General features: G+C 47.6%; 1 protein-coding gene across 8 annotated transcripts; it reads right to left on the reverse strand.

Moving 5' to 3' along the window:
- Positions 1-33,240: 33,240 nt before the first annotated feature.
- On the reverse strand, positions 33,241-59,742 carry LOC148140783 (uncharacterized). 8 transcript variants are annotated; one of them, XM_087979568.1, is made up of 6 exons: positions 59,635-59,742; positions 59,285-59,485; positions 58,602-58,733; positions 37,720-37,971; positions 37,445-37,599; positions 33,241-37,169 (listed from the first exon to the last, which is right to left on the reverse strand). In XM_087979568.1, the coding sequence occupies exons 5-6, from the start codon at positions 37,542-37,544 to the stop codon at positions 33,403-33,405; spliced, it is 3,867 nt and encodes a 1,288-aa protein (XP_087835694.1). In that variant the 5' UTR covers positions 37,545-37,599; positions 37,720-37,971; positions 58,602-58,733; positions 59,285-59,485; positions 59,635-59,742; the 3' UTR covers positions 33,241-33,402. The 8 variants fall into 8 exon arrangements, with proteins under 8 accessions (XP_087835694.1, XP_087835691.1, XP_087835693.1 ...); XM_087979565.1 differs by lacking the exon at positions 37,720-37,971; XM_087979567.1 differs by lacking the exons at positions 37,720-37,971; positions 58,602-58,733 and having other exon boundaries at positions 59,386-59,485.
- Between the last annotated feature and the right edge of the window lie 4,136 nt (positions 59,743-63,878).

A 63,878-nucleotide genomic window follows, 5' to 3' on the forward strand; every position in this document is an offset into this window, starting at 1 on the left:
AGTAGAATCCTCACAGGACGGAAACAGGCCATTCAGCCCAACAAGTCCATACTGACCCTCTGAAGAGTAACCCACTCAGACCCATTCCCCCACTCTATTACTCTACATTTACCCCTGACTAATGCATCTAACCACATCCCTGAACACTGTGGGGTAATTTAACACAGCCAATCCAGCCTTACCTGCATATCTTTGGATAGTGGGAGGAAACCCACACAGACACAGGGAGACTGTGCAAATTCCACACAGACAATCGCCCGAGGCTGGGATCGAACCCGGGTCCTTGGTGCTGTGAGGCAGCAGTGCTAACCACAGGACCATCGTGCTGCAGACTCAGGGGTGCGTCTGCCCCAGGCTGGGACTGGCTCATATACAAAACAAGTAGTGGCTCTATTTTGGTGTCCAATAAGAAACAATTTTCCTTTCCAGCTGTGACTCCTCAATTATTACAGAGAGCAAAATGGGCTGTCGCAGATTACCAATTCACTTCAGTATAGGAGTTGGAGGTCATGTTGTGGTTGTACAGGACCTTGGTTAGGGCCCTTTTGGAATACTGTGTTCAGTTCTGGTCTCCATGCTCTGACTCAAAACAGCAAGCAACCAGCCACCAGTCCAGGCCCCACACTCTGGGCACTATTCATAGCTCGCTAACGTCATCTCAGGCTGACGTCATGAGGATCAGTAAATCCTTCTACGCCAGTCTGTATGACGCGAAGCCGACCGACAGCGCGGACTCCCAGTCATTCCTGTCCTCTATCACGGAGGTCTTAGACGACAGAACACGGGAGAGGCTGGACCAGCCGCTATCTCTGGACGAGCTGACCAAGGCCCTCGAGTCCTTCGAATAGAATAAAACTCCCGGAAGTGACGGCTTACCGGTCGAGCTCTATTCCGCTCTGTGGGACTTGATTGGCCAGGACCTGCTGGAGGTGTATGTCAGTATGCTTCGGGCAGGTACCATGAGTGAATCCATGAGAAAAGGCATCATCACCCTCATCTACAAGCGGAAGGGGGGGGAAGGAGGAACTCAAAAATTGGAGACCAATCTCACTGTTGAATGCGGATTACAAAATTCTGTCAAAGGTAATCGCCAACCGGGTCAGGTCTGCTCTGGGGTCGGTGATTCACCCTGACCAAACCTGTGCTGTGCCGGGCAGGAAGATCGCTGAGAGTCTCGCACTCCTCAGGGATACGATCGCCTACGTGCAGGACAGAGGGTTGGACACCTGCCTGATCAGCCTGGACCAGGAGAAAGCCTTTGACAGGATATCACACAGGTATATGAGAGATGTTGTCTCCAAAATGGGCTTTGGGGAGGGAATCTGCAATTGGATCAGACTGCTCTACACCAACATTGTCAGTGCAGTCTCAATCAATGGGTGGGAATCAGATAGCTTCCCAGTCAGATCTGGAGTCAGGCAGGGCTGCCCTCTCTCTCCTGCCTTGTTTGTGTGCTGCATACAGCCATTTGCCGAGTCCATCAGGACGGATGCGAGCCTGAGAGGGGTGACTATTCTTGGCAGCGGGGGCCTGCAGGTTAAGGCCTCCCTGTACATGGATGATGTCGCCGTTTTCTGCTCGGATCCGCTGTCCGTGCGCAGACTCATGTGCATAAGTGACCAGTTCGAACGGGCCTCAGGGGCCAAGGTAAACCGAGGCAAGAGCGAGGCCTTGCTCTTCGGGAACTGGGCCGACCAATCCTCGATCCTCTTCACCCTCAGGACCGACCACCTGAAGGTGCTGGGTTTTTGGTTCGGAGGGGCTGGGGCGTGCGCCAAGTCTTGGGAGGAGCGTATCAGCAAAGTGAGGCAGAAACTGGGCAGATGTGTGTGGCTGCATCAAGCTGAGCGTGGATCCCCGGTACGCAAACACCAAGTGTCACTACGTACTGAGGTTCTACCTGTCCCCGGTGTTGCGAAGGATGGGCCTGGCCTCGCTGCCGCGGAACGCTCCGAGTAGTTGGACCGTTCCGTATCACCTGTCCTTCATGGAGAAGTTTATGAAGAAAAACACCTTTGACCACAAGTCCATCAGGAAGTGGTCAGCACGTAGTGTCCTTGAGACCCTTCGGGAAAAGGAGAGGGCGGATCCTATCGAGCGGTTCCCTGAGCAGACTGTCAAAGCCATTTGGCAGAATGCCTCATTGCCAGAACTTTCCAACAAGCACCAAGACATGGCTTGGCTGGTGGTGAGAAGGGCTCTGCCTGTGAGATCGTTTATGCACGCCCGGACTCTCAGCCGCACCGCACGCTGCCCTCGAAGCGGCTGCGGGGGGGAACGAGACTGTCACACACCTCCTTCTGGAATGTGCCTATGCAGAGGAAGTCTGGAGAGGAATGCAGTGGTGTTTGTCGAGGTTCGTCCCGAGCAGCGCCGTGACGCGGGACTCCGTGCTCTACGGCCTGTTCCCCGGGACGCACACCGAGACGAACATCAACTGTGCCTGGAGGATCATCAACAGACCTGTAAATCGGAATGATTACTCTGTTTTGGTATGCAAACAAATGGATACCAAAACAGAGTAATCATTCCGATTTACAGGTCTGTATGATTATGTCCAACTGTACAGATCATCAAAGTATTTTATGAATAAAGTATATTTTTGAGATAAAAAAAAGAAAGGCTGTCTGTGATCCTGAACAATGGAAACACCACAGACCCTGCTCAGTAGAAACTATGGTCAACGAATTGTCTGTCTTTGCACTAATCCTGCTCCCCATTTGTCTCACTGTTATACTGCACCTCACCTCCAGTTAATTTATTTCAGGCTTGAAGATAATCTGCACACCAGACAGGAAACTGTTCAATCCCCACCCTCTTTAACTGGAAACGAAGATCACTCCACCTTCCCCACAGAGCTCCAGGATGCTGATGTGCTTCTGTGTGCACTCACTCAGGAACTGAACACCAGGTCATTGTTGGCACCTTCTCTGTCGCATTGGAAACGATGACCCTTTCAAGAAGACAGATCCAAAGACTCACAAACCTCTGTGTGAGGATAAAACCTCAGTTTTAAATGATTGACCCTGTATCTTTAAACAGTAACAAGTCGGTAGAGATTTGCCCATCAGAGGAAACACTCTCTCCACATCTCCTTGCAAAGACCCCTCAGGAACTTTTATGGTTCAGTTGAGTGCCCTCTTCTGAAATACAGCAGATGCAACTATGGCCTGGTCACCATTTCAACATGAGACAATCCATAAATACCAAAAGAACTGTGGATGCTCCAATTCAGAAACAAAAAAAATTACTGGGAAAAGTTCAGCAGGTCTGGCAACATCTGTCTAGAGAAATCAGATTCAAGTTTCAGGGACAGTGACTGTCTTCAGATCTGATGGTAGCTGGGGAAAGCTTGGTTTCAGGCCATTCCATGTATTAGTCTATTACACCTTCACTGAACTCCTTCCAACACATTTACATCATTCACTCAACAACACGACCAATACTCTACACAAAACTACTGGTGTACTTCCTTCTAAATGCCTTATAACACTAACGTGTCTGTTACCCAGTTGTGGGGGAATCTCTGCAGTGAGTGGAGACACCAGCGGTTTCACAGAAGCGCCACCTTCTGGTTTAACTTCATTTGTTATGAAAGAAGAAAAGTATCAGACCCTCCTGTGGATTTGGTGATGGATAATGATGCAGAGTTGTTTAGGGGGCTTAACGTGAAGGTGTTCCTCAGCATCAGTGACCAGAGTACAATAAAATTGACCCTGCAGTTTGAGAAGGAGATTGACTCAGGTGCAATTTTATTATGATTGAGTAAAGACAACTACAAAGACATGAGGGAGGAGCTGGCCACAGTTGATTGGAAGTGCAGACTTGCAGGAATGACAGTGGAGCAGCAATGGCGGGAGGTTCTGTGTGGAATATGAAAGGTACAGGAGAAATTCATGCTAAGAAAAGGAGAAACATAATACAGGAAGAACGAGGTAACCACGGCTGACAAGAGAAGTCAGAGTCAGCTTAAATGTAAAAGAAAACACACAATGTGGTGAAGGAAAAACAAAGGATTGGGAAGACCTTCGAAACCTGCAAAGGACAACTAAAAAGTAGTAGGAGGGAGAGAAGATGAAATATGATGTTTGTCCAGCTGGTAATGAGAAAGATGATGGCAAGAGTTTTTTTAGGTCCATAAAGGATAAGGGAGAGGCAAGAGTCGACATTCGACCATTAGAAATGAGGCTGGAGAAGTAGAAATTGAGAACAAAGAAATGGTAGAAGAACTGAATAGATACATTGCTTCAGTCTTCATGGTGGAAGACCCCTGCAGCATTCCAGAACTTCAAGAGATCCAGGGAGCAGAGTAACAAGAAGATACTAGGGAAGCTCAAGGGTCTGAAGATGGAGAAACCTTCCAGACCAGATGGACTGTAGCCCAGAGTTTTGAAGAAGACAGCTGAGGATATTGTGGAAGCAGTAGCAGTGATCCTTTCGGACTCACCGGAGTCAGAGAGAGTCCTACAGGACTGGAAAAAGACTCATGTAACACCCTTTAAGAAGGAATAGAGGCATGTGGCTGCAAATTATAGGCTGGTTAGCCTGACTTCCATCATTGGTTAATTTAAGAGTCCATTTTTAAGAATGGGATATCAAAATACAGAGTACAATTGGGTTGAGTCAGCATATCTTCATCAAGGGGCATTCATGTCTGACAAATCTGTTTGAATTCTTTGAGGAGATAATGAGCAAGTTAGACAAAGGAGAGCCAGTGGATGTGATCTAAATGTACTTGTTAGAAATTGGTAAAAACTGCCTCAGACTTTCATCCTTAGTTGGAGTTGAAATCAGTCTCTGATTGTTTCAATGACGGAATGCCTTGTGTTAATAGGTATTTGGATGTGGAGTAAATCTACGATCAGAGACAGATGAGGATTATTTACTGTGGGCAGTGATGTTTCCATTTGTAGATTGCAACAGTCTGACCTTCCACAGCAAGTGCTACTGTTATCTCAGAGATTCAGCTGTGGGGTTTCAAAACATTTTACTTTCATTTGTTCAGATGCAGTTCTTCCCCACAATCAAACTGTTTCTGAGAATTGCTGAAGTTTTGTTTTTACTCACATCATGTTTCATTTAGGGAAATGGGAGGTGCTACATTTTCGAAAGGCCACTTAATTGTAAGCTCCTGGGGAGGGCTGCTGAGCAAAGCGACCTTGGTGTGCAGGTTCCTTGAAAATACAGTCCCGAGTAGATAGGATAGTGAAGAAGGTGTTAGGTATGCTTTCCTTTATTGGTCAGAGCATTGAGTATATAAGTTGGGCTGTCATGTTGTGGCTGTACAGGATATTGGTTTGCCCACTTTTGGAATACTGCATTCAATTCCAGGCTCCCTGCTATGGGAAGGATCTTGTGAATCTTGTAAAGGTTCAGAAAAGATTTATAAGGATGTTGCCAGGGGTTTGATGGTTTGAGCATGAGGGAGAGGTTGAATAAGGTATGGCTGTTTTCTCTAGAACATCATAAGCTGATGGGTGACCTTACAAATGCTCATAAAAACATGACGGACAGGGTGAACAGTCAAAGTCTTTTCCCTGGGGTGAGGGGAGTCCAAAACTAGAGGGTATAGGTTTAAGGTGAGAAGGGAAAGGCTTAACCTGGACCTAAGGGGCGAGGTGGTCACACTGAGGGTGATGTTCGTATGAAATCAGCTGCCAGAGGAAGTGTTGGATGCTGGTACAATTACAGCATTTAAAAGGCATCTGGATGGGTGTAAGAATAGGAAGAGTTGAGAGGAATATGAATGAAATGCTGCCAGATGGTCGGCATGGACGAGTTGGACGGAAGGGTCTGTTTCCATGGAGTACAGCTCCATGACTCTATGTCTCTGTCTCATAGTAGGGAACATGGTGATGATAATATCATTGAACTAATTATGCTGAAATCCTGGATAGTTCTCTGGGACACAGGTTCAATATACACATTTAATCAAAATTCAATTCAATTAAATAAAAACAGGCATTGAACCTCCGTGTCAGAATGGTGACCATGATTCTGAGCACTGACTGTGGGGAAAATCATCTCTTTGTTCACGAGCTTTCTTTAAGGAAGAAAATCTGCCATCCTCACACGGTCTGGCCTACATGGGACTTCCGAGCCACAGAGGTTGTTGACTCTTAAGTGTCCTCTGAGATGGTCACTCAGATAAGGGCAATTATGGACAACAAATACGTGTCTTGCCTGTGACACTCATATCCAAGAGAACATCAAGATTCTCCGAATACTGTAATGAGTACGGTCCAAGCATGCCCAAAATTTGATATAAGGAATGAAATTGGGCAATGCTGGGGGGGAATCAATTAATCAGTGGAAACAGAAACTGATGAGTTGGGGATGTTTGTGGAGTCTCCTTCTCTCATCTTCCAGAGTAAAGAAAACGTCATCTCAGGCTTCCATTGGAAATCCTGACACAACACCCACACTGGGGAATTCCCCGGGAAGGTTGAATTGCGATGGGCTGATTTACTCTGTAACTTCAAGCTGATCATGTGGCTGATCTCAAAGTGGAGCTGAGGCGTCAGTCTGATCAGCCATGTTCGTATCCAATAACAGGATGGTACCAGTGGCTGAATGGCCTCCTCCTGCTTCTCTCCTAGTCTGGGCCCAGCCTGGAATTCCTGATGGGAAAGTCCAGAAGAAATAGACAGTATCATTGGGTCAGTAAAAGCTTCCCAGAAAGTGGTGCCACTGCCTGGAAGATCTGGTGCCTCCACAATCCCTGCCATTAGACACTCGCCCACAGCGACTGATCAGGACAACATTCAAGGGAGAAATGGGAAGATACCCAATGGAACTTCCTGAAAGTGGGAACATACTGACTGTGTGGTAACTGCCAAGGAGACTGAATATCGGAGGGTCATTACCCATCATCTGGAACCTTCGGTAAAGGTCTCTAACTCTCCGGGAGATGTGGGGACTCTAGAGGGTTCAGACTGACTTACCTTGACAGTGAGCCAGGAAAGGACAGAGCGAGTTAAACCAGCTCCAACTGCTGACTAGATACAAAACTGACTGTCACCAAACACTCACATAGAAACCCTATCACTAACACTGACCACACCCCATCACTCTCACCCTCCCCATAACTGAAAACCCTCCCAATTACTCACACCATCCCCCTGGAACTCACTGTGTCTAAAACATGTCCCCAGGTGTCAGCAAATATGGCCTTTCCAGGATTTACCTTGTTCTAAATTTCCAAACTCTCAGAGACAGCTCCTGAGAGAAGGTAAGGCTGCAAAGCAATGTGGGTGTCAGTAAACCCTGCCTTGGAGATATTCTACACAGCAGGCAGGAAACTGTTCAATCTCCACCCCCTTTAATCAGAATCTATGATCATGCCACACGCTAGCACAGATGTGAGTGTGCTCACTCAGAAACTCAGCACCAGGTCTTCATCACCTCCTTCTCTGCAGCTTTGAAATCAATGGGATTTTCACTCATCCCCTGGAAAATTTCTTCCATCTCTAAGAATCCTTGACTTATAAATATCCAAGGGTCTGTTTCCAGGAGAGTGCAGACCCTGTAAAATACACCTCCAGCTGGTTTGGAACCGATAAATCACTTAGCAGATTCTAAATCAGAACCAATCAAAATGCACATCTGATTCAATGGTCACATGGGTCTGATAGAATCTGATACTGGCCCCAACTGTATGAGTGATTGTAGATCCAGTCTTTAACAACACTTGCTCTGGAATCCAACCCTTAAGTTTGAATAAGACCCCAGCCAGGCTGAAAATCTATCCCGGGGAACCCTGGTGAATTATGGGTGCATCTTTGGTTCCAGTCTCTTATGAGAAGCAGCTGGTTTACTTCCCAGTGGTTATAGTAAAAGGATCAGGTCCAAGCCTGATGGACCAAAGCTGATTGAGAATGAGTCAACTTGATTGGCTGAACATTTTTTAATGAGAAAATGGCTGCTTGAGTGAAATCCTAATTAAATACCCAGAAGGCTTTCAGGAAGGTCTGGGGACTGTCAAAGGAGCCAAGGCCACCTTGCATGTTGACTGAGAAGCAATCCCATGATTCTGCAAGGTCGATCCAGTGCCATTTGCTCCACACGCAAAAGTAGGAGCAGGAATCAGGCTGCGAGAAAGTGAAGGGTTCATCAAACCAGTGCAGTTTGCTGAAGGGGCAGCACTAATCGTACCGATTGTGAAGCCTAACTGGTTGGTTCACCTTTTTGGGGATTTCAAACAAATGGGAAACCACTTTTCACAGCTGGATATATAACAAATCCCATGCACAGAAGAATTATATGCAAAACCAATGTGGGATGTCCTTCACAAAGACAGACATGAGCCATGTGTACCTGCAGTTGTGTTTAGACAAGAATTCCAATAAATATGCTCCAATTAATCCCCATAAGGGTTTGCACCAATATATAATACTGTCTTTCGGGGTACCATCAGCCTGTGCCATTTTCCAGTGGACAATGGCGAATATTTTACAAGGTGTGCTCCACCTCACACCTATCTGCATTACACGATAATAACCTGGGAAGAACTATAAAGAGCATTGAGAGAACTTGGACATGGTGCTTTAATGTTTCTCCAATGGGACTGTATACCTTACGAGGGAAACATATGTGTTCTAGGCACCCCAAGCGACATACCTGAGCTACAGAGCCAACAAGACCAGGTTACACCCAGTTGGAAGATAAAGTGAGGATGATCAAAAGCTTCCCAGCTTCCATGTCTGTACAGGAGCTTGGGTCTTCCCTTGGCTTGGTGAATTATTACGGAAGCTCAGATGTAACCTGGCCTCTCTCCTGGCCCCCTTACATCTGCTATTGAAAAAGGGTCAGCCTTGGAAACATTTGCACAGCCAACATGAGCCTTTGGGGAAATGAAGAAACAGCTATTGTTATCTAAGGTGTTGGCACACCATGATCCAAATTGAGATATGGTGCTGGCATGTGAGATCTCTTTGTATGGTATTGGAGGGGCATTAGCTCAACAGAGTGGAAGGCCCACGAATGTTTGCTTCTCAGACTTTGGTTGATGCTGAATAATGATACACCCAGATTGAGAAGGAAGGTTTGGTGGTCATCTTGGTGGAAGAATGTTCCAAAAATATCTTTATGGATGTAAACTTGTAACAGATCACAAGCCTCAGCTCGGGCTATTTAAGAGGGCAGTGTCATGTCGCCTGTAGATTTTGATTGAATTCAGGAGTGAGTTCTGACTCTCAGTGTATACAATTAGAGGTTGGAATACTCTGGTAAATGCGGATGCCTGGATTTGCCTCCCACTGCAGATACACCACCGATGGTGCCACCACGAGAACAGTCCATTCTGATTTTAAACTTTCTGGACACCTTTCCGGTCACTGCTGACAATGTCAGACTGTGGCCACAAAATGATCCCACCCGGGCAAATCTAAACCAGCTGGTGGTGACGGGGGAAACAAAAGGGTCATCACAAACAGAATTGAAACCTTTCTCGACCTGCTGAGACCAGACCACATTGCGGCTGGTATATTATTATGGGGAACAAGAGCGAATGTCCTGAGTTGCCAGATACTGGGTCGTGCAAAATGATGATGCTGGTGAGAGGTTATGTATGGTGGCCAGGATTAGATGCCAACATGGCTACATTGGTGGGGCAGTACCCAGAATGCCAACAGCTCTGCCACATTTGTAGGAATGACTAGATAAATCCAGAACTCAGTTACATGTCAAATATGCTGGTCCTTCTGTCATTGTTTTTCGTCATTGTAGACATCCATTCAAAGTGGTTGGATGTGCATCGTGTTCATTCGTCAACCCTGCAAGCACTTCATTATTTAGCAATTGATTGCTGATTTGAATAACACTAATAATTCCTGTATTATAAATTTCTTCATTCGATTTTTTTTCTTCAATCCTAGCTTTCTATAAAATTTGCAGAATTATTTTTCCTGGTTTGACGGCAAAAGACAAATACCAAAGCTATGTTTCTGTGAGAAATATGGAATGCTCTTTTTTCAGCTATACTTCCATTGAATTATTTAAATTATTCTTTCACTTCACCTGAGCATTTGCACCCTATTTCAAACCAAAACTAAAATTGAGCTCAAAAACAAACTGCCTCTGGCTGGTGTGTGTCGCTGGCATAATCATTTCCCGACTTAATGCAATGTGAATTCTGAGGCTGGGACTCAGCATGTGTACACACACATACGTGCTCAAATACACCATGCTCCTCCTCCTCCTCCGACCACAAAGCACTGTGCACACAATGGGCTGGATGAGGATGAAAACCCAGCGTAAAGCCCCCTGTTTCCGACCCCTGCTTTTCTCTGCACTCTGCAGAGGCCAGCTCAGAGTGTACACCATCACAGGCAATGTTAAGTCAGTGTTAGTGAAGCCCAGTTCCTTCACTCAGACCAATCGCCTCTCCTCCCCTGATGTCCCAGATGTGGGATCTAGTCTGTCCACTTCTCACTTTGTTTCTTAAATAAAAAGACAAAGATTTTAATAGTTAGCTTGAATGCAGGTCTCTTGTTTTTTTCTTAATGTTTCATCTTTTCCAGGTCATCAATTTGTTGCTGTAACATTTTTGCTCAGCAAGCTGCTGGGTTTCTTCATGCCGAACTTGAATTGAAGTAAATTGTTTATTGCTCATCCAGCCAAGATCTGAAGCTGCTGCCCACGGGGAGTAAAAGGTTCTCAAAAGGCCTGATTGCTTTTTGGAGGGTGGAAAAGGTCATTTTGCCCCAGTGGAAATGAGAAGTGTTGACAATGCTCTGCATATCTGCTACAATCTCTGCAGGGAGAACCACCAGTCCGTGACCCTTTTTCAGAACAAGAGGATGTCCTGGGCCTCAAATGTTGGCTCAGTTTCTCTCTCTACAGAGTTAAAAATCACACAACACCAGGTTATTTGGAGGCACAGTTGGACGGAAACGTGGTGTTGTGTGACTTCTAACTTTGTACAAACCAGTCCAACACCAACACCTCCAAATCATCTGTCCGCAGATGCTGTCTGAACTGCCGAGAATTCTCAGCATTTTCTGTTCATATTCCAGATTTCCAGCATCTGCAATACTGAGCTGAACTATTATATGCTCCAGTAGCATTTATAAATTTGGTTAGTTCAAGTTAAAAATGGGAAAATATTTCTCACTCAATGCAGAGTGCAATCTTTCTGTTAATAAAACCCTCTTTGGTCAAGGAAAGTAGCACATTGTTGCCAGGGAAATGATAAGTGAATTGGAAGTGAAACCAGGGCCATTCCCTAATTGAATAGGTCACTGTGAGTTCAAGGTATTTTTGGATGATCGTTTGGGGAATCTCTGAAGTTCCACTCCTTTCCATATGACAGTGGGATATTGTGTAAGAGCAGGTTCAAAGAAGCAGAGCTGGTTGCCTAAACAAATGGACAAGTTCTGTCTGTCTGACAAAGCAGTGGTTGCAAAGTGGGCCATGCTTAAATCTGAGCTTTCAAAGTGTTTTAAAATCGAGGAATGAAATGCAAGAGGCAAAAGTTTTGCGAAATGCAAGTAAAACATTGCAACTCCAACTCTTTAACTGTGGATGAATGTTAGAAACGAAAATCGCCTCTCAATAATCGCTCTAAGACAAATTCAGGAAAACAAAGTTTTATTACAAGTCTGCAGAGTTGGGCACTCCCTCAAGAGAAAGAGAGCGCAGAGGCTTACAAAGTTCTCGTTTAAATACAGTATAAGCTCCTCCCCTCTATAGCTCCAAAGAGCCACGAGGTTCACATTTTAAAAGAAATCATTATTTTAAAGTCTGTAACAAATGTCTCCAGACCCTCCCCTCCCTGGCTCTAATGAGCTATAAGGTTCACATTCCTAAACTGTCACGATACTCCAATTTTCACCCTTATCTCAAAGTCCGCAACAAATGTCTTCAGAGTCTCTAGAGTTGTTGTTTTTCTCACCCCGTAGTCTCATTAGTCAAAGACCTATTCTTCTTTGTCTGTCTAGGGTCTTATCAGCAGATGTTTTCTGCATTAATTTGTAACTGATGTCTTCTCGAGTCGTTTCGCTATCCTCAGTCTTATCAGCCAAGGTCTCATTCTTCCCTGTCTGTGTTCATCAATCAAGGGCCTGTTTGTTCTTACTTTGCAGCTTGAATTGTTAGACACTATTCTACTTTTAAATATATAAAATGTTAAAATGTTCTAAAGGAAACACAAGCTTTGCACATCTACTTTTGAGTATATAAAATGTTCTAAAGGAAACACAAGCTTTGTCTTTTCTGTGGTTTCTAAAGGAAACACAAGCTTTGTCTTTTCTGTGGTTCAGGCACATCTTAAAGTTCAAACCAAAATCACTTCTCACAATTCCACCCTTTTCTTTCTTTAAGATGTGCCTGACCAAGATAAACCCCCCTTTTCAAGGGCCCGGGAAATCCTAGGTCTTTCGCAGTAACATCACTTTAAGTTCCCGCGTCCCATGTTGTGGAACCACCACTGCCTGGAGTCGGGAAATATTTTTCTGAATTAAAAACTGAATACAGGGAGTTAGGCAGGGTAATACGAGAAGAAGAATCATGCCTCCCCCAACCACCAGCAACGCCGTGCGCCACCAGCTACCACCTAGGAGACCATCCCACCAATACAGTCCAAGTAGAGTTCATTATTGCTGTCTTTTCAGTTTTACCACCAACGGCTTGTCCCCTTGCTCGCATGTCCAGGTGCTTTCTTCTTCAGGCGGAACGGGCCCCTTTATCCTTGATGCGTGGACCCACCCTTTTTCTTTCGTTCGAACAGCTGCCTCAGTTGTTAACAGAACCAGGAACGGTCCTTCCCACCGCGGCTGGAGCTTTTCGGCCTTCCAGGTCTTAACAAGTATCCAATCTCCGGGCTCCACCTTATGCAGGAGGAAGTCGAGCGGCGGAGTCTGAGCCAGGAGACCTTTCCTTCGGAGTTCTGCAAAAGAACGGGATAAGGCCAGTAAATAGGTTCGGATAAATACATCCCCCCCTTGTAGAGTGGGACATCCATCAACCTTACTCCAATACGGTAATCCGAACAGCATTTCATAGGGGGAAACCCCGACATCTCGGCGAGGTGCCGTACGTATCCTCATTAGGGCAATGGGCAGGCACTTTGGCCATGGTAACTTAGTTTCTAACATCAGCTTAGTCAATTGGGTCTTGAGCGTGCCATTCATTCTCTCAACTCGACCCGAACTCTGAGGATGCCAGGGTGTGTGGAATTTCCATTGGATTCCCAGGGCAGTACAGATCAAATGGTGTAGCTTAGAAATGAAATGCGGCCCGCAATCGGAGTCAATAGATTCCATTATGCCATATCTCAGGATTATGTTCTCTAACAACAGTCGGGCCACGGTTGGTGCATCGTCTTTGGCAGTTGGGAAAGCCTCTACCCAGTGAGTGAAATGGTCTACTATTACTAGCAGATATTTCCATCTCTGTACTGGGGGTAATTCTGTAAAGTCGACTTGGATCCTCTGAAATGGCCTAATCACTAGGGGCTGACCACCAGCTGGCATAGAACGCATGGTTTTCTGATTAATACGCCGACAAGTGGGGCATCCGACTACCTCTTGTTGGGCTAATGTGTATATCCCCCTGCATACATAGTCTCTCAGGATTGTGTCACACATGGCTTGCACCCCCCAGTGGGTCTGATGGTGTAATCGGTGCAGAATACCCCGGGTGATCTGTTTGTTCAGTACTTGTCTCCCATCAGGAACTGTCCACTTCCCGTTAGTATCTAGCCGGGCACCCAATTGATCCATTTTATCAATCTCCCCCTGGGTGAAGACGGGTTGTTTAGCGAGGCCCTCCCTCAACGGTATTAACGTTAACAATTGGACGGATTTTTCGACCGCTGCCCGCTTGGCTTCCTCGTCTGCCAGCCGGTTTCCCACCGCTTCCGGTGTCGACCCCTTCTGGTGACCGGGTACATGGACTACTGCAAGTTCCGTAGGTAACGCCAGGGCTTCCAACGTTAGGCTGATCATTTGTTCGTGAGCTAATTCCTTTCCCCGGGAAGTTATCAATCCTCGCTCTTTCCAGATTTTCCCGAAAGTATGAACGACTCCGTATGCATACTTTGAGTCAGTATATATGGTCCCCACTTTCCCTTCCAACAGCTTCAGGGCCCTCTGGAGGGCGTACAACTCACAGGATTGGGCTGACCACTTCCCGGGCAGTCGTCCAGACTCAATCGTCCGTTTCGTTGCACCATCTATAACAGCATAGCCACTGTATCGTACTCCACTGATGCACCGGGAGGACCCGTCGATATACAGTTCCTGTCCCTCACCCAGCGGGGCTTCCTGCAGGTCCTCTCGGCTTTTGGTCTGCAAGTCCACAAATTCCACACAATCATGCTCCTGTTCCCCGTCTGCAGGACGTCCGTACAGAAACTGGGCTGGGTTGCAACTGAGATCTTTTGCAAAATTGAGATCGTTCCCGGTCATCAAAATCGTCTCATACTTTAGGATGCGAGAGTCTGTTAACCAGCGGTGAGCCTTCTGAGCCAGTATGGCACTAACCGAATGTGGGGAGTATACTGTGATCCTTCCTCCAAAGGTAAGTTTTCGGGCCTCTTCTACTAACATTGCCGTAGCTGCCACTGCCTGTATACAGGTCGGCCATCCACGTGACACAGGGTCTAACATTTTTGACAAAAATGCAACCAGCTGTCGTTTCCCTGCCCGCAGCTGAGTGAGCACACCCTGGGCAATTCCGCCGGCGCTATTAACATATAACTGGAACGGTTCCTTCAGGGTGGGTAAAGCCAATACCGGAGCTCGAATCAGTTTATTTTTAATAATATTAAATCGCTGCTCCTCCTCATCTGACCAGTCCACCTTTTGTCCTTCTTGTCCCAGTTTGTCGTACAAAAATTTTACTAAAGTGGTGTAACTTTCAATCCATATCCGGCAATACCCTACTAGTCCCAGGAATTGCCTGACTTCCTTCTTCGTCCTGGGTATTGGCATACCCGTAATTCCTGATATTCGTTCTGGCGTGATACGGCGGTGCCCCTTACTGACTTGATGGCCCAGATATCTTACTTCTCGCTCCACAAACTGGAGTTTTGTCCTGGAGACGCGTAGACCCTGTTTCCCCAGGAAGTTCAACAGGGCAACGGTGTCTGCTCGTACCTCCTCTTCTCTTGGTCCTGAGAGTAAGAGATCATCGACATATTGGAGCAATTGATTCTCCGCGTTACACTGAAATCCTTCTAAGATCTGCTCCAGTATTTGTCCAAACAAATTGGGTGACTCCGTGAATCCCTGCGGCAAGACCGTCCATCTTAACTGTCGCTTTCGTCCTGTGAAGGGATTCTCCCATTCAAAGGCAAAAAGGTTCCGACTTTCTTCGTCAAGGGGGCAACTCCAGAAAGCATCCTTCAGATCTATTACGCTGAACCATTCATGTTCGGGGGGAATTTTACTCATTAACGTGTAGGGATTAGGTACCACCGGGTATCTAGCCTGGACTACTTCATTCAACCCCCGCAGGTCTTGCACCAGCCTATATGTCCCGTCCGGCTTCCTCACAGGGAGTATTGGAGTATTGAAAGGGGACATGCATTCCTCCAGTAGTCCATCTGTGATTAATCTTTCTATCACAGGTTGTAACCCCTCCCGTCCTTCCATAGCAATCGGGTATTGTTTCCTTCTTACCGGGCCTCTTCCTGGTAACATGGTGATTTGGAGAGGTTTGATGTTTAGACCCCCTCTGTTCCCCTCTCGGTACCAAACTTCCGGGTCTATTTGTTGATCATCATCTTCGGTGAGGGCGAACAACCTTACCACCATTTCCCCGTTACTTGGTACCGTTCCGATCCCTAGTTTGACCTGCAAGTCTCTTCCTAACAAATTAAATCCCGCCGATGGCAGTAGAAGGAGGTCTCGTTTAGTAGTTCTGTTTTCATATCCAATTTCCACGTCCTCTACCACTGGGACTTGTAATTTCTGTCCTCCAATTCCAGATACCCCCATAACTTTTCCTCCTGCTCGGGTGCCGGGGGGTATTTGGATTATACTTGATCTTTCGGCTCCCGAGTCCACCATAAATGTGATCTCCGATCCTTGGGGCCCTACTTTCAAGTTTACCAGGGGTTCCTGTCGATAGTCCTTTTGCCCCAAGGGTAGGAACCCCTGACCTCCCTAATCTTCCTCCATCAGGGCGTACGACCTCACCTCCCGCTTGTAGCGGGAGCACTCTCGTTTAAAATGTCCCTCTTCATTACAATAGTAACATCTGAGTGTCCTCTTCGTTTCCCTGTCGCGGTCTCGCGTTCCTCCACTCTTCCTTTGTTCCGGCCATGGTTCTCTTTTCCTCTGCTCTTGCCACGACTCTCCCCTTTCCTGTTTCTGCCACGGCTCTCCCTTTTCCTTTCTTCCAGATTAACATCAGGTTTTGAATTGACATATAAAATGAGGGCTTGCCGGACCCAGTCTTCGTCAGTACCGAATCTAGGCCACCACACTGAGTCGCCCTGAATAGGTTTCTGGGACCACTTTTGACAGTATTTTACCATCTTCCTTTTAGATTTTCCCTTTCTTCCAGCCTGATCCCAATTATTTAGCATTCTCCCTAACGGACTATCGTCAGGTACCCCGGGGTATGTGTCATTGTCCCTGTTTAAGCCTACCTTTCCCTTAATCACCTTAGATCCCTTATTTCCCATTTCCGAGGACTTCGTATTTTTCCCGTGATAATCTATCACAATGTAGCCAATTCCCGGACCTTCAGTCCCGTGATCGCCCAGGTTCCTTTGCAGGCACCCCCGGTCTTTGGATTCCTGTGTCCTACGTCTCTGTGACACAAATCACAGGCACCCCGTAGGTACACGCTCCTCCTCAAACACGGTCTCTGCAAAATCCCTCACAGGCGAGCCCCGGCCTCCAGATTCCTGAGTCCCACGTCTCTGTAGAAAAAAAAATCCACAGGCACCCCGTAGGTACCCAGTCCTCCGGAAACACGGTCCCCGCAAGTTTTGTCTTACCTGGGTTCGGTGCACCGAAATTACTCGATCGTTAACCGTCCCCACTGCCTCGGGTACACCCCTCCTTTGTTTTCCTGAGCCTCCCGGATATCACTCGCTCAAGCCGCGCGGGGCGACAAGCAAGGAATCAGGGACTGCTGAACTCAGCAGGGTGCACCTTCTCCGATATCCTTCCTCAACTCCCCTTGCGGCCGGAGTGTTGATCCCGGATGACGAGCCCCCAAGTTGTTAGAAACGAAAATCGCCTCTCAATAATCGCTCTAAGACAAATTCAGGAAAACAAAGTTTTATTACAAGTCTGCAGAGTTGGGCACTCCCTCAAGAGAAAGAGAGCGCAGAGGCTTACAAAGTTCTCGTTTAAATACAGTATAAGCTCCTCCCCTCTATAGCTCCAAAGAGCCACGAGGTTCACATTTTAAAAGAAATCATTATTTTAAAGTCTGTAACAAATGTCTCCAGACCCTCCCCTCCCTAGCTCTAATGAGCTATAAGGTTCACATTCCTAAACTGTCACGATACTCCAATTTTCACCCTTATCTCAAAGTCCGCAACAAATGTCTTCAGAGTCTCTAGAGTTGTTGTTTTTCTCACCCCGTAGTCTCATTAGTCAAAGACCTATTCTTCTTTGTCTGTCTAGGGTCTTATCAGCAGATGTTTTCTGCATTAATTTGTAACTGATGTCTTCTCGAGTCGTTTCGCTATCCTCAGTCTTATCAGCCAAGGTCTCATTCTTCCCTGTCTGTGTTCATCAATCAAGGGCCTGTTTGTTCTTACTTTGCAGCTTGAATTGTTAGACACTATTCTACTTTTAAATATATAAAATGTTAAAATGTTCTAAAGGAAACACAAGCTTTGCACATCTACTTTTGAGTATATAAAATGTTCTAAAGGAAACACAAGCTTTGTCTTTTCTGTGGTTTCTAAAGGAAACACAAGCTTTGTCTTTTCTGTGGTTCAGGCACATCTTAAAGTTCAAACCAAAATCACTTCTCACAATGAATATTCTGAGTTCCGAAAGGATTTGAAGGAAGGATTAAAGAGTGGGATGAGGGTGTTGGATGTAAGGAGCTCACAAATAGGACATCACCAAGGTGTTGGATCCCTCTCCCTGGACCTGGAGCCTGGATTTCATAGCTGGGATTGAATTTGGTTTTTGTGAGCCACAGAATAAAAGGGGACAATGAAAGTGGAATTTCTGACAAATCTGACCTTATCAAATGTCTGGTTTGTCCTCTTGATCATTACAGTCAGAATCACCTTTGCTGTGTTTGCATGTTGGTTCACCAGGTCGGTGACATAATTCCAGAAATGCACATTGAAATAATCTGCAATGAATTGGAGATGTTCTGATGGGTTTTACAGTCACAAGAACCTATTGAAACTCTGTTGACCATTGCAAAATTTCAAACCATAGGAAAATCTTTAATACCTGAGACTATTATGTACAGCAAAGTGAGTAAGTTTAGTATCTGTAAAGGAAACAATTAAAGGAGCTGGTTGATAAATATTAAAATAAGCATTACAACAATGTACTGGGTTCCATCAATCATAAAAACGCAAAAAAAACCTGGAATATCACCTCTGCAAGAAATTACTCTGAAAATCACTTTAATGCTGAAAGATGCCATTAAAGAGACAGACTAATAAACATTTACCCCAAAAACCACCTGATCAAAGAGAGGCTCATCCACACATTGACTCTCTCCAATAATCCACCAATTTATCACACCCTTAGAATCCTGTCTGACATTTGAGGCAGAATCAGATTCAACTGGGTCAGGATTAACTGCTGCAGCCTCTCTGAGCAGGGAGTAAACACAGAATCAGTGTCACTCAGACACTCGATGGAGTCAATATGCACACTGGGGAGAGGCTGGGACACAATCCAGGGATTGGATTGTTCAACAGAAGATCACTGACCAGAATAGGAACCTGGGATACAGCTGGAATGTTATTAACCTGGAACAGTGACTGGAATATACCCGATCAATTATTAACCTGGAACAATACCTGGGACACATCCAGTACATCACTGACCTGAAATAGTAACCTGGTACACATCGAGACTATCACTAATTTGGAACATTAGCCTGACATACACCTGATCTATCACTGATCCAGAAAGTAACCTGAGACCCTGGATTACTTGTCAATAACATTACTTTACCCCATTGTCCTCCGTACCTCTGGTGTGGAACAGGAACCTCGGTTAATCTTGATATTGCACCCAGGATTGTACTTTTCTGATTTGAACCATTTCTCATTTGCTTTGTGTTCTCTGACCTCTTTAGGCACCCTACTATTGGGAGACCTGGAGCGTCAGGTTGGCTGCATAACAGGCGGCTGATCAAACATCCCCCATTTCAAACTCTCACCAAGAGATTCACATTCACCCCAGAAACACACACACACACACACACAGAATCGAAAGCGAAATTCTGTACTTACTGGGAGTGACACAGGAAAAACACGGGGAGGTGGAGAAAAAGATCAGCAACATTCTCGGAATACACTGTCCCTGTTCCAAGGACACTGGAAACCAAACACTCGGAGGGGGAAACACCACTTTATAACAACAGTCTATAAATTGGAAAAACACAATAATCTAACTACGTTGAGATTACATCCTATCATGCTTGGCAAAATTTGATTTCCTGAATCAAACAGCAGAAGAATCGAGTGAATGGTAGTGTCAGAAAAATAAAGCCAGTTGAAGAGAGAATCAATTGTTCGTCACCAGGAAGCTCAAAGCCAGACGGTGCAGAGTCAGATCGTGAAACAGAAACTTTGAGCTGCACTTTTAGACGCTGGTACTCCCGTCACCCAGGGCTGGATGCAGTGGTGTGGTCCCAGCGTGTGCAGAGTGCCAAGTGGAATCTCACATTGTTTTCCTGGTTACTTGGTCACCACAAGCTGGATAAAAGAGGAGGACTGGAAGTGAAGTGTGAAGAAGGAAGGGTGGAGGAGGGGCAGGGAAGGGTGGAGGAGGAAAAGGTAAGGGTGGAGGATGGATAGGGAAGGGTGGGGGAGGGATAGGGAAGGTTGGAGGATGGATAGGGAAGGGTGGAGGATGGATAGGGAAGGGCATGAGGCATGATATAGAAGGGAGGAGGAGGAGGAAGAGTAGGAATGGGAGAACAAGGAGGGTGAGGAGTAAGAGAAGGGAAAAACGCCAAACAGCTGGGGACAGGATCTGCATGGTATAATTGATGGTGCCTGACCTGTACAGGATGAGGGAGCTGGACAATATGTAGCTTTCACATGTCCTGCAACATTTGATCAAATGAGCTGGCGTTTTGTTCCAATTTCAGGCTTCCTAAAGGTTTAGTGATTGACAGCACATCCACATACCTTGCCAGCAAGGCTCCAGTAGGCCAGCCTTGTATGTCTCACTCAATAAAGGAGTGGTTGGTTATTGCCAACAGCAAAGAATAATGCAGCAACACAAACAGAAATTGTTGGAGAAAGTCAGCAGGTCCAGCAGCATCTTGCTGAAGAAAGCAGAGTTCACATTTTGAGTCCAGTGTCTCTTCATCCGAATGATTAGTAGCTGGGAAAGAGTATTGTTTGGGCTGAAGATGAAGTTGGGGAGGGGGGTAGTGGAGGGGAAAGGAAAGCAGCTAAGTGTGGGAGGGGGAGACGTGAGAGCAGAGAGAGAGAGAGAGAGAGAGAGATACACACAAGAAGGTAATGGATGGCTGGCGGCAGATGACAGCTGAATAAGTGACAAGAAGAATGAGGAGTAAGAGAAACTTGGTGAACGGTGCTAAATGCAAGCCGTGTAATGAGATACCAGGCCGAGGGATACGTGGGAATGGATGACTGTGCTAAAAGTAACCCATGTCAGATCAAGATTGGATGTGGGGTGGGTTAACAAAACATGGAAGGATGAAATCAAGCTCTCCAGTTAGTGAACTTGATGTTGAGCCTGAGAGGCTGCAGGGTTAGTCAATGAAAAATGACAAGTTGTTCTTCAAGCTTGCACTGAGACTGACTGGAACACTGCAGCAGGCCTGCAGCAGAAATGCTGATGTAGGAACACAGGGGTGTGGAGCAGTGGCAGGCAGTTAGAAGCTCAGGAGCATTTTTGTGGAAGGATCATCGGTAATCTGCAAAGTGGTCACCCAGTCTATGTGGTGTCTCTCCAGTGTGAGCAGCTATCACAGCAGACTAGGTTGGGTGAAGTGCAGGCAAATCACTCTACAGTAGAGTAGCTTTATTTGTCATTTCTACCATATACAACTGATACAGTAAAGAAATGAGACAGCGTTCCTCCAGGACTGAGGGTGCTACATGGACAGCACAAACTACACAATTGAAGTTAAAAATCACACAACACCAGGTTATAGTCCAACAGGTTTAATTGGAAGCACTAGCTTTCGGAGCGACGGTCCTTCATCAGGTGATTGTGGACGGCTCGATCGTAACACAGAATTTATAGCAAAACTTTGCAGTGTGATGTACCTGAAATTATACAATTGAACATGGCATAAAGTGCAAAAGAAATGCAAAACATGCAAGTTCCAGTGTAATAGAGGAATAATAAATAATAGACACTTTTCTAGTAGCAATTCAAAGTCGTGCAAAGAATTTGAGATGGGAAAGAGTCTGATTATACAGTGCTCAGGAGCCTGATAGCCTGGGAGAAGAAACTGTTGCACAGTCTGGCCGTGAGAGACTGAATGCCCCAGTATCTTCTGCCAGATGACAGGAGGAAGAAGAGTTTGAGTGAGGGGTGTGTGCGGTCTTCCACAATGCTCCTAGCCTTTTGAATGCAGCCTATGGTGTAATGGAGGGAAGAGAGACCCTGGTGATCTTCTCAGCTGTCCTCACTATCCGTTGTCGGGTCTTACAATCTGAGATGGTGCAATTCCCGAACCAAGCAGTGATGCAGCAGCTCAGGGATGAACCCTCTGTGGAATGTGGTGAGGATGGGGGTGGGGGGGGGAGGTGGGCTTTCCTCAGCCTGCATGGAAAGTAGAGATGCCACTGGGCCTTCTTGGCTATAGAGCTGATGTTGAGGGTCCAGGTGAGATTCTCTGCCAGGTGGACACCAAGCCATTTGGTGTTCATCACGATTTCCATGGGGATGGGGGTGTCCATTGATGTCCAGTGGAGAGTGGTCATTCTGTACCCTCCTGAAGTCAACAGCCATCTCTTTCACCTTGTCCACATTCAGAGACAGGTTGTTGGCTCTGCACCAGTCCATTAACCGCTGCCCCTCCTCCCTGTATGCCGGCTGTCGTACCTGCTGATGGGACCCCCTACAGTCGTATCATCACTTGATGATGTGATTCGAGCTGTGTAGCACTGCACAGTCGTGTGTCAGCAGGTGAACAGCAGTGGTCTGAGCTCACAGCCCTGAGCACCCCGTCTACCATGCTCAGTGTGATGGTGTTGGAGATGCTGTTCCCAATCCAGACTGGAAGGCATGTCGGGGGCCTTGGATAGTGTGGAGGGAGGATGTAAATGGGCAACTTCTGTCATTGCATGGGAAGGTGCTATGGGAGTGTGAGTAGATGCTGGAAGTGGAGGAGGAGTATACCAGAATGTCCTGGAAGAAATGGTTCCTGCGGAATGCTGTTGGGGAGGGGGAGGGGGAGGGGAAGGGAAGATTTATCTGTTCATGGAATCCTGTTGGAGGTGACAGAAATGGCAACCAATGATCCTTTGGATATGGAGGCTGGTGAGTAATAAGTGAGGAGCAGGGGTTCGTATTGCTGTTGTGTGAGGGACAGTAAGGGGTGAGGGTAGAACTTCAGGAGATGGGTCAAACATGGCGAAGAGCCCAGTCAACCACAGTCATGGGGAATTCTCAGTTGAGGAAAAAGATGAACATTTCTGAGGCACCCAATAGAAGGTGGCATTATCCGAACCAATTCAGTGGGAATGGAGAAACTGGGAGAATGGGATGGAGTCTCTGCAGAACCAGGATGTAAGGATGTGTAGTCAAGGTAACTGTGGGAGTTGGTGGGTGTGTAAAGGATATTGGTGGCTGTCTTTGTCCCTGGAACTGGAAACAGAGATGTTGTGGAAAGGCAAGGAGGAATCAGAGGTAGACCAGGTGAAGGTGAAACTGAGGTTGAAATTGTAAATGGAGCTGATAAATTTTGCCAATTCTGATCTAGAGGGGAAAGCTGCAGCATTGGTGTCCTTGGTATACGGGAGAGAGAGTTGTGGAGAGGGACCTGAGTAGGACTGGAAGAAGGACTGTTTTATGTATCCCACAATGAGACAGGCATAACTGGAGCCCTTATTAGTACCTCGAAGCTGAAGAAAGTGAGAGGAATTAAAGGAGAAATTGTTCAAAGTGAGGATGAGCTTGGCCACACGGAGGAGGATGGTGGTGGAAGGGGCTGCTTCAGGATTTTTTCCCAGAAAGAAGTGGACAGCCCTGAGAGCAGCCAGATGGGGGATGGACGTATCTCAGGATTGCATGTCCACAGTGAAGGGGAGGTGACTGCAGCCCGCACACTGGAAATCTTAAAACAAACATAATATGTAAGAAGAAATACAGTTGTAACTGAGGAGGGATTGCACTTGGGATTAAAAAAAAAGGATCAAGGAAGCAAGAAATAAGTTCAGGAGTGGGCAGGAGTGGGCAGAAACAATGGGTCTGCCCAGCCAATCCTGTTTGTGGGTTTTGGGAAGATGGAGGAGCAAGCTGTCTTGGGATTGGGGAATTTCGAACTGAGACTACTCTCCTTGGAGAAGGGAACGTTCAGAGAAAATTTTAGAGCAGATGCTGAGCTCATGGGAATGTTGGACAAATAATTGTACACTAGTTCCCTGTGGGTAAAGGGTAAAACCTATCAGAGCATGGTTAGGTGAATGGTGAAAGAACCAGAGGTGACATCAAAATAATACAAGGATCAGGAGCAGGAGTCTGCCATTCAGCCCCTCAAGACTAGCTTCACCATTTGATAAGATCACCAGGTTATGACATCACAGTCAAAAAGTGTGGTGCTGGAAAAGCACAGCGGGTCAGGCAGCATCCGAGGAGCAGGAGAGTCGACGTTTTGGGCATAAGCTTTTTATCAGGAATGTGACCTCACCTCTCTCTCCCTGTTCACCCTCTCTAAGCCTTGTCAATTGATAATTTGTTTGAGAAACAGAAGCATTAGGAAGAATAGAAGGCTATTCATCCACAGATTATTAATTATCCTGGAGTTTGGTAGGATTTGGGATGCAGAGCCTGAGAGTGTGGCGCAGGGAGATTTGATTGTACCTTCCAAAACCAATTTGGATAATGATCTGAAAAGGAAGGATTTGCTGGATTCTGGGGAACAGGCTGGGGAATAGAACCAGCAAAGCTGTTTTCACAGAAGGCCAACACGAATGTTCTGAGCTGAATGGCTCCAGGTACATCAGCTCACTCTCACTGGGGGAAAATTTCAAGTAGATTATGAGCAGCAAGACTTTCACCCAGTTATCAAACCTTCAGATTCAGCAGTGGACCAATGTGGGGGAGAGGCCAGACCAGCGTGAGGTCAGTAAGAAATCTTTCACCCAGTCATTGACCCCCTGGGTGATCCAGTACATTCACATGCAGCTGACGCTGTACTGGTGTGAGGTCTGTAAGAAAATGGTCACTCAGTCTTCAAGAAGGTGTTTGTCCTCTCCTCGTCCCTTGTGATATATCAGTGCAACCCCACCTGGGGAGAGAGCTTTATACCAAAGTTTTCACCAAGTCTCCTTGTTGCTGGGCCATCGGTGCGCACACAAGTGAGGGTGAGGGACAGTGTGGGATTTAGGAGCCAAGTGGCTCATGATCTCTGAGCCTCCAGAGAGCCCAACACATCATCCTGCCCATCCCCACCGCGATCTGAGTATGAGAATCTTCAGAAAGACTCCTAGCCTGCTTATCATTTCTTTCCCCCACCCCCTCTGATATAACAGTACATAGACAATGGCCAATATCACAAGGGTATTAATCCAGAGATCCACAGAATATTCTGAGAGCCTGGGTTTGAATCCCAGCATGGCAGATGTGGAATTTGAATTTAGCAAAGCAAATAAGATTCTAATGATGAACATGAAACATAGAACAGCTCAGCACAGTATAGGCCCTTGGGATTGTGCTGATATTTTATCCTACTCTAAGATCAACCTAAGATAATCCTATCTGGCTCACAAATGCTCTTGAAGGAAGGAAATCTGCTGTCCTTACCTGGTCTGGCCTACATGTGACTCCAGACCCACAGCAATGTGGTTGACCTTTAACTGCCCTCTGGGCAATTGCAGATGGGCAATGAATGCTGGCCTAGCCAGTGATGCCCATATCCGATGAATGAATAGAAAAGGAAGTGAGCATCTCTGATTTCACCAAGTTTCTCAGCTTCTCCTGTCACCAGTACATTCACAACAGCGAGAATCTCTGAGGGCCCAGCATTTACCAGAGGGTTGTTAACAGCAAGAAAACATCAGCCACCAGTAAGTTCACAAAATGAAAGAAAAATTCTCGATTGTGATCCTTTCTGAAGGGACGTGTTCACACCAGTATCTTTACTAGTGCTTCCCCTGCCACACCACACACACAAAACACCACACTGACACACACACACATAGACACACACACACACTCTATCGATGTGAATCTGAGCAAATTTTACAAGTATCAGGAAGGCTTTAATTGCTGATTGATAGATTTCTGATTATCAATGCATAAAGGGTGATGGGGATAGTGTGGGTAAAAGCAATTTAGGAGGTCGATCAGCCATGATCGTATCTAATGGTAGAGCTGTTAGACAGACACACACGCACACACGCGCACACACACAGCCACACACTCTTTCACACGCACACACAGCCACACACTCTCACACTCACGTACACACAGCCACACACTCTCACACTCACACGCACACACACAGCCACACACTCTCACACTCACACGCACACACACAGCCACACACTCTCACACTCATGCACACACACACACAGCCACACACTCTCACACGCACACACAAACACACACACTCTCTCTCACACACACAGCCACACACTCTCACACTCAGGCACACACACAAAACCGCACAGTCTCACACTGACGCACACACACTCTCTCTCACACACACAGCCACACACATACACATGACACACACACTCACGCACACAGCTACACTCACTCACACACATACACACACAGAGCAACACACATGTTCTCTCTCTCTCTCTCTCACACACAGAGCCCAACACACACACAGCCTGACGCACGCACACATATCCATACAACGCACGCACACATGCATACACACACACATATCCATACACGCACGCACACATGCATACACACACAAACACACACACACACACACACACACACCCATGCACGCACGCACACACACACACAATTTTTTGGCAAGTTCCACCTTTGCCCTGTACAGGACAATGTTGGAGAGATTATCTGGGGAACGGGGTTCAGGTCCACCCCTGTGTCGAACTCCAGGGAAGTTGTGTGGGGAGAGAGAGGGAGGGAGAGAGAGAGAGAGGGCAGGCGGTCAGTCATTTGGAGACTGCACCTGGGCTCCCATCGATGTCCAGGACTGTTCTTGGCAGCGTTTCAGTAGGCCGAGTTCATTTTTAATCATTGTAAACAGAAGACAAGATCAGGGTTGAAACACTTCTTTGATTTAAGGTTTCTTTTAGGACCTTGAGATCTTCTTCGGATAATCTGAAATGTGGATAATTGATAGTCGCATGATTGAGGTTCCTCCGTAGAAGATTACCCAGGCGTGCCCTATTCACAAAAAGCAGGACAAGTCTAACGTGGCCAAATGCTGACCCATCAGTCTACACTTCATCATCAGCAAAGTGATAGAAGGAATGCTACTGAGTGAATTCCTCACTGATGTTTGGTTTGGGTTCCACGAGTGACATTCAGTCCCCGATCTCATTACAGCCTTGGTTCAAGCATGGATAATAGATTGGAACTCAGGAGGTGAGCACGACTACACTTGATATCAAGACAGCAAGAGCAAACTTGGAGTCAATAGGAATCAGGGAAATCTCTCCACTGATTGGAGTAATATCTACCCTGGGTCTACAGCTCCAGCCAGCAGCTTCATTAATGACTGTCCTCCCGCCAAAAGGTCAGGGCTGGGAATGGTCACTGACAAGTGAACAATGTTCAGCACCATTCACAACATCTCAGGCACTGACACAGACCATATACAGCAAGACCTACGTGGGATCCTGGTTGAGAAGGTAAGGTATGATAAGAATAACAATAATAAGGTTGAAGATCTGAGATGCCTCAAGAGGGGCCTCTTGGTTCGAGATCGGTCAAAAGAATCGACAAATGCGGTCTATTCAAAAAGCAAGGGTCATTAGTTTATTGAATTAAGGTACCCTGACGTAATTCTGTCCAGCAACACAGAGATTGAAGCTTCTGTGTTCCTTGGTGAAGCTGCACAATTACATTTGAAAATTACACATTATTTTTTTAAATAATAGTACAGCATAAATCACAAGAAAGACCAATCACATATCATGAGGTGACATGATTTACAGCAAGTTAATCCAATGATATTTCCTGGGAAAGAGTTCTTCGTTACAAAAATGTCCAATCAACTGTGATATGGTGATGTGATTGAAGACAGGCTAATCCAATGGTATTTTCTTTAAGAAGGATATCTTATTTATGTAAATTGTCATGCCATGTATCAGTTCAAGGTTAGTTAATTGTGTCATTATTCTTCTTATGAAAACTCTATTGTCCTCTTATCTTTGAACTGCAACGTAATTCTGCAAATCAGCAGTATGTTCAGCAGTATGGTTCACAGGCCATTTTATAGTATTCTTTTAAATCAAGAAACCATTTTGTTGTGATAAAAATCTACATATTTTTGTTGCTTAAATGCAAATTTTAGATCCTCAGGGTAAGGGAAGCTACAGGGCAAATTGGAGCCAAAAGTGGACTTGGCTTTGTGACAGGAAGTAAATGATTGGTAAAAAAGTTTGATGATTGGATTTGTGTATGAAGCTTGTGTTCAGCAGTGCACTGCAGGGTTCAGTGCTGGCCCTTTGCTACACATAGCGTACATTAATGATTTGCAAATGTATACGTACGTTACTTCACATGTCAATGTGAGACACCCAACCTCCAGTCAGTGACTGTAAACTACAGCTTTGTACAGGCAGTTAAGTGTTAGCGAAAATTACACCAAACTTTATTAAATCATTTGTTTTATTGATAAGGTCAGAAGTCACATGACACTAGGTTATAATCCAACAGGTTTACTTGAATCACAAGGTTTTGGAGAGCTACTCCTTCATCAGATCAAGGCAGGTGACGTTTTATTCATAAGCAGATGATAGCTGATTAAAATTTTACAGTTTCAAAACAAATCACTTGATGAAATACAATTCTCCATGGAATATGGAAACACTTGTTGAAAATCTTCTACATGGTTGACAGTCATGTACACTTTTTTTGTAGAGGAAATTCAGAATAAAACCTTATGTGGTACCATTTCATTGATTCAGAATTTTTTTCTTCAAATAATTATTTCAGATGCTGTTGCTTGCATTCAATAATAGCCAATACATAATTCTAATTATAACAAAGGTTGAACACAAATGTAAATGTCATGTTTAACTCATCTGCCTCTTGCTGAAGCAGTCCTTGTGTTCATTCTTGGTCCATTACAGGAAAAGGGCAAACAACTAATTTGCCAGAAACCAACAAGTGTCGAAGTGTTCCAGGCTGCATGAAAGAACCATCTCACGTGCTAGAGAACCAAGCTAAATGGCAAATATTACACAGAAAAAATCCCATCTTTGCAAGTTTAAGAGTTGATTGTTTCAAACATTTGAGAAACAAACAAAACCAGAATACATCGTTTGGTGGCAGTGAGTATCTATGACCAAGTCGAAACCACTTTAAATTAACAATACCACTGGTTTGGAAAATCAACCCACATTCGTGCCAGAAGGAAAGCATCTTGAATTGTACAGAAATGAAAAAACAGAAACATGGGCTGACAGAATGATGAATGTACTGCTGGAGCTCACAATGAATTAGGAAGCTGATTATATCTTAGAGGCATTCGAAACATTTAAACCAAAGCACAAACTGCCATTCAGTGGCTTCCTGAAAGGCACTAGCAACAGTGAGAGAGCCGAGATGCTTCCTTGACTTGATTCAATACACAAGCACCTTCATATTAAATGTGTCAGAACACACAGCAAACCTGTGGGAGGTGTTGTATGCTAAATGTCAGAGCTGCCTGACAGAAGTGCAAAGAAATTCCAGAAGGTAATATGCAAGTAGTTCTGTCTATTATACAACAACAGAAAGAAAACTGTCCCTCTCCAAATAGATGCTTATACCAAGGAGATAGAGAGAGATACAAGGGGGAAAGACAACAGCATTGACATCCAAAGCTCCATCCTCAGATACTCCAAAAGAAAGGAACACTTTCATGGGCCTAAGAATTTCCATGTTGATGTCCCTGTAAGGAAGGTCATCGTGGAGAGTGATGAATGAAGCAAACCCACAAAAAAGCAGCTGCAAGATGCCTGATGTTATTCTTGAGGTCTCAGAGTGACAATTCCAATCTGAAAGACAAGGCCAGGAATAGAAATGGAGCTGGCACATACCTGGTTCTCAGTTGTTGCTACAGGTGAAACATGGACTAGAAAATCAATGCGGAAAGACTCATCACTTTGTGAAGATGACGCTGCCCTGAACCTGAATCAGATTAGAATCAGATTAGAGATGAGATCGACAAAGTCAAGGAGTTACAGATGCTTCCTGAGCAAGAGATCCAGAGATCACCTGGTCAGGTCCAGCAATCACAGCCAGCAGTACAGCTGCAGCATGGTGACTCAGTGGTTAGCACTGCTGCCTCACAGCGCCACGGTCTCATGTTCGATTCCAGCCTCAGGCAACTGCATGGAGCTTGCACATTCTCCCGGTGTCTGCGTGGGTTTCCTCTGGGTGCTCCAGTTTCCTCCCATAATCCAAAGATGTGCATGTTAGGTGAATTGGCCATGCTAAATTGTCCATAATGTTCAGGGATCTAGAGGGTAGGTACATTAATCAGGGGTAAATGTAGGGGAATGAGTCTGGGTGGGTTACTCTCCGGAGGGTCGGTGCCGACTTGTGGGCTGAAGGGCCTGCTTCCACACTCTAGGGATTTTAATTCTTAAAAAAATGACAGCTCAGTGAAAAACAGGGTTCCCACTGACTGGATCCAGAATAATTGCGCCCAACACAATACATGAAGATCACTTGGAATGGAGAAGTGGAAGCTCAGAGTCATAAAGTTGTGTACTGGACAGGCATCTACAAAGACATTGAAAATATAGTGTCTCCATGCAATGTATACCAGGACGAGAAAAACAGCCAATAGAAAGAGAGGATGATAGCTGCTGACGTACCATCCAGATCATGGCACGCTGTGGGAGCTGGTTTGTTCACACACAATCAAGAATCATAGCTCATTATTCAGGATGGCTACTTCAAGTTTAACCCTTTGATGGAATAGGTATAAGACTCACAGCAATGATCTCAGTAAAACAATTTTAGGGGCTTGCTGAGCAAGGGATCGCTGAAAGATTAATATCAGAGAATGATATCCAATTCCCAATCACAAAGTTGAAGGATTTCACTGAATAGTATGGGTTCAACATCATTACCTTCACATCAAGATGTAACTAGATGATCAACAGAATCCCCTGTGAAATGCTGAGACAAAGGGAGACACAAACTTGACCTTATGCTCACTTTGATCCACACCCCTCAAAACTTACATAGAGCCAAGGGGAGGTGATGGCCCACTGGTATTATCACTAGACTGTTAATCTCACAACCCAGGCAATGCTGTGGGACCCAGGTTCAAATCCCATCTTGGCAGTTGGTGGGATTTGAAATCAATAAATATTTGAAATTAAGAGTCTAATGATGACCGTGAATCGATTGTCAATTGGCAGAAAAACATCTGGTTCACTAATGTCCTTTACAGAAGGAATCTGCCATCCTTGCCTGGTCTGGCCTCCATTTGACCCTGGACCCACACCAATATGGTTGACTCCTCATGCTCTCTGGGCAATTAGGGCTGGGCAATAAATGTAGACCTCGCTAGAGACATCCTCATCCTGTGATTGAAAATAAGCCAACTGTGGAGTTGTTGAATGGAAGAAGGTGTAAGATCACTCTTTAATCTAACTACATTCTCCAGGTGACCAGGAGGAAGATGGACAACAATTCACTGGAGTAGAAGAAAGAGGAGGTCTACATTTAAACAAATATGCTCAAACTGAGCTGCGCTGTTTCTGGACAAACTATACTTATACAGGGACCAGTCACAAATGCCTGGAGTTAAGCAAAACTGTCACTAATGCTGAGGTAGCAAGGTCATGCAAAATGTTGAGTGAAATTAGTGAGCAAATAAGAAAAGACTGAGTCCATATCCAACCTCCACCAGAGCTGGGAACATGGAAAAGACCATCAACAATCCCAGAAATGTCACTATCCAGGGAGTGAAGATGAACAGGATCACCAGAAAGAACATAGCATGAGCAATAGTGAGCACAATTCTGAACAACATGGAAACTTGGAGCAGGACGTGTCCATTCTGCCCTTCCAGCCTGCTGTACTATTCAATATTATCATGGCTGAACATTTATTGTAATGTCGCATTCCCACTTTTTCCTTTCGGTGCCTTTAAAAAGTGGGAATGTATCTCCATGCACAATAATACCTGGGCAACATCCCAGCATCTCATCACTGAGAGCAACAAAAGCTAAATCTCCAAGTTGGAGACACAATGAGGTACCTCAGCGATACCATTCATTTCCAAATATCAACTGACAGTCTTCCTTAGTTTGGAAATGGTAATGACTGGAATTGGTCACACTGGGACTCCTGTTGTGAGCAGAGATTCCAGGAGTTGATCTTTGACTGAATTTAACTAAATTGTTGAAACTGAGGTGAAATGGAATATCTTGTTTTTAATCTTCCAGACACTCAGCATCATGGATTAGGTCCTCATTGAGGGTACTGGTCATCTGTGACTGTCACTGGGGTTGGGATGTTGTTATGAGCCCACAGGAAGCAGTTTGGCCTCGACTGTGTCTTTATTCAATTGACTGTAAGGTGGATCCTACGATAAGAGCCTCATGGTGGAGGTCACATGACAATGGAAAGCCTGGAGGTACATGAGCACAGCATTACTTCTGTACTTCCCAAAGAGATGCTCACTCTAATATCTTTGCTGAAATTGGAAAGAATCGAATCAAAATCTGCAGTAAGTAGCTGGAAGTAGATGGATTGTGGGGAGATAGATTGCAGGTAGCTGTCTGCATCTGACAAATAAAAATCCTCTTAATGCAGTGATGTAAATGTGAAGCAGAGCACATTCTCTGCCTCTGGATCCAACACTGCTCACTTCAAATCAATCCTTGATCAAAAGATGGGATGAATATGTTTTATCCTCATGCCCTGCTGTAGTCCCAGTCTACCAGTTGCATCCTTTTGGATGAGACCAGCTTGATCAGTAGTGCTGCTGCCCAGTCAGTCTTGGTGGTGTACATTGAAATGTCCCACCCAAAATACGTTCAATGCCCCTGCCATACTCAATGTTTTCACCAAATGCTGTTCATTAACTGGCGGTGGTGGGGGGGGGGGGGGGGGTGGCCGAGGGGGGAAGGATGGTGCATGGTAGGGCCACTAGACCACCCACCCACCAAGATGAACCCAATGCAAACCTGCAACCACAGCTGTCAACAGGTAACCACATTCCAGCCACAGGTTTCAGACTCCAAGCAGTAAAAACCCACAGGGGAATTCAAGATTTTGAATGGACTTACAATAGACATTGAGAGGTTGTTTCAACTGGATGGGAAATCTAGAATATGGGGAGAGAGTTTCCGGAACAGAGAACAATCATTTAGGACAGCAATGATTGTTAATTTGTTCACTGAAAGCGTTCGGCATCTTTGAAATTCTTGACCACTGAGGTCTGTGGATGAGACATCACTGAATACATCTAAGATTGACATACAGATATTTGAGTTCCTCTGAGAATTGCATGATCTGGGGAGTGAACAGGAAAGTTTAATTAAAGCTGATCACATTGAATGGCATTGTTGGTTTGATAGGCTTTATATTCTTCTCCTAATGTTATTTCTCATTTTTCAATGTCAATAACTGAAGTATTTTCAAACCACGATTGCCGGTTACAATGTCACCAAAGATCTGCCAAATAACATCTCACTCTCCAAACAGGAGAAAGCACAGAACACAATATGAAGTGAATCAATAACTGCTTCTGTTTTGGTATCAGCTGGATGGAGTTGGGTAAGTCAGTGAAGAGGAATTAGGAATATTTTATTGGAGAGGAATTCTTTTGTTCACAGAGGGAACAACTGAAACAACTGAATGACATCATTTACTAATTAGACATTTCATTACTGACATCATTTATTCCAGCCCGAGATGTGAATTATTTTAAAGATGGGAACCAATTGAACATGCCAGAAATCTTCCCATTCAATCTTTCCCAAAGTCCTTTCTTTGCGGCTTTGCCTTTGTATTCGGTTGGTAACAGCTCCTCGTTCCTGGCTATTTTTGCCATGATCTCAGCCTGTTGTTTGACTGTATTCAGTGACTGGATCCTCTCCCTGAACCCAGGCTTTGCCTCCTCTTTCTCAGATTGAATCAGCAGATCAATGTATTCTGGGGTTGACAATGGGTTTGGTCTCAGAGCTATTTCCTCAAGTCTTAAAATGCACTGAGACGATGTTTCAATCAACTCCAACACTACATCCTGCACATCCTCTAACTCCTGCTGAAGTTTCTTCATGATTTTCTGTTGTGTCATCTTTTCACCAGATGCTTTCTCATACTTTTCCTTCAGCTCTGCGTATGTTTTTTTCTCCTTTTTGGTTTCATATTTAAATCTGTACTTTTGGTTGAAATGAACAGACCAGATACATTTACCTGGACAGACTGTGCAGTATCCATGCTGGTTCATTGCTGCACATCCTATTTTACCATCATCATTAGGAATGCCACAGGGATAGTGACAGGTGATGAAGCATTTCTGACAGTTGGTTATGTAATTACCGCTCCCACTGATATCGATCTTCACTGGAACTGTGCTTTCTACCTCATACTCAAAATCTTTATTGGCTTCCAGATCGAGCTGATGTTGGTTCAAAGCTTGTTGTGTCTTCCTGATCTCCTCCAGTTTGGTCAAACCCATTTGGATTTGTGGCTGTAATCCCTCTATCGCAGCCTCCAGCTGCTGACGCTCCCTCAGGACCTCCTTTGTCAAACGTAAACTCTTTGTTTCCATTTTGCTCAGAGCTGAAAAGAATTTCCTCATACTGTTTGATCCCATCTTCCAAAACATTGCATCAAAAGTATCGCTATCTTCCTCCTCCTCACTGCTCTCATCAGGGCCCCTCTTGTTGACAGAGTTACCAGGAGTTGGTCTTTGAGCAAATATGGCTGAATTGTTGAACTTGAAGTGAACTGGGAAACCTTTTTTATCTTTGGGACACGGTACCTCAGCAACATTGATGGCCTCCAGAACAGGGGGAACCTGCCCATCAGCGAATGTCACCAGGATTCGGATGTTCTCTGCAATATCTTTACCAAAAATGGAAAGAATTGAATCAAAGACATATTTCTGTGTCGGGGTCAGACGAGCCAAAGAGGCCTGAGCAACAAAACACACGGCATCGATCTGGTCGACACCACCTGGGGAAGTGAAGAACTCTCGGATCTGATCAGTGAGCAATTTATCTCGGGTTATCCCCCTGGTGTCTCCGAATCCTGGAGTGTCGATGATAGTGAGAGAGTAATCAATCTGGAATCCTGCTCGATAGTGCAGTTCATAGGCAGTGATTGATGATGTCTGACTTTCAGCCTGGGACCTTCCTGTCCCTTCATTGATTAATTTGTATCTGAAGTTGTCCTCCCATCCCACACCCAGGATGTAGTTGACCATCCCATTGATAAGGGTTGTTTTTCCTGCTCCTGTTGCTCCAAGAACCATGATTGTCCTCACACTGTGTTTTCCAGTGGGTTTTCCAAAGGAGCATTTTATATGGTGTCCAGCCTCATCAAGTACCTTCTTCTGTGAGGGCAGTGTGTAAATGGGAGGGTTCCCCCTGGCTGTTAATGTACATTCTCTGAGAAGTTTCACAGCCAGTCTCTTTGGCTGATTCTCTGTTTGTATTAAACCCTCCTCACTTGGTTCACTAGAACCTCCTTCTCCACAGTCAGCAGACACTCGCACTCTGTAGGTGGTGTTGGGTATCAATCCCTCTAAAGTACAACAACATTTACTGTCTGTTGTCTTTATTTCCTCCCACAATGCATTCTCTGTGCTGGAGAGACCTGCCTTTCCTTCTCTATATTCGATCCTGTACTGAACAATATTAACACCAGCTCCAATCTCAGTTGGCCTGTCCCAGGTGAGTGATACATCACACCAGTAAAGCTGGGATGGTAAAGGTTTACCAGGTGGGCTTGTAGGACGTGTGGTGACCTGGGAACTCTCACTGGCCTTGCTGACCCCTGCCTTGGTCACTGCTCTGTATTGGAATTGATATTCCTGATGTGGCTGTAACCCAGGAATTGTGATGGATTCAGATTTATCAGGAGTATCCACAGTTTTCCATTCCTCCTGCTGGATGCTTCGGTATTCCACCCTGTACCCAACAGTCTCCCCAGCACCATGTCTCGGTGGCTGTAATTGGAGAGTCACACTGTCATGTGATGTTCCACTGACCACAGGTCTCTCCGGCTGTGATGGGGGTGTGAAGCAGTGATTCACCACAAACCCTCCCCCATACAGGTAAATCGATGCTCCCACATTACTGTCATCCTGCACAGACGCAACAATGAACTTTGTTTTCCCTTGTGCTCTGTTCGCTGTGGCAAAATCCAGGAATAGGTGAGACAGCTCCCTCATCTTCTGGGATACAGACTCTGAGTGAAACCACTGCTGGTTGTGATGTTCTGCACTGACCTGGTTAGCAGGATCTGGTACCTGCATTTTCTCAGCTGTGTGAGACTGCAGGTAGCTGTCTGCTTCTGACAGATAGAAATCCTCTTGCTGCAGGGATGTGAGTGTGAGGCAGACCACATTCTCTGTCTCTGGATCCAACACTTCACGATCCAACTCACTCCTTGATTTCACTGTGTGAATATCTTTCAATATCATGAGATATGATCTCACCACATTCATTTCCCGCTCCTTGTCATCCAGCCATTTGCTTAGTGCCTGGTGTTTGAATGGTGACTGTTCCTTGTTCTTCAGAATATTCACCAGTGACCCTTCCTCCTCCCCACCTCCACGGATAGATGGTAACACGCTGGATAAAGCTTTCTGGAAAACCAGCCTGTATTCCCGACATATCTCTCGGAATTTCAGTATCTTGCCCCTGATCTCTGGAAATTGAACAGTGACACTGTCTCTCATCATATCATTACATCTGATCACCGTCTCACTGAGCTGCTCCAGCACAGACTGGCAGTCATTGAGCAATCCGATACTTAGGTCCCGTACCAGCTGAGCAGCTTTGGAGTCCAGTTTGTTGAGTGGGTAGAGCCAGACCCTCATGGGCACTGCGTGCTCTCCATCATCTCCCAGTAACTTTGGGAGGGTTGTGTAGATTTTGACAGCATCTTGGAATGTGGTGGGATTGTTTTTCAGGAAGAAATCCCCATGAAATGTGCAGCTGAATTTCTGGGCATTGGATATTTGTTCCTCTGCCATTTCTAGGGAGACCTGACCCTCGATTGCAATAGTCGGAATCATGTTAACTATCCCCTTAAGGTGACCCTGAATGTCCTGCAGGTTCTCTGTTGCAGAGACCTCTTGATCAAACACAAAGAAAGCCTGAGCCCCGTACAGCACTGCTGTAACCACGTGAGTTGCTGTCCCCTCATCAAACACATTCGGATGGGTTATATTCTGCAGCCCCAAGTGGCTCATTGTCAGCTGCTCAAACCTGGTTGTTGCTCGGTACTGAAGGGTGACTCGGGCTTGTTGCCTCGATCTCTTTGTGTCGTTGAGATATTTCGCTGATCCTGCCACTTCCACCAAGCCGCACAAGAAACTTGCTTTCAATGATCCATCCACATTCAGTGCAGAGGCTTTTGTATCAGTGGAGTCGGATGCAATGATATGAAACTCGGTGTTCCGCTGAGATCGTACATGAGGTTGCAATTTCTCTAATTCCCACAGTGTGATCCCTACAGAAAGAACAATTCAAATTACAGTAATATTGATAGGAACGTGGTGACTTAAAAGGAGGAGAATATGTCCTATGCACAGCAGGTAATATAGTTTCCATATGTTTATTTGCGTTTTACCTGTTCCAAAATTCAACAACGGCACGGCAGAGTTGAAACAAAATTCTGAGGATCACGTGAATCTTATCGTGTACACTGGGAAATCACAAGGTGTGGATCACATGATCTGATAGAGATCAGTGTCGATTGCTCTACAGTTCGTTAGATTGTGTTACCTGGGATCAGACAGTCGGATCGGCAGTCGTACAGCATTCCCAGTTGGAAAGGACGGCCCAAAGTTGCCTGCTCTATCACCACTGTTTCTCCGTGACTCATGGTGTCACACGATCCAATCCAGTGTCACCGGTAATTGAAGATTGCAGCTCAATACCTGTCATACAGAGTCATATAAACTCAAATCAGAGCGTAGAACTTTCACAAACCAGGAACAACAGGCAATGTGGTCAGTGCCCTGACACGTTGTAGAAAATTGAGTGGGATTGCAAATCACCTTAAGAAATAAGTTGTGCAAGATGCTGCTCCTGAGAGAATATGGAAGATGCTGATGCCATCGATGGGCTATGCCATACCACCTTCAAAGTGAAGATGTCCTCCATATGTTCATCCAAGATGGAAGACTAGAAAAAAATTGTGGCTGTCCGAGCTGTTCCCTTTTTGAGGTATTTTCTGTGTCGGAGCTGACTTTCTCAAATTCGAAGAGCTGTAATTACTGTTTTATAAGCTGTTGCATTGTTTTGGAACTCTGGGACAAAAAAATCAAAACGATGGCACTTTAAAAAAGGAGGAAGGCAGACAAAGGTAGTGACCACATGGGGAGTTATTCAAACAGGGAAGAAAACCTACATGACTGTCTGACACGGCAGTGAATCTGCACAGCTACTGCCCCAGCTCTTTGATTTCAAGATTTTTCTGGACACCAGAGTTTGTCAAAGGAAAATGAACAAACAGTGATATTCACAGCTAACTTTGGAGAAACCTGTATGGCAGAGCACACAGCAGGGAAGCAGCTAAGAGACTTTTTAAAGTGTCACCTTACTGTCTATTTTGTAAAGCTACAACAGTAAGTAGAGTGGGTTCTTCTTTGATTCTATGTTTGATTGAGAATTGTCTCTTGATTAAACTTTAAAAATATAAAACATAGGTATGAAGTCAGCATGGATTAATGTTTTTATTTCGAGCAGGAGGACTGTGCTATTCTCTGGCTCTGTGGATTGTTAAGGAGCAGCGCTGGCCTTCAGTCAATGGTGTGCTTTTCCTGTCAGATGTGAGAGATGGGGGAGCGTTTCCATGTTACTGATAATGATGTCTGCAGGAAGTCTGTTTGGCTGTGAATCCTATCAAATTGCATGGATCGGTTGGAGCAGCAGTGAGAGGCAATGGGGAATGAACAGCAGCTGGGGGGTGTGATGGATGGCAGTGAGAGGCAATGAGGAATGTACAGGAGCTGGGGGAGGGGCTGTGTGATGGATGGTAGTGAGAGGCAATGAGGAATGTACAGGAGCCGGGGGGTGTGATGGATGGCAGTGAGAGGCAATGAGGAATGTACAGGAGCCGGGGGGTGTGATGGATGGCAGTGAGAGGCAATGAGGAATGTACAGGAGCCGGGGGGGGGTGTGATGGATGGCAGTGAGAGGCAATGAGGAATGTACAGGAGCCGGGGGAGGGGCTGTGTGATGGATGGCAGTGAGAGGCAATGAGGAATGTACAGGAGCCAGGGTGGTGTGATGGATGGTAGTGAGAGGCAATGAGGAATGTACAGCAGCCGGGGGAGGCGTGATGGATGGCAGTGAGAGGCAATGAGGAATGTACAGCAGCCGGGAGGGGCGTGATGGATGGCAGTGAGAGGCAATGAGGAATGTACAGCAGCTGGGGGGTGTGATGGATGGCAGTGAGAGGAAATGGGGAATGTACAGGAGCCGGGGGAGGGGCTGTGTGATGGATGGCAGTGAGAGGCAATGAGGAATGTACAGTAGCCGGGGGGGGGGAGGTGATGGACGGCAGTGAGAGGCAATGAGGAATGTACAGGAGCCGGGGGGTGTGATGGATGGCAGTGAGAGGAAATGGGGAATGTACAGGAGCTGGGGGAGGGGCTGTGTGATGGATGGCAGTGAGAGGCAATGAGGAATGTACAGGAGCTGGGGGGGGGTGTGATGGATGGCAGTGAGAGGCAATGAGGAATGTACAGGAGCCAGGGGGGTGTGATGGATGGCAGTGAGAGGCAATGAGGAATGTACAGGAGCCGGGGAGGGGCTGTGTGATGGATGGCAGTGAGCGGCAATGAGGAATGCACAGGAGCTGGGGGAGGGGCTGTGTGATGGATGGCAGTGAGAGGCAATGAGGAATGTACAGGAGCCGGGGAGGGGCTGTGTGATGGATGGCAGTGAGAGGCAATGAGGAATGTACAGAAGCTGGGTGGGGGGGGGCTGTGATGGATGGCAGTGAGAAGCAATGAAGAATGTACAGGAGTCAGGGGGGTGTGATGGATGGCAGTGAGAGGCAATGAGGAATGTACAGGAGCCTGGGGAGGGGGTGTGGGGGTGTGATAGACGGCAGTGAGAGGCAATGAGGAATGTACAGAAGCTGGGTGGGGGGTGGGCTGTGATGGATGGCAGTGAGAGGCAATGAGGAATGTACAGGAGTCAGGGGGGTGTGATGGATGGCAGTGAGAGGCAATGAGGAATGTACAGGAGTCAGGGGGGTGTGATGGATGGCAGTGAGAGGCAATGAGGAATGTACAGGAGCCAAGGGGGTGTGATGGATGGCAGTGAGAGGCAATGGGGAATGTACAGGAGCCGGGGGGGGGGGGGGGTGTGATGGATGGCAGTGAGAGGCAATGAGGAATGTACAGGAGCTGGGGGGGGGTGTGATGGATGGCAGTGAGAGGCAATGAGGAATGTACAGGAGCCAGGGGGGTGTGATGGATGGCAGTGAGAGGCAATTGGGAATGTACAGGAGCCGGGGGGGGGGGTGTGATGGATGGCAGTGAGAGGCAATGAGGAATGTACAGGAGCTGGGGAGGTGTGATGGATGGCAGTGAGAGGCAATGAGGAATGTACAGGAGCTGGGGAGGTGTGATGGATGGCAGTGAGAGGCAATTGGGAATGTACAGGAGCCGGGGGGTGTGATGGATGGCAGTGAGAGGCAATGGGGAATGTACAGGAGCCAGGGGGGTGTGATGGATGGCAGTGAGAGGCAATTGGGAATGTACAGGAGCTGGGGAGGTGTGATGGATGGCAGTGAGAGGCAATGGGGGATGTACAGGAGCTGGGGAGGTGTGATGGATGGCAGTGAGAGGCAATTGGGAATGTACAGGAGCCGGGGGGTGTGATGGATGGCAGTGAGAGGCAATGGGGAATGTACAGGAGCCAGGGGGGTGTGATGGATGGCAGTGAGAGGCAATTGGGAATGTACAGGAGCCAGGGGGGTGTGATGGATGGCAGTGAGAGGCAATGAGGAATGTACAGGAGCCGGGGGGTGTGATGGATGGCAGTGAGAGGCAATGAGGAATGTACAGGAGCCGGGGGGTGTGATGGATGGCAGTGAGAGGCAATTAGGAATGTACAGGAGCCGGGGGGTGTGATGGATGGCAGTGAGAGGCAATTAGGAATGTACAGGAGCCGGGGGGTGTGATGGATGGCAGTGAGAGGCAGTGAGGAATGTACAGGAGCCGGGGGGGTGTGATGGATGGCAGTGAGAGGCAATGAGGAATGTACAGGAGCCAGGGGGGTGTGATGGATGGCAGTGAGAGGCAATGGGGAATGTACAGGAGCCTGGGGAGGGGGGGTGTGTGATGGATGGCAGTGAGAGGCAATGAGGAATGTACAGGAGCCGGGGGGGGGGTGTGATGGATGGCAGTGAGAGGCAATGAGGAATGTAAAGGAGCTGGGGGGGGGTGTGATGGATGGTAGTGAGAGGCAATGAGGAATGTACAGGAGTCAGGGGGGTGTGATGGATGGCAGTGAGAGGCAATGAGGAATGTACAGGAGCCGGGGGGGGGGGTGTGATGGATGGCAGTGAGAGGCAATGAGGAATGTACAGGAGCGGGGGGGTGTGATGGATGGCAGTGAGAGGCAATGAGGAATGTACAGGAGTCAGGGGGGTGTGATGGATGGCAGTGAGAGGCAATGAGGAATGTACAGGAGCCGGGGGGGGTGTGATGGATGGCAGTGAGAGGCAATGAGGAATGTACAGGAGCCGGGTGGGGGTGTGATGGATGGCAGTGAGAGGCAATGAGGAATGTACAGGAGCCGGGGGGGGTGTGATGGATGGCAGTGAGAGGCAATGAGGAATGTACAGGAGCCGGGGGGGGGTGTGATGGATGGCAGTGAGAGGCAATGAGGAATGTACAGGAGTCAGGGGGGTGTGATGGATGGCAGTGAGAGGCAATGAGGAATGTACAGGAGTCAGGGGGGTGTGATGGATGGCAGTGAGAGGCAATGAGGAAGAGAAAAGGATGAGATTCTGAGGAGAGAATCTAGGAAGTTAGGCCAGAATGTTTGAAAAAAGGTTCTTGAGGATTGTCATATCTGCATGACTTTCAGTGCCATGAGCTGGTGACAATAGGAATAAGGGATAGAGCAGATGGATGGGTGGTTAAGGAGCAAGTGCAGGGGAGAAAGGTTCGCATTTTTCTGGGGTAGAAGTGACCTGTACAAGAAGGACAGATTGCACCTGAATTGGAAAGGAACTAATATACTGGCAGGGAGATTTGCTAGAGCTGTTCAGGAGGATTTAAACTAGTAAGGTCAGGGGGTGCGACCCAAGGAGATAGTGAGGAAAGAGATCAATCTGAGACTGGTGCCATTGGGAAGAGGAGCAAGTCAGGGCAGGTAGGAAAACAACAGAGGTAGGACTGATAAATGAAACTGCATTTGTTTCAATGCAAGAGGCCTAACAGGGAAAGCAGACAAACTCAGGGCATGGCTAGGAACATGGGATTGGAATACAGCAACTACAGAAATGTGGCTCAGGGATAAGCAGGACTGGCAGCTTTGTGTTCCAGGGTATAAATGCTATAGGATGGATAGAAGGGGAGGGGGCTGCAAGAGAGGAGAAAGAGTGGTGTTTTTGATAAGGGACAACATTATGGCGACACTTACAGAGGATATTCTGAGGAATACGTCAGGAAAGTGATTTGGGTGGAACTGAGAAATAAGAAAGGGATGACCATCTGATTGGGATTGTACTATGGACCCCCTCCCCCTCAATAGTCAGCAGGAAATTGCGAAACAAATTAATAAGGAGATCTCAGTTAGCTGTAAGAATAGTAGAGTGGTTATGGTAGGGGATTTTAACTTTCCAAGCATAGACTGGGACTGCCATAGAGCTAAGGACTTGGATGAAGAGGAATTTATTAAGTGTGTTCAAGAAAATGTTTTGATTCAGTGTGTGGATGTACCCACCAGAGAAGATGAAAAACCTGCCTTATTCTTGGGAAATAAGGCAGGGCAGGTGACTGAGGTGTCAGTGAGGGAGCACTTTGGGGCCATTGATCATAATTCTATTAGTTTTAAAATAGTGAAGGAAAAGGAGAGATCAGATGTAATTGTCAAAGTTCGAAGGAAAGTCAATTTTGAAGGTATTAGAAGTTGATTTAAACCAGATATTTGCAGGTAAAGAGACAAATGGAAAATGGGAAACATTTTAAAATGAGATAACGAGAGTCCAGGGACAGTATGTTCCTGTTCAGGTAAAAGACAACATCTTGAAAAATATCCATATTCCAGTAGAGGAGGTGTTGGATGGTTTAAGATACATAAATATGGATAAATCTCTGAGAACTGATCAGGTGTACCCTAGAACTCTGTGGGAAGTTAAGGAAGTGATTGCTGGGCCTCTTGCTGAGGTATTTTTATCATCAATAGCCACAGGTGAGATGCCGGAAGACTGAAGGTTGGCTGACGTGATACAAACTGTTTTAAAAAGGTGTAAGGAACAACCAGGGAATGAAAGACCAGTGAGCCTGATGTCGGTGGTGGGCAAGTTGTTGGAGGGAATGCTGAGGGACAGAATTTACATGTATTTGGAAAGGCATGTTCTGTTTAGGGATAGTCATCCTTTGTGTGTGGGAAATCGAGTCTCACTAACTTGATTGAATTTTTTAAAGAAGTAACAAAGGGGATTGATGAGGGCAGAGCAGTGGATGTGATCCATATGGACTTCAGTCAGGCATTTGACAAGGTTCCCCATGGGAGACTGGTTAGCAAGGTTAGATCTCATGGGATATAGGGAGATCCAGCCATTTGGATACAAAACTGGCTTGAAGGTAGAAGACAGAGGGTGGTGCTGGAGGGTTGCTTTTCAGACTGGAGGCATGTGACCAGTGGAATGCCACAAGGATTGGTGCTGGCTCCACTGCTTTTTGTCATTTATCTCAGTGATCTGGATGTGAACACAGGAGGTATAGTTAGTAAGTTTGCAGATTTCACCAAAATTGGAGGTATGCTGGTCAGGGAAGAAGGTTACCTCAGATTACAACAGAATCTTGATCGGATGGGCCAATGGGCTGAGGAGTGGCAGATGGAGTTGAATTTAGATAAATGTGAGGTCCTGCATTTTGGAAAAGTAAAACAGGGCAGGACCTAATGGTAAGGTCCTGGGGAGTGTTACTGAACAAAGAGACCTCACAGCGCTAGGGATCCGGGTTTGATTCTGGCCTCGGGTGACTGTCTGTATGGAGTTTGCACATTCTCCCCGTGTCTGCGTGGGTTTACTGTGGGTGCTCCGGTTTCCTCCCACAGTCCAAAAGATATACAGTGTACAATTCTGGACTCCAGGCTAAAAGAAGGATGTTGTGAAACTTGAAAGATTGACAAAGATGTTGCCAATGCTCGAATGTTTGAGCTATGGGGTGGCTGTTTTCCCTGGAGCTGGAGGGATTACCTTACAGAGGTTTGAGCTGTAGCGTCATAGAGTCATAGAGATGTACAGCATGGAAACAGACCCTTCGGTCCAACCCGTCCATGCCGACCAGTAATCCCAACCCAATCTAGTCCCACCTGCCAGCACCTGGCCCATATCCCTCCAAACCCTTCCTCTTCATGTACCGATCCAGATGCCTTTTAACTGTTGTAATTGTACCAGCCTCCACCACATCCTCTGGCAGCTCATTCCATACCCATACCACACTCTGTGTGAAAAAGTTGCCCCTTAGATCTCTTTTATATCTTTCCCCTCTCACCCTAAACCTTGGCCCTCTAGTTCTGTACTCCCCCCGCCCAAGTGAAAAGTCTTTGTTTATTTATCCTATCAATGCCCCTCATGATTTTGTAAACCTCTATAAGGTCACCCCTCAGCCTCCAGTGCTCCAGGGAAAAAAACCCTAGCTTAATCAACCTCTCCCAAGAGCTCAAATTCTCCAACCCTGGCAACATCCTTGTAAATCTTTTCTGAACCCTTTCAAGTTTCACAACATCTTTCCGATAGGTAGGAGACCAGAATTGCATGCAATATTCCAACATTGGCCTAACCAAAGGAAAGCAAACCAAACGCCTTCTTCATTGTCCTGTCTGTTTCCGTGCTGTACATCTCTATGCCTCTATGATTCTATAGCTCAAACCTGCGACTCCACTTTCAAGGAGCTATGAACCTGCACTCCAAGGTCTGTTTGTTCAGCAACACTCCCGAGGAGCTCACCATTATATAGTGTGTAAGTCCTGCTAAGATTTGCTTTTCCAAAATGCAGCACCTCACATTTATCTAAATTAAACTCCATCTGCCACTTCTCAATCCACTGTCCCATCTGATCAAGATCCCATTGCAATCTGAGGTAACCGTCTTCGCTGTCCACTACATTTCCAATTTTGGTGTCATCTGTAAACTTACTAACTGTACCTCTTATGCTCACATCCAAATCATTTATATAAATGATGAAAAGTAGTGGACCCAGCACCGATCCTTGAGGCACTTCACTGGTCACAGGCCTCCAGTCTGAAAAACAACCCTCCACCACTACCCTCTGTCTTCTACCTTTGAGCCAGTTTGAGCTTGTCAGATCCACACCCCCCACCGACCCAACCTCCACTCGCGGCACCTTCCCTTGCAACCGCAGGAGGTGCAACACTTGCGCCCACACCTCCCCCCTCACTTCTCTCCAAGGCCCCAAAGGAAACTTCCATATCCGCCACAGATTCACCTGCACCTCCACCCACATCATCTACTGCATCCGCTGCAGCCGGTGTGGCCTCCTCTATATTGGGGAGACAGGCCGCCTACTTGCGGAGCGATTCAGAGAGCACCTCTGGGCCACCCGGACGAACCAACCCAACCAACCTGTAGCACAGCATTTCAACTCCCCCTCCCACTCCACCGAGGATATGCAGGTCATTGGACTCATCCACCGCCAAACCACAACAACCCGACGGTCGGAGGAGGAGCGTCTTATCTTCCGACTGGGAACCCTCCAACCACAGGGGATGAACTTGGACTTCACCAGTTTCTTCATCCCCCCCCCCCCACCTTGTCTCAGCCGGATCCCTCCAGCCCGGCACCGCCTTCCTGACCTGCAGTCTTCTTCTTGACCTCTCCGCCTCCATCCTACTCCGACCTATCACCCTCACCTTGACCTCTTTCCACCTATCACATTTCCAATGCCCCTCCTCCAAGTCCCTCCTCCCTACCTTTTATCTTCTCCTGCTGAACACTCTCTGCTCATTCCTGAAGAAGGGCCTGTGCCCGAAACGTCGAATCTCCTGTTCCCTGGATGCTGCCTGACCTGCTGGGCTGTTCCAGCAATAAAGTTTCAAGCCAGTTCTGTATCCAAATGGCTAGTTCTCCCTGTATTCCATGAGATCTGACCTTGCTAATCAGTGTCCCATTGGGAACCTTGTCAAATGCCTTACTGAAGTCCATATAGATCACATCTACCGCTCTGCCCTCATCAATCCTCTTTGTTACTTATTCAGAAAACTCAATCAAGTTTGTGAGACATGATTTCCCACGCACAAAGCCATGTTGACTATCCCTAATCAGTCCTTGCTTTTCCAAATATATGTACATCCTGTCTCTCAGGATTCCCTCCAACAACTTACCCACCACCGAAGTCAGGCTCACCAGTCTTTAGTTCCCTGGCTTGTCCTTACCACCTTTCTTAAACATTGGCACCATGTTTGCCAACCTTCAGTCTTCCGGCACCTCACCTTTGACTATCGATGATAAAAATATCTCAGTAAGAGGCCCGGCAATCACTTCCCTAGCTTCCCACAGAGTTCTAGGGTACACCTGATCAGGTCGTGAGGTTTTATCCACTTTTATGCATTTCAAGACATCCAGCACTTCCTCCTCTTAATATGGACATTTTTCAAGATGTCATCATCTATTTCCCTAAATTCTGTATCTTCCATGTCTTTTTTCACAGTAAATACTGATGCGAAATACTCGTTTAGTAACTTCCCCATCTCCTGCGGCTTCACACAAAGGCCGCCCTGCTGACCTTTGAGGGACCCTATTCTCTCCTTAGTTACCCTTTGTCCTATAGGGAGGGGCTGTTTTCCCTGGAATGTCAGAGGCTGAGGGGTGATCTTATAGAGGTTTGTAAAATCATGAGGGGCATGGATAGGGTAAACAGACAAAGTCTTTTTCCCAGGGTGGGGAATCCAAAATTAGACAGCACAGGTTTAAGGTGAGAGGGGAAAGATTTAAAAGGGATCAAAGGGGCAATTTCTTCACACACAGGGTGGTGTATGTATGGAATGAGCTGCCAGAGGGAGTGGTAGAGGTGGGTGCAATTACGTTTAAAGGGCATCTGGATGCAACGGTTTAGAGAGATATTGGCCAAATGTTGGCAAATGGGACTAGATTTATCTCGGATATCTGGATGCCATGATCTATGCTGTACATCTCTATGATTCGGGGAATCTCTGTTGTGTGGCCCTGACAGATCTAGCAACTCAACCTGGGCTTCCATGAGGAGATGTAGCCATCAGCCGTCGTTACATATGACCACAATCTGTGAGCTCCTGGCCCAGCCAATCCCCACTGGACTGGAGGAGTGACCCTAGTTTTAAAGAGATCTGCCAAGAGCATTTACAAATATGAGGTGTCAGCCTGGGGAAGTAATGCTGCAAGAGAACTGAGACGCTAAACAGCCTGAGACAGATTGAAGTGATCCCATAACCGACAGATCAAATCCAAACTCTGACCACATCCTGTTGGAAATGCTAGTGGACACTTAAACAGCCCACAATAAAGGAAGATTCGCAAAGTCTTCAAACCCTGACTGGATAATAATCCACAGACCCTAGCTAATGCACTGGGACTTGGGTTTGAATTTCAACAGTGTAAATGATAAAATGTAAATGTAATTCAGAAATCTGGAATTAATGGCTATGAACAAGGAACAAGATGAGGCCACTCGGCCTTATGCACCTGTTCCATCTGAGGAACCATCCTTTTAACACCCACCCAGCCAAGTCCCCTCAAGAACCTATCTTTCAATTACATCACTCAACTCCATAGAATTCGGGGTCGAGAGTGTGGAGCTGAAAAAACACATCAGGTCAGGCAGCATCCAAGGAGCAGGAGAATGAACGTTTCGGGTAAGAGCCCTTCATCAGGAATGAGGCTGGGAGCCTCGGTGGGGGTGGGGGGGGGGGGGGTGGAGAGATCAATGGGAGGGGGTGGGGCTTGGGGAGAAGGTAACTGAGAGTGTAATCGGTGGATAGAGGTGGGGGTAATGATGATAGGTCAGAAAGGATTGTGGAGTGGATAGGTGGGAAGGACGATGGACAGGAAGGATGGTGCTGAGCTGTAAGGTTGGAACTGGGGTAAGGTGTGGCGAGGGGAAATGTGGATATTGGTGAAGACCACATTGATGCTGTGAGATTGGAGGGTCCCAAAGCGAAAGATGAGGTGTTCTTCCTCCAGGTGTCAGGTGGTTTGGGTGTGGCGATGGGGGAGGCCCAGGACTTGCATGTCCTCGGCGGAGAGGGAGGGGGAGTTGAAGTGTTCAGCCACGAGGCAGTGGGGTTGGTTGGTGCAGGTGTCTCCAAGATGTTCTCTAAAGTCCTCTGCAAGTAGTTGGCGCCCTGTCTCCCCAGTGTAGAGGAGACCACATTGGGAGCAACAGATATAGTAAGTGACATGGGTGGAAGTGCAGGTAAAGCTCTGATGGATGTGGAAGGCTCCTTTGGGGCATTGGACGGAGGTGAGGGGGGAGGTGTGGGCACAGGTTTTGCAATCCTGGTGAAGGAGAGGGTGGGTCGGTCGGGGGCGTGTACCTGACAACAGAGTCGCAAAGGGAATTGTCTTTATGAAAAGCGGGTAGGGGTGGGGCTGGAAATATGTCTCTGTGGTGGGGTCCGTTTGCAGGTGGCGGAAATGGCAGAGGATGATGTGATGTATACGGAGGATGATGTGATGTGTACGGGATGGAAGGTGAGGACCAGGGGGTTCTATCCTTGTTGCAGTTGGAGGGCAGAGGTACAGGAAGTGCCCCAGAGGGCATCATCAACCATGTGGGAGGGAAATTGTGGTCATTGAAGAAGGAGGCCATCTGGTGTGTTCTGTGGTGGAGCAGGAGGCGGAGGAATTGGGAATACAGGATAGCAATTTTACAGGAGATAGGGTGGGAGGTGGTGTAGTCCAGGTAAAGGTGGGAGTCAGTGGGTTTGGAGAAGATGTCTGTGTTGAGTCAGTCACTGTTGATGGAGATGGAGAGATCCAAGAAGAGGAGGGAGGTGTCTGAGATGGTCCTGGTGAACTTCAGGTCAGAGTGGAATATGTTGGTTAAGTTGATGAACTGTTGAACCCCCTCACGGGAACACAAGGTGGCGCCAGTGCAACCATCAATGTAGTGGAGGAAACGTTGGGAGCGGTGCCGGTGGAACTGTGGAAGATAGACTATTCCACATAAACAACAAAGAGACCGGCATAGCTGGGGCGCATGTGGGTGCCCATGGCTACCCCTTTCATCTGGAGGAAGTGGGAGGATTCGAAGGAGAAATTATTGAGGGTGAGGACTAGTTCAGCCAAACAAATGTGAGTGTCAGTGAAGCGGTATTGGTGGGGACGCTGGGAGAGGAAGAACGGAGGGCTTGGAGGCCCTGGTCATGACAGATGGAGGTGTATAGGGACTGGATGTCCATGGTGAAGATGAGGCATTGGGGGCCAGGGAAACGAATGTCCTGGAGGAGGCAGAGGGCATGGGTGGTGTCCCGAATGTATGTGGGGAGTTTCTGGACTGGCGGGATAGGACAGTATCAAGGTTGGTGGAGGTTAGTTCGGTGGAATAGGAGCAGGCCGAGACGATGGGTCGGCCAGGGTAGTCAGGCTTGTGGATCTTGGGTAGGAGACAGAAACATGAGGTGCAGGGTTCCCGAACCTTGAGGTTGGAAACTGTGGGTAAGAGGTCCTCTGAGGTGATGAGGTAGTGTATGGTCTGGCAGATGATGGTTTGGTGTTGGGAGGTGAGCTCATGGTCAAGGGGGCAATAGGAGGAGGTGTCTTTGAATTGGCGCCTGGCTTCAGCGGTGTAGAGGTCAGTCTGCCAAACTACCACTGCACCCCCTTTATCCACTGGTTTGATGGTGAAGTTGAGGTTGGAACGGAGGGAGTAGAGGGCTATGTGTTGCTAGGGTGAGAAGTTGGAGTGGGGGGGGGTAGACAGGTTAAGGTGATCAATGTACCAGCAGCAGTTTGAAATAAAAAGATCAATGAGGTCTTCTCTACATCAGGGAGACAGGATGCCAACTTGCAGTGCCCTTCAGAGAACATCTCCGGGACACCCACACCAACCAATCCCACCACCCTGTGGCCGAACACTTCAATTCTCCCTCCCACTCCGCCAAGGACATGCAAATCCTGGACCTCCTCCATCGCCACCCTCTAACCATCCGATGCCTGGAGGAAGAACACCTCATCTTCCACCTTGAGACCTTCCAAACACATGGCATCAATGTGGACTTCACCCGTTTACTCATTTCCTCTCCCCCACCCCACCTTATCCCAGTCCCAACTTCCAGTTCAGCACTGCCCTCATGACCTGTCCTATCTGTTCATCTTCCTTCCTATCTATCCGCACCCCCCGCTCTCTGACCTATCACCATTACTGCCACCTCCATCTCCCTGTCGCATTCTCAGCTACCTTACCCCCAGCACCACCCCACCCCCTCCCATTGATCTCTCCACCCCCGAGGCTCCCAAGCCTCATTCCTGATGAAGGCCTCTTACCCAAAACATTGATTCTCCTGCTCCTCGGATGATGCCTGACCTGCCGTGTTTTTCCAGCCCCACACTCTTGACTTTGATCTCCAGTATCTGCAGTCCTCACCTTCTTCCCGAGGATACAGGCCTGGTCTGTCTAGCCTTTCCTCATAAAGTAATTCTCTCACTCCAGATTTTGGTCTGGTAAGCGTTCTCTGAGCTGCTTTCAATATGAACATTAATGACAAGTATGGTGCCCAGCATTGAACACAGTAGTCTCGATACAGTCTTACCAATGTCCTGTATAACTGAAGCATAGCCTCCCTCCTCCCACACAATTCGCCAGAACATTGTATCAGCGTAGTGACTGGAATTAGGTGGACATCGTTGACAACAAGATCCTTGACTGGGGTTGTTAACCTGGGGAATCAGGAACCCTGGCTGACCAATTTCCACAGGCGACCGTGGAGGGGGTCGTTAGGGCCGACTGCCTGCCCCTCTTCCACGGTTACGTTAGAGCCCAGGGTCTCCACCAACACCCTGGAGTTATTCAGGGAGAGGTGGGCCCCGCAGGGAGTGGAGTGCATTATTTCTCCCCCAACTCTATTTTGATTTAGTCCCTACCCTCCCCTTCACTGTTTTGATCACACAGCACTGCCCTTTGATGTGAAGGGCAGTGTTTGTCACTGGCCACCCGGGTGTTTTCCTATCTTCCTGGTGGTGGAATTTGAATAAAGATTCGTGCACTTTGTGTCTCTCACTGTGTCTCACACCTGCACACACACACACCATGGGTGCTGGGGAAAAAATAAGCACTACCGCACTTAGGTGGTAGTGTGGGGGAAAAAAAAATAAACAGGTGATTTCCGGAAAAAAAAACAGGGACTTAAAAAAAAAAGAAAAAAAAAGAAACAGGGAGACGACTGCCTGCCCCTCTTCCGCGGTTACGTTAGGGCCCGGGTGTCCTTGGAGAAGGAGCACGCGGTGTCCACCAACACCCTGGAGTTGTTCAGGGAGAGGTGGGTGCCGCAGGGAGTGGAGGGCATTATTTACCCCTTCAACTCTGTTTTGATTTAATCCCTGCCCTCCTCTTCACTGTTTCAACCACATCGGCATTACCCTTTGATGAGAAGGGCTCTGCTTATCACTGGCCACGTGGGTGCTTTGTTCTTCCTGGTGGTGCAATATGAATGAAGTTTTTTGCACTTGATGTTTCTTCTCTGTGTGGAAGAACAGAAATAAAGTATATCCATATATGTGTATATATTTATATATAAAACCAGGAGATGAGAATCTCCTCAGTTCAGGGGACTGACTGTGAGTTGGTTGACCACAGCCAGTGCACTCTGTGGAAACATCCTCTTGGTCTGAGACATTGCCTTCCTTTTTTTTTGGTTTCTGTTTTGTTTCTTTGAGCTAAAAGGGAAAGAATGAGTATATAAACTGGGGATTAGAGGTGGGTACCGTGGGGAGGGATGGAGTGCTTTATTTCCCTCTCCAACTCGGTTTTGATTTAGCCCATCCCCTCCTGTTCACCTTTTTCACGTGAGCAATGCTCACTCTGGGCTTTGTTTCTCCCTGGCCATTCGCCACACGGGGGTCTTTCCTGGTGGCACAGTATGAATAAATTTATTTACACTTGGCCTTTTTGACCGTGTCTTACACCTACACACAGACACAAACACTGGTGCTGGGGAATATAAGCCTTACTGCAGTAGTCTAGGAGTATTAACGTTTTATATATATATAATATATATGTATAAAATCAGAGGATTAAAATCTCCTCAGTGCAGGGAGCTGAATCTGAGCTCGCTAGCCACAGCCAGTGTACTGCACCCAAGTACATAAAGGGTGCCTTGGTGTTGGGATACCAGCTTTTGTGCAGTTATTTCAGTGGCGAGGGGAGAAGACAGGATGTGCCTAAAGAACATTTGCTTGCAACAACCATCTTGGAATTGGAATAAGCATTTCCGGCATCATACCTCAAAAAAAAATAAACATGGAATTAGAGATAGGCACTTTGGGTCTGTGGATTGCTCTCCAATTCTAATTTCATTTAATCCCCACCCTCCCGCTTCACCGTGTTTCTCATGTAAGCATCATCCCTTTTGGGTCTTGCTTGTTTCTGGTTCTTCTGGTGGTAGAAATATTGAGTTGAAAATGTGTTGCTGGAAAAGCCCAGCAGGTGAGGCAGCATCCAAGGAGCAGGAGAATCGACGTTTCGGGCACGAGCCCTTCTTCAGGAAATATTGAGTAAAGTTATTTGCACAATGGTATTTTCACTGAGGCCGTGCACTTGTGCACACACAACACAGGTGCTGTGGGGGAAAACAAGGAACACTATTGTATCGTAGTAATGTGGGGATAACCAAAAACAAACAAATATAAATAGGAGAATGAGAATCTCATCGGTTCATGGGACTGGCTTCGAACTGGCTGGTCTCAGCCAGAGAACTGCACCCAAGTAAATAAAGGGTGACTCAGTGACAGAGTACCAGAGTCGTGCAGTTATTTCAATGAGTTTTCCTGATTACTTGCTGTGCCTGTCGACTAACCTTCTCGGATTCATGCACCGAGACATCATTTCTCTTTCATTTCAGCACTCTAGGATCCCTCACAACATTAGATACATACTCTTTTAATTCTTGCTGTCAAACTGGACAGTTTCAGACTTTCCCACAGTGCACTCCATTTGCCAAATCATTGCCCGCTCACTTAAATTATCTACATCCCTTGTAGGTTCCTTTTGTCACCTTTTTTGTATCATCAGCAAACTTAGCTGCCATACCTTTGATCCCTTGATCCATACCATGAATACCAATTGTAAACAGTTGAGACACTGGCAATGACCCTATGGCACACCATTAGTGATATCATGCCAGGCTGAAAAAAAGACCCAAGATCAGAGTGGTGCTGGAAAAGCACAGCAGGTCAGCCAACATCTGAGGAGCAGGAAAATTGATGCTTTGGAATTCCTGAAGAAGGGTTTTTGCCCGAAGGGTCAATTTCCCTGCTCCTCGGATGCTGCCTGACCTGCTGTGCTTTTCCAGCACCACTCTGATCTTGACTCTAATCTCCAGCATCTGCAGTATCCACTTCCACCCTGAAAAAGTCCCACTTATTCCCCACTCTCTGATTCCTGTTAGCCAGCCTCTCTTCTATCTAAACCAATATGATACACCTGACGCCAGAAGAGTTTATAATCTGCAATATCTTTAGATGTGATCCTTATTAAATGCTTTCTGGATATCTGAATACATCTACTGGTTCCCTTTTTTCTGCAGCATAAATTACTTCTTCAAATAACTCCAATAAATTAGTTAAACTTGATTTCCCTTTGACAAAGATGTTATGGCTCTGCCTGATTGTCTTGACTGAATCCAAAGTGCCCTGTTATACAATCTTTAATAATACCTTCTAACATTGTCCCTATGACAGTTGGTAAGCTCACTTTCTTTAGCTTAGTTTCCTGCTTTTGGGCTCCCTCCCTTTTGTATAAAGGAGCTATACTTACAATTTTGCAATGTAAGAACATCTTCCCTAAATTTAATGAGTTTGCGAAAATGAAAACGATTGCATTAACTTTCTCACTAGCTACTTCTTTTAAGACCCAAGAGTAACATTCATTAGGGCCTGGGACTTGTCATCTCACAGTTCCAGCAGTTTACTTAGTATTCCATTGAGGTAATTATAGTTTTCTTGCATTTCTCCCACTCTCTCCATTCCTAATTTATAGCTTTGTTTGGGATGTGACTTGTATCCTCTTTTGCAAAGATCGATGTAAAATATCTGTTCAATTTGTCTGCTATTTCCCGATCCTCCATTACTAACTCCCCAGACTCAGTTTCTACAGGCCCCACACTGATATTGTTAAATTTCTGCAAAACTTCTAAAGAAATCTCTCCTATCTGTTTTGATATTTTTGGGTAACTTTCTCATACTCTATTTTTTCTCTCCGTATTAATCATTTGGTAATTCTCTGTTTTTGTTTTATATTCTGTTCAGCTAGAAGGAGAGATTGGAGATGTTGGAACCATTTTACCCTGGAGAAATGAAAACCAAGAAGAGATTTGATCAAAGTTTACAAACTCATGAGGCACATAGGGTCATAGAGCTGTACAGCATGGAAATAGATCCTTTGGTCCAAGTCATCCACACCAACCAGACATCCCAATCTGACCTACTCCCATTTGCCAGCATTTGGCCCATATCCCTCTAACTCCTTCTCATTCATCCAACCATCCAGGTGCCTTTTAAATGTTCTAATTTGACTTGCTTCCACCACTTCCTCTGGTGGCTCACTTCAGACATGCACCACCCTCTGCTTGAAAATATCGCCCCTCAGGTCCTTTTTACGTCTTTCCTCTCTCACCTCAAACCTATGCCCTCTGGTTTTGCACTCCCCCAGCCAAGGAAAAAGACCTTGGCTATTCACTCTATCAATTCCCCTCATGATTTTATAAACCTCTATAAGGTCACCCCTCAGTCTCTAATGCACCAGGGAAAACAGCCCCAGCCTATTCAGCCTCTCCTGATAGGCCAAACCCTCCGGTCCTGGCAATGTCCTTGTAAAATTTTTCTACACTCTCTCAAGTTTAACAACATCCTTCCTATAGGAGGGTGACCAGAATTGTACACAGTATTCCAAAAGAGTGGTCTGAATAGAATGAGTATGGAGAATCTGTTTTCACACACATATAAATAAAGATCCAGAGTGCCCAGTTTTAAAGTGACTTTGAAAAAGAAGCAAAAATGAGATGAGTAAAGCAATTACACACTGTAATTCTTTAGGGAATGGAATGCACTTTTAAAAGTATGGTAGAGACGGGTTTAATTGAGACAGACAAGAGGCTATCAGATGGTTTAAATGGAAATAATGTGCAGAGGTATGGGGAAAAGGCAGGAGGTAAGTTAGACTGAACAAGGAGGCACTGCAAACAGGATGGGCTGAAGGGCCTCCCATCTCCACCATAACCTGTCTGAATCTCTGGGTTTCTGGAGGAACATTTACAATTCCCCAATCCTCTGGCACCTCAATGTCTCTGTAGAGATTGAGAAATACTGATCAGAGCCTCTGCAATTTCTATTGTTCTTTTCCATCAGAAACCTTGGATGCAAAATCATTCAGTCCTTTCTGACATAACTTGCAACTTGCCATCCTGCCAGTGTCTTACCAACATCCTCTAGCAGTATAACATCAACAACATCTTTGTTAAGGACAGAGAGACGTATTCTACCAGTCACAGCCTCAACCAAGGCATTAGGCCTTTTACATGTTCTCATTCAAAAGTATGCTTTACTCACAAAAAAACCTCTTTATACACACATAATCACAAATACAGTTCTGTTCTGTAAAACAGCATGTGAAGAAAAAAAACAAACATTGGAGTTTGATTCTATCCAACAAATAAACCAAAGGTATCTCTTACTGTACAAGACTATATTAACTTGCATATGAAGCACTAGAGAGTCTCTTAACTGAACGAACCCCCATTAAACTTTGGCAGAAAGACCTCAGACAGTGGTCTTTCCTCACTGTGCCTTGACAGCATCTGCCTCAAGCTTTAGTGATCCCTCAGCACATGGTCCTTGGACCTTGGAATATGCCAGTCAGCAACACTTGGTCAGGGGCAACTCAAAGACACCAAAGAGATCTTTCACTGAATTGATGGTCCTGCAGGCACATTCAATGTTTGTCTCAGTGTGTGGCCCAGGGAACAGCCCATAGAGCACAGGGTCCTGCTTCACCAAGTTGCTTTGGATGAACCGCAACAAAAAAACAACTGCTTCTTTCTCCTGACTTCTTTTACAAAGGCACATTCCAGAACTTTCCTTTGACTAATTATCAAACATGTTTAAAAGAAAATCCCTGTCCTTGATCAAAGGTTTGAAAGGGTCACTGTCTGGTACAGTGTGAGTAACACCTCCAACTGTGGAGATATGAGACCACGAGAGAGAGAGGGAGAGAGAGGGAGAGAGGGAGAGAGAGAGAGAGAGCTACTTGTGAGATGCACCATAGATTCTAGGGGTGTCATGGTGGCTCAGTGATTAGCACTGCTGCCCCACAGCACCAGGGACCCAGATTCGATCCCACCCTCGGGAGACTGTCTGTGTGGAGTTTGCACATTCTCCCCATGTCAGCATGGGTTTCCTCTGGGTGCTCTGGTTTCCTCCCACAGTCCAATGATTATTGCCCATGATGTGCAGGGATGTGTCAGTTATTCAGGGGTTAAATGTAGAGTAATGGGAATGGGTTTGGGAGGGGGATGCTCTTCAGAGGGTTGATGTGAAGGGTTGAAGGGCCTGTTTCCCACACTGTGGGGTTTCTATGATGGATCCAATGGAGACAGTGGTCCACATGGAAGGCTGTCTACAGATCCTTAATATGTGACAAACCACTTCTTGTTCAAACTTATTGTCGAGTCTGTAATTTCTCATCAAGTATACAACAATCCCATTCTCCTATATCAGGGAAAACCTCATCCCATGCTCCTGTTGGAAATCCTGACACAATACACAGCCAGTCTGTAATTCCCCAGGAAGTTTGAATTGCGATGTATTGATTTACTCTACAAATTCAATCTGATCATGTGGCTGATCTCAAAGTGGAGCTGATGCCTCAGTCAGACCAGCCATGATCTTCAGGGCTGAATGGCCTCCTCCTGCAGATACTGAATTCCCAGCCCAGAATTCCTGATTGGAAAATCCCAGAGGAAATAGACAATATCATTGGGTCAGTAAAACCATCCCAGCAAGCAGTGCCACTGCCCAGAAGGACTGATCTCTCCACAATCCCTGCCATTAGACACTCGCCCACAGTGACTGATCAGGACAACATTCAAGGGGAGACATGGGAAGATACCCACTGGAACTTCCTGAAAGAGGGAATGCACTGACTGTGCGGTAACTGCCCAGGAGACTGAATATCAGAGGGTCTCTGCATAACATACAAACCCATTGGGAAAGGTCCCGGCTGTTCAGCAGGTTTTGGGGACATTAGAGGGTTCTGACTGACTTACCTTAGCCAACAAAATACAGAGGAAATTAAACCAGCTCTAACTACTGACTTAGATATAAAACTGATCACTACCAACCACACACATAGAAAGCATCCAATCACTCAGCTCACCCACCCCCATTACACTCACTGACCCCATCCCCATAACTGAACACCCTCCCAATTACTCACACCACCCCCCTGGAACTCACTGTGTCTAAATGCACGTGCCCAGGTGTCAGCAAATATGGCCTTTCCAGGATTTAAATTGTTCGAAAGTTGCAAACTCTCAGAGACAGCTCCTGAGAGAAGGTAAGGCTGCAAAGCAATGTGGCTGTCAGTAAACCCTGCCTTGGAGATATTCTACACAACAGGCAGGAAACTGATCAATCCCCACCCCATTTAATCCGAATCTGTGATCACTCCACACTCTGTCACTGAGCTTCAGGATGCTGATGTATTTCTGTGTGTGTGCTCACTCAGAAACTCAGCACCAGGTCATTGTCACCTCCTTCTCTGCAGCTTTGAAAACAATGGGATTTTCATGGAAAAGCTGGAAAATTTTCTCTATCCCTAAGAATCCTTCTGCCTTCAACTCACAAATACACAAGGGGTTGTTTCCACTGCCATTTCAGTGAGAGTTCCAGTTCCTCATGAACCCTTCAAGAGAAAAAGAAATGTACCTAATCTTTGATTTCAATGAACTTCCCCCTCTCTTTAAGGAGTCATCCCTCCTTCTCAATTCTCCCTTCAGAGAAAACACCTTCTCCAAATCAATCTGTCAAGATCCTTCTGGATCGAATCAGTTTTAATCAAGTTGCCTTGACAGGCAGATATCAACTCCGGCAGATACAAACATAGCCTGTCCAACCTTTAGTCATTAGGCCACCCGACCAATCCAGGTATTAATCTGGTAAACCTTCTCTGAACTGTTTCCAATGCTTTTACATCCTCCATGAACGATCAATACTGTACCCAGAGCTGCAGATGTGGTTACACCAGTGTCCTTTCTGATGACAACATAACTTCCTGACTTTTATACAAACTTTTGCGCACATGGAAGTACAATATAATGTCTTTGTACTCATTTACATTTCCAAAAACATTGTTTCACACACATTAGTACACACTCATGCAAGACTGTTTACTAACACAACTACTGTCACATTCACATACACTCTTGCTGTCTCACAATAATACACCAGGAATCTTCATACTCAGACAGTTATACTCACTTTCAACAGGATCCCTTGAGATGAAATTATTCTACTGATCCATACATGAAGTTCCAGCTCTGTGGGAAATCACTGTAGGGGGTGGAGAGATGCAGTGATTCCACTCAGATCTCACCTCCTGGAGCAACAGCACTTGATATAAAACAGGAAAACTGTCAGTCGTTCCTGATTCATGGTCTTTTCACAGAAATGAACATTCAGACAGAATAACGATGCCAACATTGAAGAATGTTGAAAATTCAACAACTGCAAAAAGATGACACTCTGCTCAGGAGCAGCCTAAAGGTGTTGAAGACATGGACAGATACAGTGTTAGTAGAAAACTGAAGTGTCTCAGTCACATTTGTCAGGGAAGCGCAATGCACTGATTCAGCATGTTTAATATATCACAACGCAGGAGCAACCCCCAACTCAGAAGCTGATATTACCGAAAAACCAGAATAACTCAGAGAGAGGAAGAACAGTAACAAAACAACATACTTGGAAATGAACTGGTCATACCTGGTGGTACAAACGACAAATCCAATGGGTATATCTCCTTTTCTAGTTTTACTGGGTTTTCCTTCAGATTGTCTCTAACACATATCCATTGAAGCATAATATATGTTTTACAGTTATACACATATCCACAAATATTTCACAAACACTTGAATGGTATCTCAAACTGTTAGACTGACACTTACACTGATTTTTATCACATTCAGCCACCCTTTCACTGTCTCAGAATAATGTAGAAGATCATCCTCATAATCATAACTGACAAACAGCAGTCTGTTTCACTGACCTGTACGTGAAGTGTCTGTAACCCAGCTGTGGGAGAATCACTGTCCGGACTGGATGGACCAGGGTTGTCACTGAGATCTCAGCTCCTGTGATAATTGTATCTGTTAGAAAATAGAAACACTGGTCAGACTCTCATCCTCGGTGGGAATTGAAGTCAGTCTCTGATTGTTTCAGTGACTGAAAGTCTCATGTCAACTGGTATTGGGACGTGGAAAAAAACTGTGATCAGATGCAAGACAGGAATATTTACTGTGGACACTTGATGATCCTGTTTGCAGATAGTAACCTTCTGAACTTGTCCCAGAAGTGCTGCTGCTGTCTCAGAGATTCAGCAATGAGGTGTCAAAACATTTTACTTTAACTCTGCTCTTCCAACATAAGGCAACAGTTTTCCTGAAATGCTGATTGTAGAGTTTCATTTTCCATAACAGACCAAACAGATTCAGCAAAACTTTAACTTCTGCTTGGTTTAATGAATAATGAATCATTTCCAAGCAAGATTGAAAGTTCTTGTTTGCTGATTTAACATATCCCCACATGACAGACGAAGGACAAAACATGTCAGAACAAAGGCCAATTGTGCTGTACAATATGGGGCAGTGAGTGAGAAATGGGGAACACAAGGATGAGAGCAGGAATCTCTGTTCAGCACAAAACAGGAACACATTCTGGATGACTGTGCATTGGTTCAGCAATATTCTCCATGACTGCCTGAACCCCCCGTCTGACCCCCAACATCCCAACATCAGATCCTACTGTGCTTGAGAACATGGGTTCATGGATGTAAGCAAATATTTGTTCACTGTGAGACCAATCAAAGCAGAAATCTTTATGTGACCATGTGTGTATTTAAATACCATTCAGAGATGAGGAGTATTCGGAGGGGAGGGCTGGCCCTGGGTTCCAAGACCAGGATTTATAGATTCTGTTCGAGGGGATCACTAGATTCTGATATTGGCCGCAAGTGGCTGATGAAACCCCACCCACAGTCACCAAGAGAGCATGATGGGAGATGCCCTCCTGGCTGAGCCATAGGCACCAATCAGATCATAGATTCAAGGCAGGAAACAGGCAGGCCGTGTCCCGGGACGGAGTGAGCACGGGCCGTGTCCCGGGACAGAGTGAGCACGGGCCGTGTCCCGGGACGGAGTGAGCACGGGACGCATCCCGGGACGGAGTGAGCACGGGCCGTGTCCCGGGATGGAGTGAGCACGGGCCGTGTCCCGGGACGGAGTGAGCACGGGCAGTGTCCCGGGACGGAGTGAGCACGGGCCGTGTCCCGGGACGGAGTGAGCACGGGCCGTGTCCCGGGACGGAGTGAGCACGGGCTGTGTCCCGGGATGGAGTGAGCACGGGCCGTGTCCCGGGACGGAGTGAGCACGGGCCGTGTTCCGGGGGGGAGTGAGTACGGGCCGTGTCCCGGGGGGGAGTGAGTACGGGCCGTGTCCCGGGACGGAGTGAGCACGGGCCGTGTCCCGGGGGGGAGTGAGCACGGGACGTGTCCCGGGACGGAGTGAGCACGGGCCGTGTCCCGGGACGGAGTGAGCACGGGCCGTGTCCCGGGACGGAGTGAGCACGGGCCGTGTCCCGGGGGGGAGTGAGCACGGGCCGTGTCCCGGGACGGAGTGAGTACGGGCCGTGTCCCGGGGGGGAGTGAGCACGGGCCGTGTCCCGGGACGGAGTGAGCACGGGCTGTGTCCCGGGACGGAGTGAGCACGGGCCGTGTCCCGGGGGGGAGTGAGCACGGGCCGTGTCCCGGGACGGAGTGAGTACGGGCCGTGTCCCGGGGGGGAGTGAGCACGGGCCGTGTCCCGGGACGGAGTGAGCACGGGCTGTGTCCCGGGATGGAGTGAGTACGGGCCGTGTCCCGGGGGGGAGTGAGCACGGGCCGTGTCCCGGGACGGAGTGAGTACGGGCCGTGTCCCGGGACGGAGTGAGCACGGGCCGTGTCCCGGGACGGAGTGAGCACGGGCCGTGTCCCGGGACGGAGTGAGCACGGGCCGTGTCCCGGGGGGGAGTGAGTACGGGCCGTGTCCCGGGACGGAGTGAGTACGGGCCGTGTCCCGGGACGGAGTGAGCACGGGCCGTGTCCCGGGACGGAGTGAGTACGGGCCGTGTCCCGGGACAGAGTGAGCACGGGCCGTGTCCCGGGGGGGAGTGAGCACGGGCCGTGTCCCGGGACGGAGTGAGCACGGGCCGTGTCCCGGGGGGGAGTGAGTACGGGCCGTGTCCCGGGACGGAGTGAGTACGGGCCGTGTCCCGGGACGGAGTGAGCACGGGCCGTGTCCCGGGACGGAGTGAGCACGGGCCGTGTCCCGGGACGGAGTGAACACGGGCCGTGTCCCGGGACGGAGTGAGCACGGGCCGTGTCCCGGGACGGAGTGAGCACGGGCCGTGTCCCGGGACGGAGTGAGTACGGGCCGTGTCCCGGGGGGGAGTGAGCACGGGCCGTGTCCCGGGACGGAGTGAGTACGGGCCGTGTCCCGGGACGGAGTGAGTACGGGCCGTGTCCCGGGACGGAGTGAGTACGGGCCGTGTCCCGGGACGGAGTGAGTACGGGCCGTGTCCCGGGACGGAGTGAGCACGGGCCGTGTCCCGGGGGGGAGTGAGTACGGGCCGTGTCCCGGGACGGAGTGAGTACGGGCCGTGTCCCGGGACGGAGTGAGCACGGGCCGTGTCCCGGGACGGAGTGAGTACGGGCCGTGTCCCGGGACGGAGTGAGCACGGGCCATGTCCCGGGATGGAGTGAGTACGGGCCGTGTTGGGGGACGGAGTGAGTACGGGCCGTGTCCCAGGACGGAGTGAGTACGGGCCGTGTCCCGGGACGGAGTGAGCACGGGCCGTGTCCCGGGACGGAGTGAGTACGGGCCGTGTCCCCGGACGGAGTGAGCACGGGCCATGTCCCGGGATGGAGTGAGTACGGGCCGTGTTGGGGGACGGAGTGAGTACGGGCCGTGTCCCGGGATGGAGTGAGCACGGGACGTGTCCCGGGACGGAGTGAGCACGGGCCGTGTCCCGGGACGGAGTGAGTACGGGCCGTGTCCCGGGGGGGAGTGAGCACGGGCCGTGTCCCGGGGGGGGAAGTGAGTACGGGCCGTGTGTCGGGACGGAGTGAGTACGGGCCGTGTCCCGGGACGGAGTGAGCACGGGCCGTGTCCCGGGGGGGAGTGAGCACGGACCGTGTCCCGGGACGGAGTGAGCACGGGCCGTGTCCCGGGATGGAGTGAGCACGGGCCGTGTCCCGGGACGGAGTGAGCACGGGCCATGTCCCGGGACGGAGTGAGTACGGGCCGTGTCCCGGGATGGAGTGAGCACGGGCCGTGTCCCGGGACGGAGTGAGTACGGGCCGTGTCCCGGGATGGAGTGAGTACGGGCCGTGTCCCGGGACGGAGTGAGCATGGGCCGTGTCCCGGGACAGAGTGAGTACGGGCCGTGTCCCGGGACGGAGTGAGTACGGGCCGTGTCCCGGGACGGAGTGAGTACGGGCCGTGTCCCGGGACGGAGTGAGCACGGGCCGTGTCCCGGGACGGAGTGAGTACGGGCCGTGTCCCGGGACGGAGTGAGTACGGGCCGTGTCCCGGGACGGAGTGAGCACGGGCCGTGTTCCGGGACGGAGTGAGCACGGGCCGTGTCCCGGGACGGAGTGAACACGGGCCGTGTCCCGGGGCGGAGTGAGCACGGGCCGTGTCCCGGGACGGAGTGAGTACGGGCCGTGTCCCGGGACAGAGTGAGTACGGGCCGTGTCCTGGGACGGAGTGAGTACGGGCCGTGTCCCGGGACAGAGTGAGTACGGGCCGTGTCCCGGGACGGAGTGAGTACGGGCCGTGTCCCGGGATGGAGTGAGTACGGGCCGTGTCCCGGGACAGAGTGAGTACGGGCCGTGTCCCGGGACGGAGTGAGTACGGGCCGTGTCCCGGGATGGAGTGAGCACGGGCCGTGTCCCGGGACGGAGTGAGCACGGGCCGTGTCCCGGGACGGAGTGAGCACGGGCCGTGTCCCGGGACGGAGTGAGCACGGGCTGTATCCCGGGAAGGAGTGAGTACGGGCCGTGTCCCGGGACGGAGTGAGTACGGGCCGTGTCCCGGGACGGAGTGAGCACGGGCCGTGTCCCGGGACGGAGTGAGTACGGGCCGTGTCCCGGGATGGAGTGAGTACGGGCCGTGTCCCGGGGGGGAGTGAGTACGGGTCGTGTCCCGGGACGGAGTGAGTACGGGCCGTATCCCGGGACGGAGTGAGCACGGGCCGTGTCCCGGGACGGAGTGAGTACGGGCCGTGTCCCGGGGGGGAGTGAGTACGGGTCGTGTCCCGGGACGGAGTGAGTACGGGCCGTGTCCCGGGGGGGAGTGAGTACGGGCCGTATCCCGGGACGGAGTGAGCACGGGCCGTGTCCCGGGGGGGAGTGAGTACGGGCCGTATCCCGGGACGGAGTGAGCACGGGCCGTGTCCCGGGACGGAGTGAGTACGGGTCGTGTCCCGGGACGGAGTGAGCACGGG

This window comes from Chiloscyllium plagiosum, unplaced genomic scaffold, assembly GCF_037043375.1.
Source record: "Chiloscyllium plagiosum isolate Xiang-an unplaced genomic scaffold, Cpla_swu_hap1 HiC_scaffold_35, whole genome shotgun sequence".
Lineage (NCBI taxonomy): Eukaryota > Metazoa > Chordata > Chondrichthyes > Orectolobiformes > Hemiscylliidae > Chiloscyllium > Chiloscyllium plagiosum.

Bases quoted from the DNA above. Each gene is read 5' to 3' on its own strand.
- LOC148140783 (XM_087979567.1), bottom strand. From the start codon at position 37,544: ATGAGTCACGGAGAAACAGTGGTGATAGAGCAGGCAACTTTGGGCCGT. The intron at 37,170-37,444 runs GTAACACAATCT...TTCTTTCTGTAG, and splicing joins ATCCGACTGTCTGATCCCAG to GGATCACACTGTGGGAATTA.